Source organism: Anabas testudineus, chromosome 12 (genome assembly GCF_900324465.2).
Source record: "Anabas testudineus chromosome 12, fAnaTes1.2, whole genome shotgun sequence".
In the NCBI taxonomy this organism is placed as follows: Eukaryota; Metazoa; Chordata; class Actinopteri; order Anabantiformes; family Anabantidae; genus Anabas; species Anabas testudineus.
Window position 1 is genome coordinate 10,397,205 of NC_046621.1, and position 71,513 is coordinate 10,468,717.

The 71,513-nt window shown below is 41.8% G+C and overlaps 3 protein-coding genes across 4 annotated transcripts; 2 read left to right on the forward strand and 1 right to left on the reverse strand.

The window, feature by feature from the left end:
- Nucleotides 1-1,155: 1,155 nt before the first annotated feature.
- Nucleotides 1,156-12,934, forward strand: peli2 (pellino E3 ubiquitin protein ligase family member 2). Its single transcript, XM_026355044.1, has 6 exons — nt 1,156-1,475; nt 6,317-6,446; nt 8,432-8,533; nt 9,404-9,601; nt 9,813-10,001; nt 10,098-12,934. The coding sequence occupies exons 1-6, from the start codon at nt 1,399-1,401 to the stop codon at nt 10,674-10,676; spliced, it is 1,275 nt and encodes a 424-aa protein (XP_026210829.1). The 5' UTR covers nt 1,156-1,398; the 3' UTR covers nt 10,677-12,934.
- A 5,918-nt stretch (nt 12,935-18,852) lies between these two features.
- tmem260 (transmembrane protein 260) lies at nt 18,853-42,500 on the forward strand. Of its 2 annotated transcripts, none has more exons than XM_026355918.1 (17): nt 18,853-19,030; nt 19,145-19,261; nt 22,308-22,339; nt 23,860-24,011; nt 32,282-32,459; nt 32,605-32,718; nt 32,993-33,172; nt 33,278-33,318; nt 34,578-34,664; nt 35,743-35,851; nt 36,154-36,326; nt 37,355-37,526; nt 38,067-38,206; nt 38,841-39,017; nt 39,914-39,967; nt 40,227-40,311; nt 40,500-42,500. In XM_026355918.1, the coding sequence occupies exons 2-17, from the start codon at nt 19,153-19,155 to the stop codon at nt 40,752-40,754; spliced, it is 2,058 nt and encodes a 685-aa protein (XP_026211703.1). In that variant the 5' UTR covers nt 18,853-19,030; nt 19,145-19,152; the 3' UTR covers nt 40,755-42,500. The 2 variants fall into 2 exon arrangements, with proteins under 2 accessions (XP_026211703.1, XP_026211704.1); XM_026355919.1 differs by having other exon boundaries at nt 40,509-42,500.
- Nucleotides 42,501-59,988: 17,488 nt separating this feature from the next.
- otx2b (orthodenticle homeobox 2b) lies at nt 59,989-64,759 on the reverse strand. The gene is made up of 4 exons (XM_026355870.1): nt 64,550-64,759; nt 62,453-62,647; nt 61,818-61,969; nt 59,989-61,225 (listed from the first exon to the last, which is right to left on the reverse strand). Exons 2-4 carry the CDS (start codon nt 62,547-62,549, stop codon nt 60,602-60,604), a joined length of 873 nt encoding a protein of 290 aa, XP_026211655.1. The 5' UTR covers nt 62,550-62,647; nt 64,550-64,759; the 3' UTR covers nt 59,989-60,601.
- Between the last annotated feature and the right edge of the window lie 6,754 nt (nt 64,760-71,513).

Genomic DNA, 71,513 nt, shown 5'->3' on the forward strand with positions numbered 1-71,513 from the left:
CAGTGACCTCCACTACCTTTTGTTTTTGTGTCAAGTGTTATTGCAGTTTGAAACTGAACACCAGTTCAAACAAAAGGCCATAACTACAGAGGGAGTAGGAACAGTGAGGGCCTTCCAGTCGTACTCATTCTTGTGAAAACACGACAGAGGTAGTAAAGTGTTTATGAGGCTGCTAGAGAAATGGCACATTCACCTGAAAAGCGTGAGAACAACTGAACGTGGGATATAGAAAGGGGTGACACTGAAAACTGAAAGTTCTTGACATGCTCACGTCAAGTGTTGTGAAAATCTGTGAGCAGTTTCTCAAATGGTACATTTACTGTATCATTAAAAAAAAAAAGAATACTTAGCGATAAAATTATTATTAGACTTATTTGGATCACACAGTATTATGAAACCATGTGATTAATTAGAAGTTACAGATCTAACAAGCAAAGATGAAAACAATAAATCTTGACAAGAGCATGGGATAAGAAACAGGAGCAGGGGTAATGTGGGAATAAAACTCCCAGGCATGCAGATAAATTGTGATGTTGTTAGATAACATAATAGATCACATGTATTATCCAACTGTAATAAAGACATGATCAAATAAAGCCACTGAAAGGATGTGGCTTTCATCAACAAAATCATCTCTGAATATTATCTCTGGAAACGTGTGATAACAATTATTTTGTGCTTCCCACTATCACTTCAGCTGCATATAGAGGATTGCGGTTAATAATATCGTGTGATTGTTCAGACACTTTACTGAAACGGAAGCGAGGACTGAAATGTTTGCACACGGATGATATCACCTAAGTGTGCAAAGCCTTATTCTCGTTAGACACCGGAAACTGGAAAGTTTGTAAACACATCAGAAAAGGCACGGCCCCTTTAAGAATCCCCAGCTTCGAGTCTTTGTTTACATAACAGACGGCGCAACCCATGGTCCGTGCGAGGGTGGACAACAAATCGGTTACACCTTTGGGTCGATAATGTTGTTCACGCAAGATCGAATCCAACTCGATGTAGTTTCAGGTGACACATTATATAACTTTAAATAAGTGCATACGACACAGGTGAGTCAGACGCACATATTGAAGCAGAGAGTTAGCACGGAGCCCCCCCTACACAAAGTCGAGAACAGAGAGTGGTACGTCCCGGCCCTGCTGCTCGCTGTTTTTGTATCTGCACCAGAGCGGATTGAGCCGCCAACTAACTTACACTTTGTTATGTCACGGAAAAGAAGTTTGAAACCCGCGTACTTATAGAAAACTGGATTTGTAGGGGTACTGAGACACGTGTGGCAGGATGTGCGACCTGAAATGAGAGCGTGTGGCGTCTTTTGAAGGGAATTCCTGGTGATTTTTGAGCCGCTGTTTTTAACCGTACAGCCCGGCGGAGCCCAGAAGCCTCATGTTCTCGTCGAGCCAGGAGGAGCACTGCGCCCCGTCCAAAGACCCGGTGAAGTACGGGGAGCTGGTGGTGCTGGGGTGAGTTAGCCACAATCACATGCATTTTGACATAATTTCACTTTGTAGAGGCTCGTTAAGTAAAACGCCAAAGCGAGTCATTTGAGGAGGATCATGAGGAAGTTTCTCAACAGGACATTCACGTAGCTCCATTAGCTACGTGACAAAGTTTGGACATTAAAGCTTGACTCATTCCAGTAATATGTTTTTGCGTAAGGCGCTTTATTTATTTACCTATTTTATTTTATTATTACCCAGCCCAACCTATAAGCTATTCAATAAAACGGCAGCAGAGAAATCCACCCGCTCACGTTACTCCACGAATCGGACATGTGCGCAATCAGAAATGTGAAACGTTAACTGGGGCTCCAGCTTCGCTTTGCAGGGTTACTGTCGATGTCTGTTTCTCTTATAACAGAGGATAATCATATAGAAAAGGGGGGTAGTTGCATTTAAACCCACCGATGTCCGGGAAATAGAAATGATCAGGCCAGTTTTAGTGACTGTGGTGAAATAACCTCACACTCAGCTACTCTGACCAGGACGCTCCTTCCATCCTGAAAGTTGGATTCATGGGGTTAAGGAATTCGGAAGTGGTGATGGTCCCCTCCCCCAGCCGCAGGGTTTCTTCCTTTTTACAATACTGACTGTAGCTCAAACCTCACAACTTTAAATCTGCATAACACACAGCTTCAGTAGTCATGAGCACATGCACCACCAGGCCTCGTATTATTATGCATTATCTCCAGGAGGCCAGATGTGATTTACAGATTTCTGTTGCAGTGGTTTGTTTAGAGGTCACACATCTATCTTAAACCATGAGAAACTTTTTTTTTTTTTTTACTATTTTGTCTGGTTACATGATCAGGTTCAAATGATTTCATGTCAGGTGCTCAGGGGAAAACAGAAACCTGAACCATTAATCCTTTCCTTTCCTAAGGCTGGTACCTTGGAAGTGATGGGGGCCAAAATCCACAGTCCTTGTTCTGTGCAAAAATCTATTACAATGTGTATCTGAAATTAATATGAAGCTTCAGCAGTCTGAGTTAATCAAATCAAGTGGATCGTTCACTTGGCGGCTAGTCTTTTGGTATAAGTTTCCCCTTTTTAAGTGTTTCCATGGGAAGTGCTTGCTTGTCAAGTTGCAAAGAAAGGATGGTAAAAACAATAATTATGTACTAGAAGGCTGCAGCCCTGTACCATATCAACTTAATGGGAACTATTTGTAAGTTTGAAGCCTTAAACTAACTTAAAGTAACTTTTAATACATATTTGCTCAAAGGGAGGACCGTGGATTTCCCTGTTACATAAAAAGCATATTTTGAAGATATCTCTTTAAGGCCACTAAAGATACGAGGGCTGATTACAACAAGTAAAACCTGTTTGAGTGTTCGTATGGGGCACTTTGTTTTAGTACAGACTTCTTGAAAAATAAAATCTTGATTCAACCTTTGTCATTTTTAGAATAGTTTGTTAAAATTGATGCTTTTTAACAATGATTTGATTGGTATTTAGATCACATTTAACATGTGAATACTTTGGTTTTTAGAAAGCTAAAAAGCTTTTTGAAAGGCTTTTTGTTTTTTTTTAGAACATGTTTCGTATTCTCAGTAAAGTTTCAGTAGTTGGCATTCATACTGAAACTATTGTATGGGCTCTTAATCTGTTGACGTAATAAAGTTAACCCAGCTGTAGTGGCATTAGTAAACATAAATCACCCTGTCAATTATGGAAATACTACTTTTTTTTTTAATGTTTGACCAGTTTTAATTTAAACTTTTATTTTTCTGGAATTGTGCAGGACAGACTGTGGCCATTTATCCTTCTAAACAACCATGTTTATGCTGGTAAACTATCAAGGGCAGCAGCTGCACCAGATGTTGAACCTGCTGTGTTATTAGTGATTAGAATTTGGCCAGGATTGGATCTCCTTAAAAAGTTATTGAATCTTAAAATGCACGTGTCTAGGTGACTGTGCTGTGGGAATTACACGTGTATAGTGTTTGTTATAGGAACTTGAAATGCGAAGCTTATAGAGGTTAAACACAAAACGTGGTTCAGTGTGGTTCTGTCCCTTGCCCTCCACCTACACACATCACACTGCTTATTATAAGGGACAAAAAGTGCTGACTGCTTATTACCCCAGGCTGAGCATGTGGCATGTTTGAAGCTAATGCTTTTGTTCTCTCTCCAGACATGAAGACACATATTTGAATCAGATGTGACGGGTATATAATCACTGACATGACATCACATCCCATTGATAAAACTGATGGTAGACAAGATAGCTGACAGCGTGGAACAAAGCTTGTTTGAGCAGCAGTTCCCTCACTGGTTTGTTGTCCTGATCGTGGTGGCTCTTATTACTTGCATGGTTGCCCCCCATCTCTGCCTGGGTGGATTGGCTTGGTTGCGGTCGGTGAAGGGCGGGGCAGCTGTGTGGGTATCCTGGAAATGAAAGGATGGATTGATCAGGACTCAGCCTTTGCCTCTCCTCAGCTTCCTCTGTCCATTGTGGCTCGGAGACTGGGCCTATTGATTGAACTTTGTACATTTCTTCCTGAAGAATCGCTTGGTAAAGGAAGTACATAGATCAGCTTTTAGACATCTTTGGTACGAGCTGGAACTAATTGTTGGCATGTCCTGTCTCTTTTGTTCATCTAGGGAGAAGGGTTTTGTTTTCCTGAACTCTGCATCAGGGTCATGTTGTAGGTGGGGCTGGTGTGGTGTCAGTGTGTTGTGCAAGATCATATCACTCAGATGGATATTTGAGGTCATGGCAACATAAGTCAGAGTCAGCTGACTAATGCTTTCCTCATTAACTATGCCATCTGGCTGCCTCCCATGTAGTGATTATGTATTTTGAAATATTTATACACTTTAGATTGACCTATTTTAAGCACTAACAGCCTGTAGTCTTACTTTTTAGTATCACCTGACCCCTCTACCATCTTCTGTGACCTTTTAAAGCCACCTTGCTTCTCTGTCATGGTAATGAGTGTTATAACAACTCAGCATATCTGCAAACATTAGCTTTTCATGTTAGCATAAGAGGTAGGAGGTGCTGTTGGCTCCTTAGCACAACCCTGGAGGATAGGTGATACGCCAGTCTTCTAATCCCTGCTCCTAAGTCTTGCAAGATAAATCCGCCTGTCTCCGTCTGTCTGGCACAGGTCAAAAGGGAAATGATCACAATTAGTTGGAGCATAGCTTTAAAGAGCCTGTCCTAGCTAATGTGACGGTAGTGGTTCCTGGATGACAGAATATTGTTTTTCAATGTAATGATGAATAATAGAAGGCATGTGTGGCATTTCTCACAGAGCCAGGATTATATTCTGCAGTTAGAATACATCATGGCAAAAATGCTAAGCTGCATATCATCTGATTGTGTGCTGTGTGTGAGAAATCCAGGCACAGGTATCCAGCACACAGGCCTCTTCAATAAAATAGAAATCCTAACAGAATGTAGGCCTGACTGCTCTTTATTTAGATGTTGAGTTTCTAGGACAGTATTAATGGAATTTGCATCGGCACACTTTTAAATTTAAACCTGTGTTTATTAAACAGAGATTATTGATATTTCAGTTAGGATGTTAGGCTAAGACTACATGGGGTCAATGTGTTTATAGTCGGTGGTTAATAAACGTCATTGGAGCAAATTTAATATTATATATTTATATATTTTATTATTTTGAACATGCTAGAAAATATTTAATCTCGGAGGAAAAAAGCTGTAGAGTGTTGGCGATTGTAAGCACTTTAAAACGCAAACAATCCGTATCCACTATTATTTTGTCATAGTTTTGTCCACAGTATCGTTCAGTGCCTAGCCTAGTTCTCTGTGGGTGGCTTGTCCTACAGGCCAGCTTTGTGCACTGTGCTGACTTGGACCATGTGTTTCTATGCCTGGCCAGCCGTGTGGAGACATGGGACAGGTGGACTTGCTTGGGTGGGAGGCACGCTCTTGTTGTTGCTGTTGCGTTTAGGACACAACAAAGAGTAGAAAATGTCAGGTTACGTTGGTTGGCAGAGTTCATTCTCACACAGTATGCCCTGCCATGCAAACATGAGGCTTTAAATGGACATATTTTCGTCATGCAAAGTGTTTGTTCAGCACACTTTGGTTACATATGAGTGTGTGACAGAAGGTCTGTATGTTGGATGGAACTAGAGCATGGGGTGTCCCAGCTGTAGGAACCAGCTGGTAGATGGGGAGAGGACCAGTCGTACCGGAAGGGGCTTCTTCATTCATAAGGAGCAGCCTAGGCTATGTGCCTTGCAGCAGACTGAAGGGCAAAACTCAAATCTGGTGTCGAAAAGAGAAAACAGAGAAGCCTCTTAGATTCTTTTCTGGAAGCACTGAGGCTTTGAAATTGAGGTCTTAGAGCTATTTGTATCAGTGTATAAAATTTGACCATGAGAGAATGTGTTTTTAGTCATGTGAGCCAGTTCTCAACCCAGACTGCGTGTTCCCAAAGTGATAGCAAACCTGACGTGCATCTTAAAATCTGCTACTGCCTGAGTCACAGTGCAAAAGAACAGCTGCAGTTTACACAGAGCTAGCTCACTGAAATCATAAGCACCAGAGTGCATTATGTAATAGCAGACATTATCCAAGGTAACGCTTAGATTGCTAATAGGGTACATTAGATTGCCAGTGATGTAATGCATAGCAAAGCTGCTTTTTGAAACACATGAATGTTTCTAATTTTCTGTTTGTCATGACTGCAACAATTTTGCCTGTAAATCTCTTAAGACACCTCTGTGGAGTTACAAAATCTGTTTGTGTTGTTATTTAAAGAAACAAATAAATAACTGAATCTGCTGTCCTTTCCCTCCACCCCACCCCCCCTATGTGACAGGTACAATGGCTCTCTGCCGAATGGAGATCGGGGTAGACGGAAAAGCAGATTTGCGCTATACAAGAGGACCAAAGCCAATGGTGTTAAGCCAAGCACTGTGCACATCCTTAACACAGCACAGGGCAACAAGGTACAGAACAGATAAGAGGATGAATGGGTTATTTAATGAACAGTTTCTTGAGAATCAACATTTGTCTGCTTGTCTTTTGATATACAAATGAATAACTGATAGAGTGAGTGCTGTGTAATTTTGTCTAAAATATTTAAGTTGTTTGGACTCAACCAAATAAAGGTAGGAGGAGCTAAAAGTTAGGGATTTTAGTAGCACGTGTAGTGTGGAGTAAATCTTTTTACATTATTGTTGGCAGTCTTAAATGTTGACATTTATTATGACATAACTTTTTAGCCTGGTCTCATAGCTTTTCTTTGCACCCGAATGTTAGCCAGAAACTGCCCCATCCAGTATGACATGTCTGCCTCATTCCTGCATTTGGTTCCCAAGCCAAACAGGTAAACAAGCCATAAGACCTGCTTACCTCTGCACCTACTGGAGGCCTGTATTCCAGACATTTGTTGGAAGTTTAGCTCCCTGGTTCAAGTTACTCTAACCTTGTGGAACTTGACTCCTGATATGTATTTAGAGGTTTTTCTGCAACTGAGGCTTTTTCATTGCAGCGATCGTGCGTCATTCCAAACACTTTTCAGCTGGTGTTGTGCTGTGCTGATACAGTGATCTGTAAAATATTGCAAAATGTTCCTTATCCTCCTTTCTCAGAAACCATGTTTCATTAGACTTAGCTGTTTTTAATGCATAGGTCAAGTGAGCAAAATGTGTCACAGGCTGTTTCTCAGATGGGAACTGCTGTCTGTGTCCTTCTTCCCCTTTTATCTCTGTTCCTCTCTGCCACCCTGTTACCAGGCTTGGGATTAGAAGGGTGAACTGAGGAGGAAGTTGTTGCAGCGTAGCCTGACCCTCCACTCCCTGCTGTAGACACATTCAAAAATAGCCATTCCTTAAGAGACAAGTATGGTGGTGAGTTACATTTGAGGAGAGCTTTTTTTTAAATAAAGACAAGAATGGACTCAGCCCCTTTATATATAGTTTTATAAATAGTTTTCTACAGCAGTTCCCCAACCTCCTCTTGCTCCATCACAGTATAACAGTCTCATAGAAATGAACTGAGAATGCTTTGTGTCTGAAGCTCACGTGTATGTGCACACTCTGGTGTCCATGGCTGTGTTTTTATTTTCCCTCTCTCAGGGAGGAAGTGTGTGACAGTTTGTAGGCGTGGCTTTGTGTAGATAAAAATATATCTTACAGTTTGAAGTGTGTATGAACTTTTAGCTGTTGAACAGGTGCAGCACCATTTGTTTGTAGCAGCACAGTTGAGACAAGACTGCATGTGAGGATGACATTTGTCCCCATCTGTCTCTGATGTTACAGCAGTGTGTGGCAGTGCTGATGACCCACTTTTTCCTCTCCCTTTTTCCGTCCTGCACATGACAAAGAGGAGGGGGTGTTTGGGAAAAGGAATTCACACATTAGAGTGGGATGAGAGTGGCATGTGGGAAAGTGTTGATGGGAGGTGGGCATGAGTGACTTTAACTCTCCCTTACCACTACAGCAACTGAGGCAGTTCAGCTGGTTGGCAGGCTTGTGTTAACTAAGCCCAGTGGGCAGTTTATGATCATTGTCATGGGAGTGTGACTTTACACACTCTTCTCTCTTGTAGGAATTCCCACCACAGATCTTTACTTTAGGGTAACATTATATAAAAATAAACCCAGTACACAATTCATGCTTCACTCTCTACCTGAAAGGGATATTTAAATGTAAATAACTGGGTAAACTTGAGAAGAAGAAAATACTGTCTTCTAACCAGCACGTTAGTTCCATGCAGTTTAATAGTTGGGGTTAGACCCCCCCCATCTTTGATTTAAGCAGTGATGCGATGACTACATCATGATGGCAGTCTCACATCTGGTGTTAAAGCCACAAACCAAAACATTAAACGGATTCTCCTCACTTCACAATAACTAAGAACAATCAAGCATTTCTTGTTATTACGGTATTCAAACATGTGGCTTATGGTTTTTCCGTTTGTTCTGTTTCAGGCTGTGAACTGTAAAGGCCAACACAGCATCTCATACACACTGTCCAGGAACCAGACTGTAGTGGTGGAGTACAGCCATGACAAAGACACAGACATGTTTCAGGTAAACCATTAAATGATACTCTTAAATGTTACTGTGCTGTATGAATGATGCTGTTTAACAATAACCTGTTGGATTATTTAATATTACCTGGGGTTGTATGCAGGGATCACATTCATTATCAAACTGTTGCATTTTTTATAGGGTGTGCTTGGATTGTTAGGCTTACTTTTTATAGTCTATTTTATAACATCATCATAACATTTTAGAAATGTTATGAAACCAGCCCATCCCCTACAAGGGACTACATGTGCCTTGTCAAATGTTCTGTCTGTAGCATTTATCTGAATATACAGCAAAGAGATGGTGACCAGAGGGAAGTTGTCACTGTAGACACGTGCTTCAAATTCAGCCTTTCATTGTCTGTGTCTTCTGAATAAATAAAAACAAGGACACCGCAGAGGAGGAGAAAACATTCAACAATGGGACTGTAGGGCAGAGATTAACAAAAATGAGGAAATGAGGGGAAAATGCTTATTTTTAGCTTGTTTGTTCAGCTCGAGAACTGTTTGGACAGTTTCAGTGTGGTCTGCTAGAAAATAAACCTGAAATATTCTTTTAGATAACAATATGAACATGGATTGTCTTCAGAATTACTATACAACATGCTGCTCTAAATGTACCTTATCTCAGCATTTTTTTACCCGATACAGACACTTAGGAACATGATCTTTTGCATTATCATTCAAATGTCAGACTGCCACAAGCTGGCAAAAGGTTGAACTACCAGGAAGCTCAGCTCAGAGTTCAAATGTCTGCAGGGAATTTAAAAGAAACCCCTTCACATGCCAGTGCACTGACAACAACCACAATAGCAAGAAACCATAAAACAATATAACACAATATTGATTCATGTACTGTGTTGTTTTATAGATTGGGCGTTCCACAGAGACTCCAATAGATTTTGTGGTGACTGACACAATAGCAGGAGGCCAGGAGGGAGAGGAGACTCCCATCACACAGAGTACCATCTCCCGTTTTGCCTGCCGAGTTGTCTGTGAACGGAACCCCCCCTACACTGCTCGAATTTATGCTGCTGGGTTTGACTCCTCGAAAAACATCTTCCTGGGGGTAATTACTAGTTGTGTACTGTAGATATACATTGTCAAAGTTTATCCTGCTGTTAGTTCATAAGGTTTTGTGTGAAGTTGGTGAAGCCTTTAAAATATGTCATTTTTAAAAATGTATTTATTTATTATATTAATTTATTTTACTGGTAGTGCGGGGCAAAGAAAGTGGAATTTCTGTTTGCATCATCATCAACGCTCTATTTTGCCTATAGGAAAAAGCAGCGAAATGGAAAAACCCAGATGGTCACATGGATGGCCTAACAACCAATGGTGTGCTCGTAATGCACCCCAAGGGCGGGTTCACAGAAGAGTCCAAGCCAGGCGTATGGAGAGAGATATCCGTTTGTGGAGATGTTTACACACTGAGAGAGACCCGCTCAGCTCAAACCCCGGGCAAACTGGTCAGTAGTTTCATACAGTGTCACAGTGATGCAGCTATCTTTCATTTTCATGTGAAGGTCAAACTAAATATGTGTCTTCTACATCTCCCTCTATAGGTGGAGATTGAGAGTAATATACTGCAGGACGGTTCCCTGGTGGATCTGTGTGGAGCCACTTTGCTGTGGCGTACAGCAGAAGGCCTCTTTCACACTCCCACCCAAAAGCACCTGGAGGCTCTCAGGCAGGAGATCAATGCAGCGCGGCCCCAGTGCCCTGTAGGTCTTAACACCCTCGCCTTCCCTAGCATGCAACGCAGCCGTGCTCTGTCCTCTCTAGAGGACAAGCAGCCTTGGGTCTACTTGGCCTGCGGTCACGTGCACGGTTACCACAACTGGGGCCACCGCTCAGAACAGGAACCTAACACTCAGCGAGAGTGTCCCATGTGCCGGGTGGTGGGGCCCTACGTACCACTGTGGCTGGGCTGTGAACCAGCCTTCTACGTGGACACAGGTGCACCTACACATGCCTTTGTGCCATGTGGACACGTGTGCTCTGAGAAGTCAGTCAAGTACTGGGCGGAGATCCCTCTACCACATGGCACCCATGCATTTCACGCTGCCTGCCCCTTCTGTGCCACCCAGCTCAGCCTCACTCAAGGCTGCTCCAAGCTAATCTTCCAGGGCCCAGTGGACTGAGCTGAAGGGTCCTGCTCTGGCAAAGAAGATTAGACAGGAATGCCAACATGCTGTGAAACTGTTCAGATAATTTTATGCTTTGTTTTGTTCGTGTAAGCCAGCTGTGGAAAGGAGCAAGTCTTCTCAAGTTCTGGTCATGTACTGTGGATTCTGCACAACAGAGAGCCATTACAGATGTTCAGGGCCTCTTGTGGCTGTTTGAATGGCCACTGTGGGATATAGAGACGTGGAGCACACTGGACCACAGATGCCTGGCTCCTTCAGAATGAAATACTGTTTCAGCTGTCCTGCCAGCCAACTGCTCTAAACAAGGCTCCAACATCGGGCTGTTTAAACTACAATGCCTGCTGGTTTTCCATCAGAGGGCCTTAAGAATAAGGTTGCAGAAATAATTATTAATTTTTACTCATGAATCAGTCTCAACCAGATAAGTGAGCAAGTGTAGTTTGTTCAGTTGGAAAAGATAAAGGAAGAAGCATTTATAGGCTACTTCCCGGTGAGTTTGAGACAGTTTTTACAGAGCCAGACAGCTGGACTGTTGGCTGGAAGAAAAGCCAGGATAACTTGGGTTGTTGGGGTGTACTAGTTAGGTGCCCCCTATTGGCCTCTCAGCCATCAACTCCTAATGTCATCTAGATCATGTAGCTGGAGGTAACTTCCATTTACTGAGCAAACTTGGGATGGAGGTTAGAAGATGCTTTTTGTGTACAGACATATAATCTAGTGCCTCAAATCCATTAAACTGTGGGTATATTTTTCATAAATGAGAGAAGATATTTTGATGAAGGTAAAGGGAGAGATAGTCTTACACACAGGTCATAAATAAATGACAACCCACGAGGATTCTTCTTTTTATCTGACAGAAGAGGTATTTTACTACACTGAGGCCCTTGTGCTGTTTTGTAATGCAAATGTTAATATATTTTTCTCCTGCATAAATAATGTGTGTGAGCATGTTTGTGTGTTTGTGTGCACGTGCGCATGCGTGCACAGTTGTGAATGTGTGCATGTGTGGGTTGGACTGTGTGGGTGCCCTTGGGCTTTTGTTTGAATCGCCCTGCATCATTCACCCCATTCCCCTTTGTATGATCTCGTCCACCACGTAAAAACGCTCTCAGAGATACAACTCGCTTTGTCAGTGGCTCTGCTGTTTAAAGGTATAGGTGATGCCTGTTTGCAGTGAAAGAGAGCATTTAAACTGTATGACTATATGCATCAGAGTAACCTTGCTAGCTTGCTATGTCTCTTTCCCACACGTACTGTATTTTGTCTGCACTGCTGTTAGCTTTATTCCATGCTGGGTCTGATCCAATGATTTCTACACTGTCAAACCTGGGCACAGTCTCAGCAGCATCCAGAGATTATACCAAATATAAGGAGGAGCTGTTTTCTCTCGGCCACTCTCTCCAAGCCAAAGTGTTTCTTTAAACAATCCTAAACGCAAACTGCTGCTATGGTGGAATGTTGACAGCTCCGGATTACAGTCAGGGCTGTAGCACGCACCAGTTGTATGGGAATAATGATATTATGACACATAGTGCCAAATTTGGTTAAGTTCTATTGTGTGTGGATGAGTCAAGTTGGCCAAAACAAAGTAGCAGATGAATTGAAACTAAAGAATCTGGGACAAATCTGTGCATTCTTTTGTGATGTTAGCCGAACAGACTATGCCCATAGTAGAAGGTAGTCGAATGCATTATTAAAAATAGGAATTGTTGACAGTTATATTACTATTACGGCATTAAAACTTTCCCCCAGATTGCATTATGACTTTTGCTAAGGGGCAAAAGCCACTTGATTAAAGCCTCCTAGATTTAACAAAAGATATCTGACAGCAGTGAACTGACTTTTTTGGTCCGAAAAAAATAAAAAACAAAAAACATACTTGGCATTTTTAAAATGTATCTGCAGCATTGTACTTCTGGTCATACCACAGCATTTCTGATTCTCATGATTTCTTCCGATTTTACGTAACTTCCCTGCAGGGTCGTGCGCTAAGCGACATACTGTACAGTAGCATTTTTTTCTAACACTTTCAGCTCAAACACTGTGCCCCCTTGCTTAAGACTGTGTTCTGTTAACAGCTGCAGAGTAGCTGCCTCAAACATTCCTCCTTGGTAAACATGGGTGGGGCCATCAGTTCACCCAAGGGCTTGTTCCTCAGATTTTTGTCTCCTGCAGGAATTCTGTACACAAGCCATAGAATGCACTGATGCTCCCAATGCCTCCTTTGCAAAGAATAAAATGTTTTAAAATAACTTGGAGTGGGGTTGTGTCTGAATTTCAGCTTGGCAATTAAGTTAAATTGTTATACTTGCAGGAAGTGTTCGGAGATGCTGAGACAAAAACAATCGACTGGTTTAAAGCAATATGTGCAGTTTATGTGGATTTGTTCCTTTTTAATATCTGCTCTTTTTGAACACCAGCTGTCTCGACTGTATAGTAGTAATGTTGAATCACAGTTACATATGTGTTTCATCATTCCTCTGTATAAGCATTGCTCTTCTATCTTGGTTGCCAAAATTACTCTGAACATTGACAGCTCCATCAAACACAATATTTGTTAAGATAAGAAAAAGTATTTTCCTTAAGTTTATATCATTCACATTCCAGGTTATATCTTAACGGCCTCATCGCAGTATTAAAAATAAAAAAATGGACTGCATGAATAATATTCCCCCTGTGTTCACTGCACGGCTGGAGCCACAGGAGGGCACTATTTCCTCAGCAATGAAGATTCTGGCACTGTGCCCACCAAACCACTGAGCCATCAAATAGCCAAAACCAAGAGCAAAGAGATGTAAGTTTAGTATTTGTCACAACAAACATCAAAGTACAAATAAATCACAAATGCATCTGAAACTTGAGAAATTAAATTAACTACTCTGGCATCCCTATATATGGCTGAAAATCCCCTGTATGTGCAATTAGAACACCATATGAAGTCGATGTAGGATATATATTTAAAGTTTCTTTTTTTATTTTACATTCCATATTTATGGCCGTCTTTTTGCAAATTAATTATACTGTTAATAGACTGATCTCAGATTTAAATCCAAAAGAAATATGCACAGTTATGTGCATTTTATATATATATATTTTTTTCTTTTATGCGCATGCAAAAAATATTGCACGATGATGATGACATTTTCCATCATTCGCATGTGACTTCATCTCCTCTATAATAACTGCACATGAAAGGGATTTAAATACATAACATGTCAGTTAGGCGTTTGGAGAGCATTGGAGCTGTGGGATGCCATGCTTCCTAATTAACATTTCTGCAGTAGATGTGAGATGGGTTCATATGTCTGCATACTTGCCTGTTTTTCTGAATGACAGAAGAGGCACTGAAGGTGACAGCATGCTAATTTTGAGATCATTCGGTGGCTCCCTTGCCTTAAGTAGGGCAGGGGTATGCAAATAAAGTGGAATGATACAATTTTTTTTTCTGATACCAGCCTCCTGGATGAGAAAGTAAGTTTTTATGTGCTATACTGATGCTGTTTTTTATAATAGGTCGACACAAACCACGTTACGCCCATCACCACCCTTTTGATTCAAATTAACTTCTAACACTTTTCACAGTCACAGTTGCATATTTTCCAACTGCAAAAGTTCCTGTTTGTAATGTATTTCACACGAATATTGCCAGACAGAATGAGTGACCAGCACAAGTGCATATCCTGTTTATTTATGCAGGAGTATACAGGAAAAATGTGCGCAGTTATGATATTTCCCTTAACCATTTGCTTATGGAATAGGTGAAATATTGAGAAAGCCCTTTAATTTTTATTTAACTCATCTTCACTTTCATACATACATACACATCTCTTTTACAAGAGAGACATGACTAAACAACAGCATACAATAAAACAGGTTCATAAAAACATATCCTTAATTTACAACAATGACATAACAAGATAACATAACCTGAGAGACACGACTTTTGATGTTGCAGGACTCCCCAGAGACAGATAAAAATGATCAGCAAGCAGTGGAGTTGAAGATGTATAGAATGACTCATACATTTCCTGTAATACAACTCTACTGGCTCCCTCAAAGACAAAGAGTCACAGACTATGTTATACATTGAGTACTCCTTATTTACAAAATTGGTGGCATGCCCCTTTAAGCAATGTATCATTCATAAAATCAAAAGCATAGGAACAGTTACCAACATTAATGGTGCAATAATATTAGGCCTTGCCTAAGTGTAGACTGGTCAATTTCTATCGGGCACATCATCTTTCTTAATACACTTGACTTAGATAAAGATCAGATTACGTTTTATGACAATACAGAAAACTAAATTCTAAAAGGTTCACATACTTTTTCTTGCTACTGTATGTAGGCTGTTATATACAATGCAACATCTGTCTGTCTTCTAGCTTCCTTAGTTTGGGTGTTACTTTGTGTCTTCCACATGTGGCTGCGGACTTTGTGCCACTCTATAAACAGGACACCTTAGCTGGCAAGTTAGAGGCTGTAATATTTTTCTAAATGCAGCTGAGGCAAATTAAGTGCAGATCATCATCTGTAAATAAGACTGTCTAACAGCACATACACCCCTCACAAGCAAGAGCAAGGCACATTTATCTCTCCGGTTTTTAATATAGTAAACTTGGCAGTCGTCATTTTATCTCCGGGCAAATTGGGCTGCCATGGCACGTGACACATATTGGACGCTGCTGTTAATTCCTCACTATTTCTGTCTCATGTTGTTAGTCACTTTTTGTTGAGGAGACTGTTTTTACCCACACTGCACTCATGCTTGGCTTTAAACTTGCCAAGTTGTCCACCTTTCTTTATCCAGGCACAAGGCCAAACACGCTGCACGGGCCTCTCGCTTGAGAGTTGATCACGTCGAACGAAACCATCCAACTTTTTTCTGTTTTTCGGCTTTACCTTTGAGCAAGCTTTGTCGCAGTAACATTACACAATTCAAAGCTGTATGCAGTGCAGTTTGAAGAGGATTATGATTATATCAGGCCTATTTACTATTTCATGTGGCTCTTGATGATACTTTGTACTCAGCCTACCCAGCTTATTACTTTCTCAATGAATAACAAATGAGTTGTCAAATAAAAGGCAAATAAACACAGGCTAAAGTGAAGCAGATTCAAATATTGTATTATAACATATTAGGGGAAAATAGGTTTGGAAACTCAAGCATTAAATTCAAATTTTAAAGTGGGCCAGAGTCTACCTCGGTGAGCCCCTGATGCCCTCTTTTTCTCATCTGCTCTTACATGTGGCGTCTTGCCTACTCATCCAAACAAGGGAACAAATTACTTTAATTATGGAGTAATTGCAGAGTCTTGTGTTAATTAAATCTTTATCAGTTTAAGTAAGTGGATTGCTCCCACATGGAAACCATGCAGAGACGCTCTGTCTTGCCCCCCTCCACCCCACCCCCTCCTGCTCTGTCTAAATTTTCAGTCTGAGACCATCTTTTATTCACAGTCTCTCTCACCCCTGCGTCTCCCACTGAAATGACTGGGATTACCATCATTTTCAGAAGGCGGTTGTTTTACCAATTCTGTCAGTAGCCAGCTGTTTCTTAAAAATACCATAACAAACATGATAGCGCCAGCGTGAGGGAGTGTCCTCCTCTGGAAAATGAGATACAAGATTTATCTGAGGTTCCTGGTGTTTGACAAAATTGAATCCTCTCATTTTAATTGCTCTCGACTAGGTGTGCTGCTCTAGGCAATGGAAACAGAAGCTCTGTATGTTGTCCCTTGTTCTCTTCAGACTATTATGTTCCATTGTGCAAAATGCCGATTATGATTTGCTTTATCCTTGTCATCTATCTTATTTAGGATCATTTAGGTAGCCACATGTTACAAAGGAACAGCAGTCAGCCCTGTTATTATGTGTGTTTGAGTCCCCTGCTTCTTGTAATGAGAACTGGATCACAGACGAGAATTAATCTCTCTGAAGACTTATTCACTGGTTCAAGGCCTCGCGACATGCACATTTTGTAGAAATTGTTTTGTTCACTTCTTCCAGCCTAGCATTTAATCCCATGTTTGGAATATTGATACACTTGTCATGTGTCTTGCAGCTTTCACAATGGTTTTTGCTCTTAACATAGAGCAAGTAACCAATCCATGTACTGACTTGGTTTGTAACAAACAATCTCACACAATAACATTACTTGTCTAATTTTACTTTTTTTTTTTAGCTTTTTTAATCCAGAAACAGTCAACCAACCACTTTTGTTAATGCCTTCTACACAATCGCTTGACACCAATACAAAAAGTAAAACAACTTTTGATCTTTTAACATCTACAGTGTGTGAATTTTGACTTGCAAATGCTCAGTATGGTGACAGTGTTTATGGGGTGATGAATGGGTGTAATGTGGCTGTAAAGCAGATTCAAAAGGGTTTAACTGGATTACACCTAATTTCAAGGTTGCTTAAGGTAAGATTAAAACAGATATGTGGTGAGTGTGGAAAATACAAAATCAAATAGATCCAATTTTGCTCCGTGGTCTCGTACACTACTTTTTCATGCATGGCTGTCCTGTTTTCATTGTGATGCACTGAGTTTTAAAAAAAAAACAGCAGGAATATTCTGAGACCGGATGTAGATTGTTACTGGAAACAGGAATCAGCAAAGAAAACACACAAATATTTCTAACAGCGGTTTTGCTCTGTTGGACCATCACAATTCACCATTAATGCCCTTTCTTATCTCATACAAATCCCCAGAGCTGGAACATTAGAGCACTCTAATCACACACTCTGGCATGCGTGTGTGTGTGTGTGTGTGTTTATGCACTCTAGCACCACTCACACACAAATACACAAAATCACGCACTTCACATACAATCTAAAAAGATAATGAATTTAATACCACTGCTATTACAGTCAACTAATGTTTGCTAATAGCCTGGTGCCATATGGAATGAGGGCTGCAACCATGTGGGTAATTCCTCTCTTTGGACAAGCTGTCAATAAAAAGGCCTTGCATTTTCTGTATGCATGTAGCAGGGGGGTGGGGTGGAGGGATGTTGGAGGATGTTCTTAATCCAGCAGACTCTCTAATGATTCCTGTGTGCCTCGAATAGTGTGAATATGTTTGCAGCTGTGTTTTATCTCTTCTATCAGCTGGGATATGTGTTCATATTAACACTCCATCAAGCATTTGTGCATATTCTGTTCAGTTTGGCTGGGAGTAAGACTTTGGTTTTCTATGTGGTGGGGGATAATGAAAGTGGTGGTTTTAGAGAGAACACTTTATGACGTGCCTGATTACCCCCCCCCCCCCCCCACCCACCTCCCTCCGCCTCCCCAAATTCACTCCATCTCCTCCCCACATCCCTCTGCCAGCACTGCAGCCCAGCGGATAACCAAGCGTGGATTAGCAGTGACATCACACTGAAGAGATGGCTCAGCCCGAGTGTGAGGAAAGGGTGAGTGCTTGGGTGCGCGTGTGTCAGATGGGTGTGAGTGTTATGTGTGTGTGTGTGTGTGTGTGTGTGTGTGTGTTCAAGACTGATTAGACTGTGAGGGTGGTGGTGAGAGGGAAGCGAGGATTAGAGAGTCATCTGAGAGTTGGCTAGGTGCTGACACCACTCCACCTCACCAAGGGCTCAATTTACTGAGGGATCAGACTCATTTACGGTGGGGTGGGATTATTATCAGTTCAATAGGGCAATTTCTTTATTACAGTCACCCTTCAACCTGTAAAATATGGACACCTGTGAAACATTAATGGGCGCATATATCTTGTATCGGTTATAATCTAGTGCTGTTCTTCTGCAATTAATTGTGTATTAGCAGCAGGTATAGCAAGCTGTAGTATGATAATGTTTAAATGAAGTGATATCTATTTGACTACACTAAATGCCTCTATGAATGCAGTTTGTTTTGTTTTTAGGAAATACTGGCTAGTGGCTGCAACAAAACACAGTAAATACACACAATAAATGCAAACACGAAACATGTGCACAGGAGTGATGAGACAAATCTCAGCTCTTTATTCCAAACAGGAAGTCACTGGTTTGAACATGCAACAAGAAAGAAGAAAACAACACTCGTCTTCTAAACAGCATCTCGCGAAGATATTTATTTTTAGCAGCGACATTATAAATATATATATATATATATATATATTATACTACTTAGGTGGCCGTGTGTTTTGTTTTGAAAAGGCGCGTCCGGTAGTATCGCGAGTTTAGGTCGTCGGCGTGAAATGAGCTTCGCTGCTTCCCTGAAACAAACACATGCTATTTTAGCTAATAGTCAAACTGCCACTAATAAAACCAAACATTGTGAGTGTTAACTCTGTGCTACATTAATTTAATTTAACGCAAAACTGTAGCTTGGCGTCAGTTTTCAGGTACGTACCGTTTATTGTCATCAGCGCCCTAAATGTAGGGATGCTAGTATCGTTAGCTTGCTAGCTACTCGACATTAGCTAGCAACTGTTTGAAAACTATCCATGTTTATCCAGGTGTAGAAATGGCTGCGAAGGAGAGGACAAGCTGGATACTGACAGGGGCTCTAACTGCTTGCATTACTGCTCTGTATGTGCCCAGTGTGCAGAGAACCGTCCCCGGTGGAGACTCAGGTTGGTGCTAATCGGCTAGCTAACGCTCCTGTGGTCATGTGGGTTTGTTGTTGTTGCTGGGCAGCCAATCGTGTGACGTCTTGATGATGATGTTGCTGCTGCTGCATTGATGCATTGGTGCTGTCCGTGGTGCTGCAAGTACAGGCACATCAAATGTGGCAAATCCTATAAAACTATAGCATATAGCATACAGAAAAACAGCTACTTGCGACTAAATAGAGAAATAAATGACACCCCTTCCTTTGATAAGACCCTTTGAGAAGGAGGTGGGTGTAGACTATAGTTCATTACACATCAAACACTTCAAATGACATATCCACGAAGACATGGTCCTGTCAATGAACTAACATTAAAACACCCTCATGCTTTGAAATTGAAATTTCATAAGCTGTATTTATATATATGTTTTGTTAATTATTATTTTGCCTGTTATGTTTATTGTTTCTATTGTCTGTGAATGCTGGCTTCAGTGAATTGGCTATTATTTTTATGTTGATAGTGGGAATGCATTGTTAACTATGATTATAGAAGGGATGAGAAAGTGCTCTTAATTATACATGTCAGGGCCAAAACCAATGATTTACGAATTTTAAGAATTAACACGAATTTAATATTTGAAAACAATTGCCTTCTGGGATTAATTGAATTTTTTGGTTTTTTGAATCTTAAATCTTGAAAACCTTAGTCAACGACATGATATATAAATAATCGTTTATGGTAATTATTACAAAAGGAATTATTACAAAATGTCTGTTTATGAACTTATTAGAAAGTTTATGTTATCATTTATATTTTTGCCTTTTTCTGTAGGAGGAGGAAAATAGTGTTAGTTTCAATATGCAATTCCAAATACATTTGCACTCTAACAAGACTTAACAGTGCACCTGAATGTTTTCACTCAGTACCTTCCAGTGCGGTAGGCCAATGCGTTTTCTAACATTTTTTGTAATGCAGTTTATCAAGTAATGCTTGCATAATTACAGTGTGTAGAAGTGATAGCAAGGTTCCAAACTTGTAAATGTGGACTTGAGGGCATGAAGGCTCTACTTGTTAGGTTTGCACCGCTCTGGCATACACCGTGCCGTGGAAAGGAATGCACATTTTGCAGAATGAAAGCATATGAAAAGCTATGTGTGAGCAGAGATGAGGCGAGAGCAGGCAGTTGGAGCACTGAGTAGCCCTGGTGGTTATGCTGGTGTCTAGCAAACGGGGCCTTTGAAAAAAAAAAAAATGGCCAGCCCCTTCTCCACAGTGTTTAGGGACGGTGCAGGATGCCCGCGCTGATAGTGCCAGCTGAACACCCTTCCGAATTCTCCAGGTCTCCGTTTCTCTGTCCTAATCTCTTTAGGTGTGATGTGCCCTGTAGAGGCTTGAGCGCAGCCCTGCGGGTACACTGTTGTCTAGGAATGTGGAGTGTGGAAATGATGGGGATTATGGGAAGACTGGTGTGGGTGCCCATGCTCCACTATCACAAAGACTCTTGGCACCCGTGCTGCTACCCCGTTGAGTCAATATTTTCCCTTTTTAGTATTGGGGCTGCAGAACATCTTTGTGGCACTGGGATGGAAGTTTTGGCTCAATATTAGTTTGAGTTTCTGTGTTGACTAATGCTAAAGTGTGCCACTTCTGGGAGAAAATAAGAGAAATTGAGAAACCGATGAGAAAATGTGATGTAAAATGATTGCAGGTAGCTTGCGGCTCATGCCAGGTGAAATGAAGCTATGAAAACATTTAAGCTTTGCAGGTGGAGGAGTTCTGACTTCATGGTCCATTAGACTGATAAGAGTTAGGGCTCCTCATGTGGCAGAAATTTAGGCATCATAATTCACTGTATCAGCAAGGTTGCAAAATATGTGAAGCAGCCAATGCCATTTGAAATAGAGCTGTTCTATAATGGTTGGTACTACGTCACAGCTCATGTTTTTGCACTGCAGAAGTTTTTCTTTGTTTATTTTAAGCATTGAAAAGCACTTGCATTTGCTTGAATATAAAATATCCAGTTATATTCTATTACTGTATTGGTGTACAAAGTGCTTTTTAATTTGCTGTCATTTGTAATTATATTGATAAATGCAGTGGAGTCTGTTTTTTAAATAACCATCTACCTCTTTTACCTATAATTTGTTTCATAGACTATACTGTAACTAATGGATTCATTTGCTAGGAATCCTACATAACTTATATACTTGTGAAAAAAGTAGACTGATTATCCTGTCAATATTCATGCAGCAAACAAGGCCACAGTGTCTTTGACTGTATTGGAGGGAGGAGATTACTTCCCTGTACCAGTAGAGGGAGCAGTATTGAGTGCAAACATTTATCAATGTCATTTAATCTGAACCAAATTTCAATTTTCATGAGTGGGAGATGCAAACATTGGGTGAGAAATCAGTATAATTTGAAACGCTCTGGGTGTATTCTGGCACAAATGGGTTTGTGCCCAGATACATTAAAGCTTCCTCAAATGGCTTTTAGGGGTTTTCTTTTCACTTTGTGCTGTGCCTCACACAGAGCCTGTCAAAAAATTGTGCAACCGGTTCGTATATTTACAGCTTACCTCATTTTGTGACTGTCACCAGTGTTGCCTTTCTGTTTGTGCCCATCTGACTAAACAAGACATTGAGACATAAGTGTGGAGCGGGAGACCGGCACGTAGCGCATCAGAAGGGAGAGGAAGGGGAAAGGACCCCAGTGCATGAAATGCATGGGGAGGATGGGACTGGAAGCATTATTCTCAGATCAGCGTATGTGTGTCTTTGTGTGACAGAGCATTGGAGAGGGAGACTAATGTGTTGTGTGCGTGTTTATGTCTGTGTGTATGTGCTGGAGAAGGGGAGGGAGGCATCAGGGGAGATGTGAGAGATGAAGAGAATGAGCGTGCCGCTTAGGAAATGTCACACTGGGAAGATTTGCAGGTTTTGATCCTAGCAAATTAATGCAAAACCCCAGTGCAAGTATTTGATTTGGGAAAACTTTGGGAGCAGACTTGTCTCTTAATAATAATTATTGGGTTTACATTAATTTCCTCCGCTATTCTCTTCCACAGGAGAGCTGATCACCACTGCCTGTGAGCTGGGGGTAAGTATTAGCTGTATTGTTTAATCAATTCACTCATTAACTCTTATAAGCATTAAGGAAGTTTAATTAAGCATGGGCAGAAAGCAGATTAATTTACTTTCAGTCCACAGGTTTTTTTCTGTCTTTTCTATACACTTATTTTACTAACTTGCAAGTAGAGAATGCTATAATTTGCAACCCGTTTTTCAAATCCAATTAAAGTCAATGGTAAGGCGATGGCTTTTGTAGGCTTTGCCTTATGTACGGTATAAGGCTTATTATATCCACCCCTCTTTTTTTTGTGTGTGTGTAAGCCGCGAAGAATGAACTAAATCGGGTTAACAGTTATAATAAGTTTTATTATTTAATAAAGTTTATTACGCCGCTGTGATCCTTTTAGGGAGGCTGTGTCGGTGTCACTATGCCAGTAATCCTGCCGTTAGTGCTGCAGTCCGTGTGGCCTGCCTGTCTGCCTTTCAGGCCTCCCCAGGGCCTTGCAGGCCGTCCCTGGGCCCTAGGCTGCTGGCCCCCCCTTCTGATCCCTAGAGCTCCAGAGTTCTGCTTTCCATGGCTCCCTGTGGCCTTTGTCCCTCAGCTGTCCTTTAGCTGCATGTCTGTCCACTCCTGTCTGCCACAGAGGTCTTCCTCAGCTTGCTCATGTTATTATCCTGGAGATACCTACCTGTTTAACAGTACCGTTTTATTCACCAAACTGTCTGCTGTCTTTTTTTTCTCTGGTTTTCTTCTTTAATTCTTCTTTTTTTTGCTTTTTGTCCTCTTCTGACCTCTGTTTCATCCCTAATGCCTTCTTCAGATTTTCTTGAAGCGGTTTCTCAACGTAACTAAAGAGTCTTTGCTGTGTTTGACATGACCTGTGAGCTAGTCACACTCACCTTTCAGTTCTGTTTTCAAAGCTGCCCCTTCCTTCTGCCCGCATGGCTCATGTTATCAGTGCCAGGGAATGAGTCTGTGTTTAATGACTGAGCCCTTATCTGGGTAGAGGAGACTTAGCGACTAATTGCTGTGATTGCCAAGATCCCCCAGGCGAGGATGACTGTGGCTCAGAGGTGGTTTAGGGGCCAGGGATGGCGAGCACCGCGTTCTCTACCATTGGCTCCAGAGAGCTATTCTGTCCTTGGGAAGAGGCCGGAGGAAAAGAAGTTAAAAGGGGGAGGAAGATAGGGAGAAGATGGCTCTGGTATCCTAGCAGAGTCAGTTTGCAGTCAGTATAGACGGGATGTGTCTGACTCTTCTTCAGCTCTGTAGAATATCACTGCTATAATTTACTATGGACAGAAAGTGAGCTATAGCTCTAAAATACCAAGTTTTAATCAGTGGTGACCTCTTAGTATTATTATTATGATTTATTTATTCTCTAGTACTTCACATTTCTCCTGTATTTTCAATCCAAAGCCCTTTCCTCATCTCAGCTTTCTGCCTACTCGGGCACATCTTTAAAGGTGTATGTAATGTTCTCTGGATGTAATATGTGTTATTGCATGTCTGGATTTGAACTTCAGACTTTCTCACTGTGTGTTTAGGTGGCTCACCCTCCGGGATATCCTCTCTTCACCCTGCTAGCTCACCTGGCTATGTATCTTCTGCCCTCACTATCTCCAGCCCACAGTGTTAACTTGATGAGTAGCCTGTTGGGTGCTGCAGCTTGTGGTACCCTCTGCATTACTGTCTGCAGGTAGGCACATGGAAACCTATTCTAAGATCCCTGTGTTGTGTCCACAATGTGTTGTATTTCTATGTTGTTCTGTCATTGATGTGAGAAAGTAAAAACAAAGTGGTTCAGTTCCATCTTTGTCAGCTACTGCCAGATTTTGAATTTTGTGTGTTAAAGTTAGATTTCAGGGAGGTAGAGAGAAGTCTTCCCCCTTCAGTAGGTGAGTCTTATAATGAACACACATTGAAATCTGTGTAGCAGTATAAAAGCCAAATACTCAAGAAAAGTAATGATAAGGAAAAAACATTTTTTGAGTGGAGGAGGTCTTTGAAGATTCCCCTTACTGACTTTTTGCATCTTGATGTTGTCTGTGACAGACAGTGGTATTTTTGGTTCCTGACTGACTGGCAGTGGCATTCCTGATCCTCTTTTCAGTATTCAGGAGCGCAGCCTAGCCACCCTGCCCTGCCTATTTACACATCAGCCACCCGTTGTGAGTGTGCGTGTGTGTGTATGTATATGACAATTATCGTACCCTCCAAACCCCACCCTGACTCCCCTGTTCTCCTGTCTCCCACTGCCCAGCATGCTCCCAATCCTGACATGGCACGATTTCTAATCTCCCCCTTCTTGCCTCCTGGGTCTGAGAGGAACAGGATCACTAACACAGCTCCTCCCTCTCCCCTCTCTTCTACCATATCCTTGCTAGCTCAGTTGTGGGTATAGTTTACAGTTTCTGTATTGCTATCTACCCCCCTGCAGTTTTGCCTGCTGCTGACCCCATCATGTAAGGAGTATTTCACCCATTAGTTCTTTGTGTGTATGTGTTTATCTCGCCTGGTTGGCCGGACAACCTTACATCACCCTTTTGCTGATCTTAGTAATTTTCCACATTGCATTGTTGGTGGCAGCTTAGTGTCAACATTTTTCCTTTTTGTAACTATTTATGCATACTGGGGCATTTCCAAGCATGTCATATACTTCTAATTTACGCTTGCAAAATAGGAATTGTTGAATATGATGTAATTTCTTCCTGCTGTACAGCTTCCTGCTGCAGGCTGTGAGGAGTCAGTGTTAGTGTGTGTGTTCCCAGTTGCTCAATACGGGGCCTTCTTTCTGTATGCTTGGCCAGTATCTGCTGGGTGGCAGGTGCTCTGGACTATATCAGGGTTCAGCCCTGCTGGAATAGAGCAGGGGCTGATGGAAGGGCAACCCAGACCCTAAGCAAACTACATTAGACTTAAGTCTCATACATGGTTTATGTTTGGCCTTAGTTGGACATGGATATGGACTGAGGATGCACTTTTGTTGATACTACAGTGAGAGGGGTATTTATATGTTCATCACATGAGGAAAGCTAAAGAAAACATGGCAACCTCTTAATATGAAGAAGAAGAGCTGCTTTTTTGTTACATTTGGCCTAACAACAAAAAATAACAAGGCGTGTGGAACACATTTACAAGGATAAGACCCAAGATATAAACAGTACATACCGTACAAATGCACAAAACAAATGTTGAACTCACTTGTCTAAACCATCTCCAGTCTGCACACTCTGGATTAAAATGAGTACACATAAATCCTTGCATTCGTTGGACTGTGACAAAATGAATATCACACACACCAGTGTGAACCATAGTGAGCATGGTGGACATGCAAACCATTAACTGACCTGATCCTGGATCTATACCTTTGAAGTTCAACCACTCTTCCCAGGACAGGAAATAAAACAACGAGAAGAGGACAAAAAGTCATCAAAACACTGAGCTTCACTGGAGCTTGTTGGCTTTTGAGTTACCACTGAGTTGGAGGATTGGAATCAGCTCTCAGCCTAGAAAATATCCATGCAGCCTGGGTGATATTTAGCTCCCAGTATGCATGTTAACTGCAGCCATGTTTGTAATCTCTGGGGATTTAGATCTAATTTTGGATTATAGTCAGGTAAAAAGTCAACTCTAACCCCCAACAAGGGTTGATTGGTAGTGAGGACTCCAGCCAGAGAACACAGTCACACCATATAAGCTCTTAAGTATGAACATATAATCTATGCTTTCAATTTGAAAAATAAGCATAAAAGGTTTTAACCATGATTTGTTTGGGGCCTAGTTTGGGATGAGCCTGTGGCTGTGGATCAGCTGGCAGACTCTGTTTGGTGAAGGGTTACCGGAGAGGGCAAAAAAATGAGTAGGGAGAGAGGGGGTAAAAGGTTTCCGGATGGTCAAGACCTCCCTCTCAGTTCTGGCATGGAGGGCATTGGGTGCTTTGACCATACCAAGAAAATTGGCATAGATGTCATACCACAGCCCTGCAGGGACTCTCTGGCCAGGCCTTTCCCTCAGATGAAATGCCAAAACTGACCAGTTGACACCCGTTCATACCTGCTTTGTCCTTGCAGTGACATCAGTTTGCTCTGTCTTTTCTTCCAACATAATTTAGCTGTGAAATGTCTTTTATTATTTTTGTCCCTTTAAGGCCCTCATAAACTTTTTCACTGCTTCTTATTGCATCAGCTGAGAAGTAGATTTTTCTCTCCCCAAACAAACCATTGCTTTGTGTGATTATTTTCAGATGGCAAAATATATTGAAGTTAATATGGGTACTTGAAGGCAGTTTCTCTCAAATAGTAAATTGTAAGACCTTGAAATTCATCTGGAATATACCCAACATAGCAAGCCTTTGATGTATCAATTTAAATTAGTCGGCCAGATTGCCATGTTTAATGTGGGGGAATGTAAGTTGATAGGCTTGGAAGCCACTTCTCTCTCTTGCATAAGTTTAAATGCAGCACTTAGCCTCCCTTTGATTTGTCAATTACAGTTCTCTTGGCTTGATCATATGGTTTGATCGCCAAATTGCATGTCTTGTTCTGTTTTCACACCATGGCCTGACAAGCCTTTGAGGATGCTGGACGTAGTCATAATTAGGATTGATTGCACTTGGAGGTTTATAGAAAGAAACGTTTGGGCCGTGGAATGTGAAAGGCCTCAACCATGAGTCTCTAGAGGAATGCACCCTTCATAGTGGGATAATCCAGACAGCTCTGTATTTTGTGCTCTCTCATTTCTCAGTTTATCTTCTAAAGCTGCTCTGAATCTCTGCTACCTGAGAGGAATCTCTCTCCATCCCAGAGCTTATCCCGAGAAACCAACAGCAGACATGTTAGTGTGCTGACAGCCATCAGAGCAGAAAAACCAACAACATTGTAACTCTCAGTCATCAGCACTTTTTGTTTGATCACATGATTACATAACAGGACTAGTGAAGCACACTGCATGTCTGGCCTCCCCTTTCTGTGGTGGTTTTCTGAAGAAAATGCACACCTGCGAGAGGCTCCCCTGCACGGATCTGGCCCATGTGGCACAGATGATACCTCAGTGGACCGGAGGGTGGGCGTGGTGCCATCCCCTGCCGTGAGCTGTGTCCCCATTTCCTTAAAAGGGCCTTCACCATATGGTCCTGATGGCGTGTTCCCTTCTAGCTCAGGTGGGTTGTTTTTCCACAGGGGTGGAGTTGCGTGTATCTTATGGTGTGATGTCAGGAGCAGTGTGTTTCCACTGTGTGTAATTTAATTTTTTTTCAGTTGTGATTCCTTGGAACCAGCCTAATAGAGTTGTTGGATAATGCTCACCTCTCCCTGTAGGTAGTAAGGTTGCCCCTCCCTCCCACATCTGCTATGGTCAGATAAAATCTTCACCTCAAGTGGCAATAGAGAATCTACCTATTCTCGATTTCTTATGAAAATGCAGAATTCAGTTTTAGGTATGTCTTTTTGAAAAGCTCCAATCTCTGGACCTTTTGTTCAATTTCTGAAGTATCTCATGCTTCATATTGTAGTCCAACAGACCTCCTTTACTTCCACATCGTCAGCATGACCAATGGTTCCCCCAGGACTCATCCTCTAATACAGTTAAACAGATGTCTAATGAAGATGTTATTTCCTCATTACTGGCTACGGGATGGGGATAGAGAGGAGGAGGGAGGAGGGCTAGATAGACAGCAGAATACTGTACCAGTTTAATATTCCTTTCGCCCGTGGGCCCGAGATTGTGTCTGCCTCGGACGTCAATATTACATTCCTCACCCACCACAGGCAGTCTTAATAAGGCACCAGGCACAGAGACGGATCAGACTCGGCAATTACAATTCACCCAGAATTAGTTAATGGAATCTATACAGCAACGTTTATGTATCAGTGGTGTGTGTCTAATGACTCTGTTGGAAAAAACAGCAGTAAAAATTGCAGTCAGTGAATTGCATAAACACAGGATTTTTGTAAATTGTTTTTTCCCCTCTTCCTGTAATTTTTTGTGTTGGTGAAGATTAAAATGGCATTCTGGAAGAAATTGTCATGTCAGTAGCTGCATTGTTTGAGCAGAATTGTGGTGATTAATTTTTCATGCACTTGGAGCACCGGAGTGCTCCTTTGGAGGAGGGCTGTCTGAGCGGCAGAGCTGGGACACTAATTTAACCTCCTTCCTGAGCAGGCAGACAGTCTCCTTACAACACACTGGATCAGGCGGGAAAGAAAGGGATGTGCCTGGTTAAATGTTTGGCTGGAAATTAGGGTGTACAAATATACTTTATATTTTTTTACATCAGAGTAAAGGATTATGACTGGACAATACTAAAAAAAATCAAGTCATGTTCCTCTCTATTATTGACAATGTGTCAGAATATTATTACACCAGGTAATTTTAAAATACTAAAAAGACATAACCAAACAAGTAGACATTCATTGGGTATTTCAACAGCTTCACTTCATTATATGATGTATATAATGAAATCAATAATCCATAAAAAGAATCTGTAATATGGCTAAATCTATATCATTTATTAGATTTATTTTATATTACAAAATGTAAAATTAATAAAAAATATACATATAGAATATTCAGTGCTATTAGTTGTGTTCCACTCTTTGTGCATATAATATCACAATTTTCATAAATCATTTTGTTTTGTTTGCAGCATTTTTTTTGTAGTAGTTTTTACATTTGTACAAACCTGGAAAAACCCAATAAATAATACTGTTATGACTGTACAGAACTTGGTGTGCATTGTCTGTGAACTTGATAAAATGATAAAATGATGAATACTATTAACACATTGGTACAGGACCACAAAAAATACAAATACACAAATGTGCTCAGTAACAGATTTGTACATTTAACAGCTTTAAAACACTTTAATAGCATTTCAATAGGGTATTTGCTTTTTTATTACTGACACATACAGATACGTTATAATTTACAGTATATCAGTTGGTACTGATAAAATTTCAAAACAATACATCAGACACTTAACACTGCATTATAATAGCTACTAAGTACCCTGCCTGGTGTCCTGGCCAGAAGAGAGACCAGGGGTGTGAGGGAAGGCCAGCTGGAATCCTCAGCCTCAGCCTGAGCAGGCTACCTCCTCTCTTGGGTTCTCTACCCTCTTCAGGAATGTGTGATTCTTTTCCAGCAGTGCTTCCCCAAACCACTACACAGTTAGAGAACAGTGCAGCACTGATCTGCAATGGCACAGCTGTGGTATTGTTTGCTCCCCGGGGTGGTGTGACAGTGGTTCCCTTGGCCAGCTCTATTGTGAAGCCTTATTCAGTGCAGAGTGCTGGTGTAGGCTTTTTGTGTTCTGTTATTTAGCACAGACAACTGGTGCTGGCACGTCTCTAGTCCATACTGTAGAACTAAAGGGGTAAATGATGCAGGTCCCATTTTGACACTTCAAAGTGATTATACTGAGCTTTTGTTGTGTCCTTGAAGGGGACATTTCTCACCAGAGCCTGATATCATTGCCATGTATTATTTTTTATTTAATTTTGATCTCTTTGTTTAAACCTTTGCTCAGAATTCACATTTAGTCTAATTTTTATTCTATTTCAGATCAGCATTTTCATTCCATATCTATAATTTATGTAATAAAACATAATATTTAATTGTTGACACATTTATTTTCTAGTCACTTAGATTTTTTCTAAGTTTTTGCGTCATTCCAGCCTTTATGCATAGTTAATTACCTAATTGATGACACAGACATTTTGGCAGGGTGGATCTGTGCAGGGTAGAATAGTCTTGTTGTCACCCGCGTTATTCCACTGCCACGTCTCAACCAGGCCATTGTCACTGATCCACAACATTTCAGCACAGCAGCATCCTGCACCTCATTGAGTCATGATAACAGCGAACACAGCTACACTGGTGTCAGAATGTGTCCTGCTTTATCTGCACGCCCTGGGAGCAGCCAGTCTGGAGAATGAGCTGTGGAGAGGCTTGAGAGGCTGACTGGGACCCAGGTGGTCCTGCGCAGACAGACAGGTCATTTACAGCCCGCACTGTACACACATCACTGGGCTCTTACAGACTGACAAGCTCTAACAGAGAGATTTGTCAGGCACTCTGGGAGAATAAAGAAGTTGAAGAACAGGAATGTGGGTGTGTGCATGTGTGTGTGTTTCTCTGAATATGTGACAAGTGCTGCCTGGCTATCAAACAGGGCTTCAGAAGCAGGAACAGACTCGGTGTAATAACCTCATTTGTGGACCCCCATGACTGTTCGACACCTTGTGCTATCCCAAAACAGACCCCCTGCTAGGTATATGATCTGCGGGTTAATTGTCATGTAGGTAGGTAAAATTATAGGTGCGGGGGGTCTACACCCCCCCTCCCCTTCATCCTTCCTTCTAGTTACAACTAATTCCTGGAGCGGTGCAGTGAGAAAGACGTCGCTATCTCTTATTAAGACCCACTCCTAGGCGCCCCATCAACACAGTTCACCCAACCCACCCCAAACTTTAAGTGCACACACACACACATATGCATACACATTCTAGCCATACAGTGAATGCAGAGGAAAATTAGTGGAGAGTAGGAGAGAAAATCCAAGAAAAAAAGGGGAAGTAGTCAGCAAGCACGAGTTTTTTTTTCTACCCTCCTCTCACTCTCCCTCTCCTTTTTTTCCTGATTTACCGCGCTTTCCTCAGAAAGCTCCATTGTTCCCCTAGCCTAAGTCTCATCAGGCCTTTTGTGGCTGACTATCACAGCGGCAGGCAGAGAGCTGGAAATGTATAAATGGTATCATGCCTTGTGATTAATGGCGGTGCTTATGAGTCAGGTCTGATAACGGGCCTGCTCTCTACTCAATTTCAGATACCGTTAATGGAATCTGTCTTCTGCGATTGTAATGTGAGAGCGCCTAATTTGCTATGGAGCTTGAAGCTGTCACCGGCAAGGGATTGTGGGGTCATAAGGGACCTGGCAGCCGTTTGGCCTGCAGCTTGTATCTGCGGTGCTGAATAGAGCAGCTCTCTGCCTGTCAGTTAGCTGATAGGCTGATGAGGACTCTAAGCCACTCCACACAATGGTGGAAAGGGCCATACTGCCTGACTTCCCTAATTGTCGAGCCTGCTCATATTTCAGAGCCAGCATGCCGGGGACTGGGCTGCTTTTTTTCCTTTTCTCTTTCCCCTTCTCTCTTCTTGAACTTTTTTTTTTCTTTTCTATATTTCATCCTTCATCCCGCACACTGTCTCACCCTTTTAACGCACACTTTTCTGCACTATTTTCCTTTTCTTTTCTCCTCTTCCCATCATTTGTCGCCTCTCTCTCTCCCCCTCTGTCTCTCATTTTAGTAAGTGGTGGGTCTTAGCATATGACAGATAATCCCAAGTTTGCTTCAATTACTGCAAAGGAGATGGAGACAGTACAGGAGAGGAGGAAGTGGAAAACTTTTGTGCACACATTATATTTAAGAAGCTGAGGATAAAGTGCTATCTCTACCACAGTGGTTTCTGTGCCAGTCTGCTTGAGATCAGCCGGCTGCTGGGGAAGAAATTCTCTTGATATGTGAATTGCCCCAATTTACTGTTTTTCAAGGTCTTGTCCGGGAAACAAACTTGGGTCGTAGGGAGATTATAGTGGGTCCCCTGTTTAGTCTGAAGGTAGTGGTGACTGTAGAATTGCAATTTTGTGTGAAACTGCTGACTTTGTTGTTTTATTGCTCCACTTTAAGTTAGGTTAAGTAATAAACTGAACACTTTGAGTTCTGAAGATTTAAAACTGAGAACAAAAAGCAATGGTTCAATTTGTAGATTTGCATATTTTAAGATGTTTTTCAGAGTAATTTTAGGTCAAATGATTTTAAACATCATGAGGTATTTTTGACGCTTTCCTCATTCCTGTAACATTCAGGTACTGTATGAGATATTCAAAATAAACTTGGGATCACCCTGGACTTGTGTGGAAAGTCAGGAATAAATCAAAATGCTGGCCTTTTTACTTCTTCACTTTTAGGTTGGCAGGTCCTGGTCCTGGAGCAGTACTAGCTGGAGGGCTGTTTGCTGTGTCCAGACTGAGCTGGCAGTGGTCCATGGTGGCAGAGGTGTTTACCCTCAACAACCTTTTTGTTGGTCTACTCTTCTTGTTGACCACCAGCTTCCACTGTGCTGAAAATGCTTCACAGAGGAAGAAGGTAACTAAGCGTGACACATCCATACCCTTACAAGACTCTGGGCTCCTGGATCTTCCCTGTCTTCATTCCTTAGATGCCTTATGTCAGGAAAATTTCAAATTGATCTTACGGCACTTCACTGCACTGCTTTGCTTGTCCTTATCAGATAGCACATTGGGGAGCGCTATGCTGCGGCTTGGGCCTGTGTAACCAACACACAATGGTGCTGTACATACTGGTCATTGTTCCTTGGGTCCTTCACCGACTCTACTGTCACAAGGTAAGCCTACAAGGTAATTTACTAAGCTCACATAAGACACTTTTAATATCTTATCACTATTAATCAAATACAATGAGCCAGGAAGCAGTTTTTCTATCAGAGACATAGAGAAGTAGAGGTCAGCATCACTGATATTGGAGAGCCACTTGTCTATTTAATTCTTTAGCATGTCCCCAACAGACTTGCGTATTTTATTCATTGTGCTTGTGACAGTGGAAGAAATTGACCAAGACCTTGACCAAGAAATTCTTTGTATCCCATGTGATCTCAATAGGAGCTGTCTTTTTGTGGCCTCGTGTCTCTGGGAGTGTGTTTCCTTGCTGGCTTTCTACCATACATTTACCTGCCCGTCTCCTCCTACCTCAATGCAGCGCGCTGGAGCTGGGGGGATCAGACAACCCTGTCAGGCCTGCTGACCCACCTACTGAGAACTGAATATGGCACATTCAGTCTAGTGTGTGCTGCTTACCCAGCTATTTTTAAACGTAGTCTATACATATTCTGATTTATGATTATTTATCCTGTATACAAATGTGTTGAGTTGTTTATTTGTTTACAGGCAAAGACAGAGACCCCTGCAAACTTGACTTCAATGCTACAGTAAGTCTGCAACATTTTCTTTTAGCTTTTTACCTTTCATTTTAACCAAATTGATCACACACTTGCAATGTTAAACAACTTAGATTACTGTATTTACTGGTTTCATACTGTACATTCCCAATATTTATTTATAGGTCACATTCTTGAAAATGTCATTAATTTAAAAGTGGACTTATTTGTATTAGTAATTATTGTGTATAATATCTGTAGATTTACTTATACAGTAGATTCTAAGATAAAATGGGTATAAAACAGTAAAACTGGGAAAACTGTGCAGGTTTGATATGAGACACAGATCTAGAGATGAAGGACCCGTCCACTTTTTGCACTTGTTGTAGTCTTTACACAGGTTTAACAACAGACAAATGAATCTGTTCGGAGAGCCAAAATCATTTCTGAAGCCCTACTCCCTCCCTGTCTCTCCTTACTCCAGCAGCTTTTGTTCTTCCCATTCCACTCTCTCCCATCAAAGCAGAACTGAACCTGCTTAGAGGGCCAAATCTCTGTGTTCTGTTTCTCCAGCAGTTTGAAATGATCACTCAGCTCTGGTGTTTAAGCGTGACAAGCTGTGATGACAGACACTGCAATAGAGCTGGAGAAATTGTATTTTTCCACTCCAGCAACGCCACCACCCCCACTCCCCAGTTTTCTCCCCTGCTCCCTGCTACCACCACTGCAGTCATCCCACTCCTGGTATCTTTCTCCAGCTGACGGGATGGGGGTGCATGTGCATCTTAAGACCCCCCACTACTAGCTCCCCCTCTGCCAGGCACCCACCCCTTCCTATCACCCCTGCTGCTTTGATGGACAAGCACACCTTCAAGATGGGAAAGAGAGGCGAACATGACAGGCATGTCGTACTGGAGACGTAAACCCACTGGAGAAGCTGACACACACACACTCACAAACACATGCTTGTGAGCACACTCACACATAGTGTACATTGGGAGATATAGAGACTCAATAAGCTGTCAAATAAAGATGGGTATTAAGGAAGAGGCAGGAAACTATCTCTTTGCTCTGAGCAAGCGCTCTGTGACTGACGGGCGCTGTGAGGAGAGGATGGGGTAGTGGGGGGGAGGGATGACACAGTCATTCGTATCTGTCAGTCCGATTGAAAGGAGGCGCGCACAGTCCAAGGAGTTTGTTTTGATATGGGATGGAGGGCATTTAAAAATTGGTGTCCTTGAGTTCAGTAGCAGTTAGGGTAATTGAGCTTGTCTTTGGTGTCCATCACAGTTGTATGTCTGATTGCACAGGGCCCAGATTGACCACTGGCTTGCAGACCTTTCCCTTCCTGTTCTAGTGCTTGCAGGACTTGGTTTGCTGCTTTCCTCGTTGGACAGGTAGGATGAGCAAGACGTCAGCATGCCGCACACCAAACTCTGTCAGACACATCTCAGCAGCCACTTCAACCAAAAATCTAATCCCCCTGGAGTAAAAGACAGGGAACAAAACCACTGACAAAATGCTGATCTTAGAAAAAAAGAATACAAAAAACACAGAGGCACCTAACTGTCAAGCTGTCACAACGCTCCACATTCAAGTCAAGAAGGGGTTGATGTTTGTTTAGGATTTTTAAAACTTGTTTGTGTATACAAGTAAATCACTGCTTGTATGTATCCATACATGGCAGTGTGGGGATATCATCCTGTAATTCATTACAATAATGCTTTTGCAAGGGTCTGTGAGGTGGAGCTGATCAAGCCTTGTGAAGCAGTAGGGCATCAGCTACCACCCTGCTCTACCCGCTCTGATAAACATGCACTTTTATAAATTTGGCCACACACACAGATGAAAAAGAGCAAGGCCAATTTAAATGTTGCCAAAAAAAAGTACTAATGCATTTTGTTTATTGGAGCTGCTTATAAACAAAGAAGATTCATCTAAAAATCAAGATATTCCTTTTAAGTCCTGTTGAAAAGTTTAAAATAGGGAGCTGAGCGGTTAGTGGCCAGCCAGTGAACACCATCAGTTCAGCTGGAGGAAAACCTAAAGTAATTTTCTGTTGCAGGAGAATGTCTCTTCAGGTTCAGATGATGATTTTTTTAAATGTTCACAAGGATAACATGTTTTCTTTTTGGTGTATAAGTAAATTTTACAGCTGTACTGTAATGAGTTTGTGATTCAGCGGTTGGCATCAGCTCATTATGACTCAGCCTGCATTAGAAAATCAATCATGCACCTCTTAGCTGGCTGGCGTATACATTTGCTCTCTGGTGTGTGATCTCCATCCCTGTGTTAATATTTTTAAGGAATTATTCAAAACAAGTATGTTTTTGCAGTGTCAACAGACGAAATAGTACATTAGACTAGATTTATGGGAATGATACAAGAGCACAGTATAACACTATTCATAAAGAGGTCAATAAAATGAGGACAGTATTTGAACATCAAAAAACCTATTAACCTTCCATGTCCTAGGACATGTCGCTCAGTGTCCTGGCTGTTGACTTTCATGCTGGTGATCTACTCACTGTTTTTTGCTTGGAGAGCAAACCTGGACATCAGCAGGCCCCTTCTGCTTGGAGTGGTGAGCTACCACACTTCATTATCTCCTTATCAAACTGTTTATTATTATTTTCATTTGTCAGTGGTATTAAAGGCTGATTAAAGACACAGAGTGAAAGTTGAAATTGCAGCACAGTTATATATGAAAAAATAGAGTAGTTTGTGTAGAAGGAACAGGTGAGAGATACATCCGGTTACAAGAGTACTTAAACGGTCGTACCTAAGCCTGTTGTGGATTTGGGCTAAGAATCAAAAAAGATAATAATAAAAAGCAAACTACACTCTACAACTGTGTGTGTCTGCACTGTACATCACTTCCTACAGGTTGAGCGTTTCTGGCTACAGAGTGATGCTGCAGTGTGTGTGCTGGCAGGCCTCGGTCTGAGCCGGACGCATGCTGAGCTGGAGAGGAGGCTGGGCAATGGGGGGGTGTGGAAGACCACAGGCTGGGTCCTCACCATAGCTCTGCTAGCACATATGGTGCACACCAATCATAGGTGAGCAATGTAATCAGTCATAGTGGCAAAGTTGATGTGAGATGCAACAGAATTTTTGGGGCAAACAACAACATATTGGATTTTAAACAAAACAGTGACAGTGATAATAAAATCCTTATATTAACTTTTAAGAATATTAAACATATATAACTTACAATCCTACCACCCCTGCAGTGTAGGACTTGTTGTCCTTGTGGCTCTTTGGAGCTGTTTCTACCCATTCACATCATAAATGTTCAATTTCAGATCAGACATAAACATGTTACTGTTACAGACTGTTGTGATTCTAAGCTCTAGTACCATTTTTGTGTCAAGCTGCCCTTGATTTATAATTTTCTTTTGATGGTCCTGATCTCAAAAAGCAGATTGTAAGCATCTAGTAAGTATGTATATGTGGACTGACTAATTTTATTAAGTTTTACTTTACAGTATTTGTCTTACATTAACTATGCTGGACTCAAAGTTCATTTTAAGTACTTATTTTTAAGTTAAAGTGAATTAACTTATTCTAGTTCCTTCTAAAATCCCCATGAATAAGTTTTTTCCTGAGTCAAGCTGATTTGTTTCTCCTCTGTGCTTCATACTGTATGTCTGAACTCCATATGTCAGGTTTTCCTCTGTTCACCCCATGGTAGGGGCTAAAGAGAGGCACGGTTAGCACATAGATTCCACTCTCAGAGCTCAGTGTGAGATGTTAGCTGTCCGAGAAGGCAGATTACAACAGCGTAGTGCTGGGGAGTGCCAGACAGCCATCACTGAGCGGCTTTGATCAAGAGGAGAGCATGGCCTGTGCTGTCAGACCCATCACACCTGTCTCCCCACGATTAGATAGGCAGCCAGAGTGCTCTGCAGAGGGGAAGGGGCGGGGGCACTGACAACTTACCCTCAGAGCACCTTGAAAGCATACCTACAAACACTCACATACACGCAGCCGTACACATCACGCTCACTTTTAAGTAAAATACTTGTAACCACAGCTGCTCTGATTACATTGTACTGCATGATGGTGTTTGTGCTGATGATCTTAGGAAGTGTGATCAGAGCAGTAACAGTGTGGTGGAGAGATTCGGCATGGAGCTTCTGGCCTCTGTTCCAAAAGACTCAATCATCCTGACCAGAGGAGATCTGCCTGGAAACTCGCTGCGTTACTTATACTACTGCCAAGGTGTACGGTCTGATGTGCGCCTGGTAGACCAGGAGGTTTGAGCTTTAATCTCTCCACTGTCTTGTCCATGTTGTGAAATTTTCATGATACACAACAAAAATAAACATTTATTTTTATTAAGAACACCTTTATTTAAGAACATAAAACCAACTCAAATAAAGGTTCCTCCTGAACACAGTTTTGATCAAGTGGTATTATACACATATAAAAATAAAAATGCTTATTGAGCAACGAAAAGCATACAGAAATAAACTGAGGATATTGCAATATATGTATTGTATTTCAATAATCTTTAACATAGCTTATATTTTTATTTGTGGTGAAGTAAGATAAATAAGATTTAAAAAAGTAAAATTTCTTTTTTTCTTTTTCTATTTTAAGAAAAGAAAAGGATGATTTATCTGACAAATGAAAAATTATGTGAGAAAAGGAGTCTCTGTGAACCTCAAATACAGAGTGAAAGCCACTCAAATAGTTACTAAATGTTGCTCTCTAGCTGAATCATTCACTATGTGTTATTTTAACTGCTATTCAAAGTGCAGACAAAGATTTGACACTTTTTCTTTTATTTCTAGATGATGACTTATACTTGGTATGTGGCCAAACTGGGGAAGCACCACCCTGGGGTACACTTTCCGGGCCGATGGTGGGACCCGGTTCACCCTGATGAGAAGGGCACCTTCAGTCTGGAGCAGTTTCTGTCTCATAACACACAGTGAGTTACAAGAGGGAGTGGAGAGAGCAGAGACCAAATAAAGAGATGGTCAGAATAGATAAAAAAGGATGTTAAGTGAAGGCAGAACGAAATGGGAGGGCAACAATGGTCCACACGAACAAGTGGGTGATCTAATGAGGCTGAGATCAGTGGTATGGTCGACGCAGCGGTGGGTGCTAGGAGGAGATAAGCCCACAGAACTGTTCAGGCCATAAAAGGAGTTTGATGAACTCCAGAAGTCGACTAATCTACTTGATTTGGTTAAACAGCCTCTGGCGGACCTACTGCTGCTCCCTGCTCTCATCATTCACTCCTCCTGGAGGAATTGAGACCCAGAAACTGGCAGGAGACCTGTTAATACCAAGCCCACCAGGGGGCAGTGTTTGCCAGGCCAACATGTCTGTATCTCAGTGGGGCTGCACTGACCTGGGGGATTAACCCTCAGGGCTCAAGCCAGTGAGCAGCACTGGGCTCGAATAAAACTAGAAGTTGTGGAGATGTAAGAAAATGTTTGTCTCCATGTTTTCCCGAGTGTCTCGTCATCAGCAGGTACGTAGAGAAAATTGTTAAGGGTGTGTGTGTGCCTCTGTCTGCTTTGTTGTGTCATTCCCTGTTTGTGTCTGTTTTTCTGCAGGAGGGATACGTTTGCCTGCATTGGGCTGCCTGATGGAGATTCAAGCTGGGAACATAGTTTCACCCGCTGGCCTCTGGGTGTGTGTGACTACTTAGTGCCTGTTCAGAGGCAGTTTCACCCTGAAGAGTGGGCTCATCGCACTCGCAACATGTACAATTGGAGTGAGCCACATAACAGGTGCACATACAAATTCAGTAGTTTGACAGTTTCGTATATATATCTATCGTTGTATAGAAAACTAAATCATCCAAAATTCAGCTTGCTGTATTTAATAACTCGTAAACTTTGGGACCTTTAGTGAAATGTAATTAATATTAAGTGATCAACAAATAATCTTAACATGAAGCTACCAAATTTAGTGAGAAAATAAAAGAAACCCCCAACCAAGTCAGCACCACCTGTTTTATCACCAACAGCAGAAAAGATCTATTTGCCCCCTCGTTTCTCTGTGGTCTTCAGTCATCCTTTCACAGACTACACAGAACTTCCCACAGTGAGGTTGTTCTCTGTTCTTTATACTGTGATCCAGCTCTTTGTGATTTCAACCAGAGCAAGACATTAGGCCACTGGCCATTTGAAATGAGACTGAAGATGAAAAATAATGAGTTTCTTATTGCGTTTTGTCAATAACTGTGTCAAAAGTGGAATTAGTCAAAGCTCCATATTCTGTTGCTGTTGCCAGCAGCCCTTCATTCACTCAGATATCCACGGCTGAATACTGTGACATTATTTTCCGCACCCTCACGACAAGCGTGTCCACCAATGCCCACAAGCCATATATTAGCTCGGGAACCTTGCTAAAATATTCTTTTGAAGAAGAGGTCAAGTGTTTGCAGTCAACAAAGTGAAAAAGGGAGATGTAGTTTTATTCCATGTCTAATGTGCCCAGCTGGTATTGTTGCTCAGACATTTAATGTTTATGCAGCAAACACTGATGTTTAGTGTATCAAAACCTGCACAAGTGGAACAATTTTCTCATAAATAATCATTTGTAGTTAGTGGGTCTGTGCACACGCTAATGCCTGAAGGAGTTTAGATAAAGAATTTGGTTTTTTTTTCCCAAATGTGAACAGTTTCCATCCTACATCTTGGGAGCATGTTGCTAATGAAGAGATGTGGCAAGCCAGGTACAGTAAACGTTTGTTTGTTTTCTCCTCAGAGAGGTTGTATACTTTAGTGTGCAAATAAAAAGCTGCATCACGATGCATACTAGCTTGCTAGAACATCTCCATAAACCAGTCTTGTGTGGTAGAGCATCTACATGTACATTCTATTTGGTGGTGGCATCTACATAAATCACTCCATTGGAGTGGTGCGTTTGAGAGTGTGGATCTGCATGGCTCATCCATCCAGCACTTAGCCCTGAGCCTGCGTGCTTTGTTTCAGGATGAAGACGGCTTTCTTTCTGTTTGACCTGGCAGAAATGATGCAGGGAGAGGGGAAAGCTCGCCTCTTTGGGCTTTCTTACACTGTGAGTCTGACCTCCAAATTAATCCAACAATTCAGTCATTTACCATAATGGTTCAGATTATGCAGGGACGTATATGATATATTAATGGGCTTGTATGTTTGCTATTTGTGGTAACATCTGCTCTTGTATGTGTGTGTATATCTGTTTGTGTGTGTGTGTGTGTGTGTGTGTGTGTGTTTGCTGGGCAGCTGTATAAGGAGATTGTGGAGGCCCACTCAGACTACCCTCCAAACTGGGACAAGAACTTGGCACTGGCCTGTGAGAGGCTGCTCCGCTCGGGTCACCGAGGCTACACTCCAGACAGCCTGCTGACCTGCAGTATCCAGCACTTTAAACTCTACTTAGAGAAGGAACCCACGGATTCCCAGGCGCCCGCCATACGCTCGGCCATCACTCACCTACTCAAAGAGAGAGACAGGTTCCGTCATAAGCAAACCTCATGACATGGCCCAGAGAGACATACATGAAGCTTGCACACTTCAGTTGTGCCACAAGGGAGTGAAGTGGAAAGAAGTCTGAGCCAATGTGCCTCTTCTAGTGGTTAAAAGGTGTTTCTTCAATACTGTCTCAATGAACCTGACCGAATTGGACTTGATTGATGATTTGCATTTGGACACAAGGGTAGCGCTGATGCAGATATACTAGACTGTAGTTATCTCTAATTATCTGCATTTAAACCCGCAGTTAAAAGGACTGTCCCAAATTTTGAATGTATGTTTACAGTCGTCCGGGGATGAAGCTTGACCTTAGGAAGCCTTGACTGACCCCCGTCAAGCTGTCCTTCCCTTAAACTAACCTCCCTCAGTTGCTTTATCATAACATCTCATTCTGTTTTTTGTTTTTTCCCTCTTGTGCTCTCACAGCTTTTAATGTACTGATTATTTTGCCTCAGCCGCTGCTCTGCTTCTTTTTCTCACATTAAGATGGCAAGGCAGAGATTGAGGGAAACCCAATTTGGGGGCAGAAATGGAGGATTAGAGCGACTGTATAATCCAGGACAGACTTGTTCTGGGCCATGCCGTTGCTACACACCAACTACCCACCCAACCACCCACCTACCCTCTACCAATCCATCAGTCTATCTTAGATGGTCCTTCAAATGTTTAAAACTAATGGATTCCATGAGTGTTTTTTTTTTCTATTTCCTTACTAAACCGAGTGCTATAATCTCTGATGGATTTAAATGAAATGTCACAATGCCAGGGACCCTTTTAGAGGTGTGTTTGTGTATGTGTATTTGTATGGCTATCATTGTGAGGACCAGCATGAATTTTTAACCCTTGGACTGAGGACATTTTTACAAAATGAGGACTTTTTAGCCCGTCCTCACAATAAGAAGGGTGTTTAATGAGCAATTTGGGGGTTAAGACTAGGTTTTAGGGTTAGGGTTAGAATTAGGTTTTGTTTAGGGTGAGGCTAGGGTTAGGGTAAGACAGTACACGTGATAAATTAAAAATGGAAACAGAGGAAATTAGCATGACTATGGGGGCTTTGGAATGCATTATGCTATACAAAAATGTGTGCATTTATATGTGCTGATTTATCTTCACGTCTATGTCTGTGTGTGAACATGCTTAAATCTCTACCAAGCCCTATCACAGCTAGAACCACATATAAAGATGGTCAATAAACAGACCGGCACACAAAACAGAGAGCTTTGATCATCATAGAAGCACTCTAGGGACACACATAGACACGCAAGACCTTCACCTTCACTATAAATATGTAGATTTAGTCCTATAATTGCTAGAAAGACGGTGTAACATGCAAACACTGCGAATGACTTTGAAAACTTGTCTTTGTCTTTGATATGTTCTCAGGATATGACCTCAGTTACACACTGTAAGGGAATATTGGTTCTGATGTTAAAGAGCCTGGTGCTATGAAATGTGTGATGCAGAGACCTCAAGCTTTCTAAAGCACTGCCGAAGAAGTCTGCTGTTTGGGATACCACTAGAAAATGAAGGTCATCGAGCGCACGTCTAGTTTTCTCAGAATGTCATCTGCCATCGCTGTTCACAGGCCTGGTTAGTGTCTGTCTGGCTCGATGATGAGATTCAACCTGCTGTACCACAGAGGCTTTGGTTCCTCATTAAAAAAAAAAGAGGAAGTGGTCACACCATTTGGTTATTTTAATACATTTTGAGACCCTTTTCTTTTTTTATAGTACAGGATAACAAATATTGATCTTTTTGATCAAATAAAGACCCACAATATTAAATTGTGTGTTTATTTCCTTTACATATTAATGTGTATTTTCATGTTGACATCACTGTCATTCGTCACCTCTTGTTATTTCTACTTTACTTTTTCCTGTACTTCTCTCTGTCATCCCTGTCTTGTCTCCCACCTTCTCTGCCTCTCATCCCCTCTCACCCTGTATTTCCCTAACCCCTCTGTTCCTTTCCTCTCCCCTGTCTCTGAGAGTCAGTTGCCCACCCTAAATCAGCAAGCTGCCGAGGATTGTGGGAACCCATGGAATCGCCGTGACCAGGGATGCAGGCAGGGTGCCACGGCAACGCTGGAATGTGGGGCGGCTGAGGAGATAAGAGCTGTGAGCCCAGCCAGGGAGAGGGGAGGGATGCTGCGAGAGAGGAGCGAGGGGGAAGGAGGACAAGGCAGAGTGAGGAGGGTGAGACGGAAACAGGGAGAACAGCAAGTCTGTGAATGGAGAGACAGAAACACAACACCATAAACAGCCCAGAAAGCGAGACAGAGAAAGAGGGGCGGGGGACTTAGGGGGCACACACTAGAGATGGGAAGCCAGCCTTATTCCTCTTTGCATTTCATTTACATCCCTGGCCGTATCGACCAATCGGATTGGGAGCAAAGCCCAGGGCTTAGGAGGGGAATAAAAAGACAAAATGCCTTTGCTGCTCTCATCCCTCACTGATAATACCCCTTCTGTTTTTCTTTTCTCTTTTTCTCCCGTCTATAAGTAGATACTGTCCGAAATGCCAGTGGAAAAGCGACACCTCCGCTTGCTGTGTATCTCAGATAGACTGAGCGGGAGCAGTGGCTGAAAAGACAGCTTTAGCAACTGGGCCTATCTCCTCTCCTCTCTCTGGCTGGATGGAAGCTTGGAGTGGAGGAAGGCGGAGGGCTGGGGTGTGTTGGTTAGTGTTTGGGAAGAGAATAGAGGGTGTGAGAGGCATGATATACTGAGCTGGCCACAGATTTTGCAGAATCTTACACTCCGAAAAACTTTGCCCGCAGATCCCTTTCTTAAGCATGAGAAACCTATTTCAAGGATGTTTACCAGGTGCCACCCATTTTTGTGAAGGTTGCCAATGCCTTCTCCCAAAGTACATAACATATTTTTAGTTTAGGATTATTGTTATTCCTCCATACAAAGTTGCAAGTTTATCTTAAACAGCAACTCCTGTCAGGTGGTTTAAAGTCCATACTGAGAACAGTGCATCTGTAACTAAAACAATCCGTAGCATATTTAAAACCTATTGTTATTTAGGCTACATTAAATATTGCCTTTTGAACTTATCAGTGTGTATTGGGTAGAATTAGGCCCAGTCTGTGTTGACACACTATGATTGACTTGTCTCAAGTTTTCGTTTGCTGCAACTCTTGTTGTGTGTTTCTCAGCATGTGGTAGCCACTGTTTGTGTGTCTGCAGGTACGCTTTGTTTGCAGGCTAACTGAGTGTATTTGTACAGGTCTTTGTGTTTGGGTTGCTTTGTGTCGAGTGTTTTTTTGCTGTTTGTGAAAGAGTTGTATTTAAAAGGCTGTGTTATTGTCTTGGTGCTCAGACTATTGTACTGCCACTGCACCCAGCCTTGCACCGCTGATATAGAGGTTATTGAAAGTGACTGCTGTTGCTCAGATGAGAGCTGATCTCAACTGGGGTCTGCAGTAAAGCATTCAGACATAGAGGGGGCTCTTTACCTGCTTCCACCAGACGTCTGTTAGAGATAAGGTCACCTTAGGGCCCTGTGTAAACCACCTCCAGCCTCACAGCAACCTCACCCTCCCCATCCCACAGAGCATCACCCCTGTAGTAAAACAAACCAAACAATAGCGGCAGGTATGTGAGGGATTAGAAGTCAGAGGGTTGGGGAATGCGACATCTCCATTTCCAGGATCAGTCCTCAGCTGCTTGGTAATCTCTGCCCCCAGCCCCGCATACCTGCAGTGGTCTGGAAGGTGGTATTGCCAAGCACCCAGAGCTGGCACACCCGCTGGTTTCGGGGTGCTGATGGACAATGGGAGTGTGAGTGTATGTCTTGATAGTGTGGACAGATTGAAGATCAGAGAAATCAGTAATAGTTTCTGTCTCTGTGTCCAAACTTCACCTTAATCCACACTGATGTGTAAATTCTTGTATTATGTGTGTTTGCATGTGTAGTATATTAGTTAATGCACGTGAAAATGCATCCGTGTGTCCGTGTACTTTGTGTACATGTGGTTGTAAAGTTTGTTTTAATCTGTAAATATGAAGCAACTTTGAGTTCTTCAGAGCGAGCTAAATATTATCCCCAAGTTCCCGTTGTTATCTTGTGTACACACATTTGTTTATTTGATACAGCCCCTCTCCACTACAGCACTTCTGTTATATCAAAGACAGCAGTGCAGAGCATAATTGAAAATGGCTACCGTGGAGAAAGGTCTCTCTCTGCTTTGACTGTGAAGAGGCAGAAAAAGCCCCATTCTCCGCTCCCTTCTTAGATCTATTTAAATAATTGAGGAGTAAACTGACAAATTAGGCACCTTTATGGACACCCCTGGGCTTTCTCTGGGGTCCTTCGGTTTCTCCAATATAAGAGAGTGCCACCAGGCACAGGATAATATCTGTGTGCTTTAAGAGAGGAGGGGGGAGAGATGGAAGAAGGGTAGTGGGCCAGGAGGGGTTTCGCCAATCAAGTGGGCCACACTTCTTCCCCCAGGTTCTAATTTTGTGCCACATTAAAGAGCTCGGCCTCCATTTAGGACACAGAGAACCATTTTCATAATTTGCCGGGTCTCTCGACTAGCTCAGGGTGCCTTATTTCCTCTCTCCTCCTTCTCCCACTCCGTGTCTGAATGGAAGGCCTGGGGAGGAAGAGGGGTAATTCATTCGCCTCCTTTAAACCATCCAGCTTCAGTTTTGCATAATGTTGCTGCTAGGTGTGTAAAGCAGCTAATATTTATCTCTTTAATAATTCTCTGTTAGACCAAATAAAAGCTCACACTGCTTATTGTCAGCTATAAGGGAATGCTATCATTCACATTTTGTTGACTCATTAAGACTAATTCACATGCCTTTATTTAGCATCGTGAGAAGAATTGAGGATTATAGTGAATCTAATCTGCGGCCCGTGTTGCCTTACATTGTGCCTGGATTGATAAAAATCTGTGATCTTGTGTATATGCAGTACATAATGTAGGTTAAAGTTGTTGAATTTCTTCTTCCTGACACCATCCATTCATACACTATGGCATGCGTAAGCATCGATTCATATGTGATTGGTCACATAATTCATAGTCTCAGGGGGCATTTCATCGCTGACAGACAGGCTAATCTAAAATCCCCCAATTTACAAATGAAAATCCCACCATCCAATTGAGCTAATAGAGGGACTTGAATGGGATAATAAGATGTGGTGTAATACTGTGTAAAAAGCCTGTAATGTTGTGTTGGTGTAAGAGCCTGTGTGACTGGATGTTTGACTGTTTGCAGTGATTACAGGGGCCTGCGGGCCTGGCGGCGGCTCCGTGGCTGGGACAGGGAACTGCTCCTTGGGCAAGGAGATACGCCTGTCTGCCCCTTCTGCTAGAGCTACAGGGACCAGGATGTCAGGAGGGAGAGTGCCCCTGTGAGCTCTCTCTCTCTCACACACTCACACTTGCTGCCTCGTTCTGTCTATCTCCCTACTCCTCACGTTCCTGGTCTCAGTGTGTCTGTACTATTGCAGTGCTTGCAGATGTGCACAAACAAGGGAGGATTAAAGCAAAACGAATCTAAACAGACAAATGGAATTAGAGTGATGGGTGTCGGTGGGCTGGTTCACAGTGATAAACATAATGATGCTCTGTGAGTGTGTGTCTGTGGCTGTGTGTGTTCCTGTGTCTAGAGGATTATCAGTGGTTAGGTGTGTGGTGTCTATGGCTCTGTGACTGCTTCTGGGTGTCTTTGTGTGTTTGCCTATCTGTCTGTGTTTTTGTAATTATGTGTGTGTTTATTAACTCGCCCTCTACGTGTGTGTGTGTGTGTGTGTGTGTGTGTGTGTGTGTGATAAATGTGTTGTGTTGCCTTATTAAAAACACATCTCTGCCCCTTTGCATTTGTACGAATATATTATTGTGTTCTAGTTGGGCAGGGTCATACTTCCTGCTTGTCTAAGTGTTTATATATCTTTACTGGACACCAAAACTCTTCATGCGATGTTGACATCCACCTGATTAGAGATGAGAAAATGTTGGTGGAATACATAGGACATTTACACTAAATGTGAATAGCGCTATTTGGGCAGTTGTTTTGTGGTCTGCCTCTGTATTTGTGTGCTAAGAAGGTCAGGAGTTTGGAGGAGCCAGCAGGGGGGCAGTGATCATCAATCTGGGTCTCCCCTACTGAGGGGCTCTGGGATTAGGGCTAAACCCTGCCCTGCCAGATGGGCACAACACATCCTCAACACTGCACACCAGCAACGTTCTTATGTGGAAACTGGAACCGAGGTGATACTCACTGGCAGGCCTCTCTACTGACACGATCACAATATGTTCTACCTGAATTCCACCAAGCATAATGTGTATTTCATTTAAATTCTTTATGCTTCCATTTTGCACATTCACTACCCCATTAATTAAACTGGAGATCCTTAGTACTCTATTCATGTTGTGAAGTTGCTAACTAAATGAGACATGTTTGCTTGTAGCAGCCATGTATGTGAATACTCTTCAAAGTGTCAGCTAGTGGACAGTGTGGCCAGTCAGCAGGTTCAAGGGTATCGAAAATGAAACTTACAAGTTGTTTTGATGTGCTGTATTTCAGAGCCACAGGCAACACTGAAATGATGAAGTGAGTTTGTAGGTGTCTGTGTGTGTGAGTGTGTAGATTGGTGGCTTGGGCATCTGCAGTGTGTTGATTGCTTCTTGCTTGACTTCTAATGCACGTAACTAGCAAGTCCTAAGTATGAATCACCAGAGTTGGTTCAATTTTGTTCAGTTGCTGGGATTTTATTGTTGATTCATGTGGTAACGTGCTGTTGTTCCAACTTAGATTTGTTGTGTTAATCTCTCATATAGAGAAAACATTTAAAAGCCCTGTTTGTGGCTCACAGTGGTTGTTCCACTTCTTCTTTATTAAAGAAAAGTCATTTAAACTATCAGAAAGTAACCAATCAACATAACAAACTAGGCCCACCCCTAAACATTCCCAGTTAACATGAATGTGTGCATGTCAAAATCTAAAATCCGGCAGTAGGCAGTGCCAACCTGCTGTAAGTTTTTATGTTACTACCTCACCTGGATCTGTTATCCGTGGATTCCCCAGCACGACTTAGGAAATCATCTCTGTATTACTAGAAAGCAGATTACACGAGACAAGTGTACAAACAAATAAAAGATTACAGACTGTGAACATGTTTCAGTCTAATGCCCTTTCAGCAAGCAGTTCTCAACACAATGCTTTTCTCTCCCCAAGCTAAATTTGGCTTTCTCCTCTGATGTGAGGGCCTGCTGGCCAGCGCTGTCTTCCACCAAGAGCACAACCTCTGTAATGACAGTGTTCCACATGACTGGCCTGTCTCCTCCGCTGCTATTATTTGGGCTTTGGAGTTCAAGTGACTACGGGGTTTAAACACAGATTTCTTAAAAAAAAAAGGGGGGAAGAAACACTCGCTGTTGTTCTTGAAAAGCTGTGTTTATCCAGGATTAGAGACACCAACATGTTAATAATTGTTTCTCACAGAACTGCAAAGAAGCACTTTCCTGTAATCCCCTAATCAGGCATTACACCTCTGAGCGAAGCCACAACGCAGGCGCGTGGTGTCTGTGACGCAGCACGCCCACACTGTGTACTACACCCATGTCTTCCTGAACACCACACCCACTATGTGCAAAAGCACCTGCTCCTCTCATTTCTTTATAAATTGACTTTAATGCCCTCACCACGTTCATTCACTGTCATTTGTCACAATCTTATCTCTTTATTGTTGCTTTTGATGATGTATCTGCTGTGAGTTTTACTACTTAGTTGTATAAAACTGACCTTGTAGCAAATATGTATATTTTTTAACTGTAGATAAAAGTGTTTTACACATGCTTGCATATGTAAAGGTAGATAATGTAGCTGTGTCTGATGACCAAGTGTGGCCAATAGAGATCTTGTTGAGAATTAAAGTTAATTAAATGTTTTTCCTAGACTGGTTAGAAAGTAATTTCTTGACTCTGTGCCTGTGATACGGTGAGGAGGTGGAATGTAACAACTGTGCTGACTCTACTAAGGTCTAAGGTCACATAGTTTGCTTGCTGTCAGTCACAATGTCAGCTGCGCTCTGTAGTACAGTGGCACGGGGTCAGACGTAAGGTCACTGTACACGCTGAGATGATGACGGGTCTGAGGCTGGTGTTGAAGAACACTTGTGTTTTAATGCAGTCCAGGGGGATGTGAGGGCAAATCGTAGGTGGCTAATGCTGGAGCTGTCAGCTAACTCAGTCTGTAATATCTCAAAAAATGCTTTTGTTGGCTGCAGCGATTCCAAAAGCTAAACACTGATTTCACGTCATGGGTAAATAAGTCAAAATGAACTAGCGTCATCATGTACTTTTTTTTTTGTGGGCATGTTTTGATGATTTTAATATGCATTGTTTGTTCATATACTCTACACGCTAAGCCACCCCCATCCCCTGTGCATTGTTTCTGATTTTTCATTTTCATCTTTCCATTTTTTGTGCCTATTGTTAATGTTTGTTTGTTGTTCCCCACAGTCTGTGCTCCCTGTCTCCTTGTGCGGCCTGGTTGGAGAGTGCAATGAGGGGATTGGCAGGGATTAACCTGGGGAATTTAATTAGTGGAGCTGCTGTCCCCGCCCTTAACATTTCAATCTCGCTCGACTGGCTGGTGGTGCTGGAGCCGGACCTGTGATGGCCAGCAGCTGTAGGGAGAAGGAAGCAAGGAGGGTCTAGGGTGCTGAGGCAAGACACGCGTTTAACAGATTAGTCTAGCACCCTGGTGGAGTGTTCGTGGTGGAGAGAGGTGATGGGGAATGCAAAGGGAAAGACTAAGAGTAGGGACAACATTATTATAATATGTATATTGATTAAAAAAACAACAACAACCAAACACAATAAGCAATCAAAGCTTTCAGATTCCTACTTTGACTCAGTGGTTATGATCGCTGAAGTGGAACATCGTTTATTCAAAAACACATTTGTGGAGAAACACAGTTTTTGCACTATATTTGTTAAATAAATTGTTTTTGTTTTTTACCAGTTTAATTAAAATAGGTAATGATAGTTAATAAAATATTTTACATATGTAAAACCAAAAATGTATTTTGGAAAAGACACAGCAGAAAAGATCTTATTGTCTTAATTATTTGGACATGTTACCATGCCCTGCCTTGTCACTAAGCAGTGGTAGGGGGTAGCCAGTGTGAGCTTGGGGTAATCACTACTCAATCTGAAGCCACACTGTTGCATTGTAATCCTGATGCTAAACTCCCCATTAACCCATCTGGGACCGTCCAACAGCCCACCCCCCACCAGCCCCACAAATACACACTGTCAGAAAGACTGGGCCGCGTGTTAGAAATGTCGTCTGTTGCGTTAGTGCCTACAAAGGGGGGGGGGGGTTCATGTCCAGCAAATTCAAAAAACTGCTGTAGGAATGTGGCCAAGTCCCACAGGAGCAACGAACACCCATCCCTCTTCCAGCGCTGACCCCCTGGTCACTGGTGAATCCCCTGTTTGTATTCCACACACACACTCGGCTCTGGGGAGCTGTCCCAGAAGCCTCCTGTGGGACTGCTGATAATTCAAGTCAAACATTATGTCCCCGCTTGTTTGACACCCATTTAAAGCTTTTCAATCACATGTGTTTGCTACAGTCCATTGCCCAGCCTTAGAGTGCTATCTGTGTCACACCCTTTCAGAGACCTAATCAATTTTGTTTGATCAAGTTCCTCATGTGAAAACGATTGAGTTTCCTCCGACACCACATTGGTGGGATGACAATTCTCCTTTTTGGAGGTTTTGAAAAACTGCATGTTTATTAGAGTGAGTTTGTCCACTTGACTATCCCACCACCAGTGTTCCTCCCCTTCTTCTGAGCTGTAGTATTGCTACTGTCTATGGAGCGACGGAGGAGGGGAGGGGGTCCTGATCCAGTCTCAGGATCAGCAGCCTCCTGGCTCACAGTTCATTCGAAGTCCAAAGGGTCATGGAGGACATACTGAGTTGAAAAATAATGTTACAATTATAGAAATTAATATTTTCTCCTGATGGCAACGTGTACCACTGCATGTGGAGTACCTGCAAAGAGAGATACTTTTTATTCTTTATTAGCTTTTAGTTTTTACAGTTTGCTTTAGGAGGCATGGAGATGCCTGTTGTTTTTATAATGTTTCTGTATTTATTAAGTGTTAATAGGTTGGTTTACCCAGCCATACCCCACCCCTTATAGTAAAAAAAAAAACGGTTCCAACTGTCCCCCTCCCTGCCATTTGTTTATTCCATTTTCATGGAAATGCAAATCAAAGCAAATGGCCATGTTTATCTTTATGAAAGTAGGCCAAACAACTGCTGACAAACAAGAGAGGGAGTTGTAGGTCAGGGCGCCACAAGCCATGTGTAACCGTGCCTGTCGAGAGAGCATGACATGCTGTTGTAAGCCACAATAGGCACAATAACATACAAACACGCCTGCCAGAATGATGTAACTTGTCTAGACTAAACAAAGCACACAGAAGCATAAATGAATTTGTTTTGAGGCATGTGGGCGCAGACAAAATAAAACAAACCACATTTTATTACAACTTAAATGTTATAACACTTAGAAATAATGTTTTGAAGTTCCACTAAACCTTATTTTGAACATTAATGATTTATTTTATGCATCATCTTTTTATGCAGAGACATTTTACAGTATAATAGTAGCAAAAGGCTAAAATGAGTTTTTCTTCAGGCAATATCTGTATTCCATGCCAACACAACCAGACATGATTTAATATAAGGCAAGTTATTCTAAAAGAAAACCATTAACCTATAACCTCTAAGAGCTGAGTTTGTGTGGTAGCATTATAGACGGGGTTAAAGCTGCTACTGCTGCTATTGATCCTGCTTTTATGTGTATTTGATATTCATACTGTTTGTGTGTGCGTGTATGTGTGTCTGCATGAATTTGCCACTTTAGTAATCATGACTGGTGTCATTTTCAGTGAAGACAAAGCTGTCTGTTCAGATTTTATTTCGGCCTTTAAACATCTTACACAGTTTAAGCGGAACATAGCAGGATTGTTGTTGGACCACCAGCCACCACCTTTGTCCCTCGTCACAGTTTGAATCGTGTGTTATCCTCCTTCATTTTCCCTGCTGACCTGGAGGTCAAGATCCTCACAGCCTGGATGGGCTCGACTTGACCTGACCTTGGTAACCTAGATGACCTGACCCCGATACCCCCGCTGTGTTAATGTTATGCTCTCCACTAGAGTTCATAAACCACACAGCAGCAGAGTCACTGTGGAACTGCAAATCTGATAGGAGCAGCTTATCATGGTTCAACTGATCAGTTGTATTGATCTCTGTAGCACTATGCATGAGAAAAGAATGTAGAAAGCACATATTAGATATATAGTAGAGCTTATGGTACAGTGACTTCAATATAATATGAAATGGACACAGATAGTTATTCTATTTTTTCTATGCAGGGATATTATATGGTCTTTAATGACCAGTGAATAATAGAGCATTGTGTTCAGTGTTTTGAATATTGATTTTCATTAGGTAGTGTTTTCTCTAACAAACATTATGAAAGTATGTGTTTAAATAGTCCAGTATGAATTTCATTACCGGCAGAAGTTGACCTGTTATTAGTCAGACCCATTCAAGTGTAGCCCCCTTTTAATTATTATAGATGCAATTGTTGGTAAGTACCCCCCCTCTGCTTTAGTCACACAACTACACATGCACACACATCGCCTCTTTGTTTCCTGCCCCTTCGTCTGGTATAATACCTCAGGTTAGGCACACGTACACACACACACACACAACAGATGCCCTGTGACGCTTTTTCACAAAAAGCGGGCACGTGATCGACGGCCCAGAGTCCACAGGCCTGCCAGCCTCATGGCATTGTGTTCCCCTTGGCCGGGCAACTGGCCTTCCTAAATACCCTTTTGTCTTGGGTGGGATAACAAAGCAGTGGCCAAGCCGCTGGTGTGGCACGCGCATAGCCACTCATCCCCCTGGTCTGTGACCCAAACAGGTGGATAGGAGGGAAGTGCTGGTTGTGGCGGGTGGACTAAGAGGGGCGAGGAGGGGGGGAAGAGGGGGAAGGGAGAGAAGAGGGTGCATCTGTCCCCACATTCAACGACTCCCTGGGTCAGCCACTGCTCCATATGCTCTCAGGAGAGAGAGAGAGAGAGAGAGAGAGAGAGAGAGAGAGGGAGGGAGGCACGCATGCAAACCCAGACTAACAGGTTGAGGGGGGGGGGATTAAGAGGTAAAATTGATCAGATGATAGAAGGATTTTGAAACTGTGAAATTAGCTGTGTAAGAAGGAAGAGGGAGATTTGAGGATCCCTGGAAGATTTTATTTGGAGGAGATTCTTAACCCTTAACCCACAGTGAATGTTTAACCATCATTACGAGAAACACTTCTGTCTCTAACAGCCATCGACTCACAGGTCCTTGGTCGTCATGTTTTGAAAGAGGCAACCGTTGCTCCGTTTGTGTGTCCTTTGTTTAGTTTACTTTTGTTTTATATATTCTCCTGCATGTTGCGCCTCTTTTGAAATTTGAGCAAATAGATAAAAATCACCTCTCAGTTGCTCTCTCAGGTTTTTCGTTGGATATATTTAGCTCAAAAGTTTTGTTTTCATGGATTCGAAGCACGTTGGATGAAGGCTTACATTCGTGGGCCATGAATTCAAAAGGCTTAGCTTCTATGTGGTGACACCCTGAAACAGTTCATTGATGTATAACACTCAATGAAATATTGAAATAAGCAAAGAGGAGAATCTGCCCGTGGGCCGATTGGCTGTTCTGCTGTCCATCTGAAGGGTGGGGGCGGGTGGAGAGGTCCCAAAAGCAGTAAGCTGTTAGATGCAGCTAATTAATTTCTGGGTTCCTCCTATAGGCCTACTGTCTCACATGAGAATAGTGTTTGCAGGAGATTAAAAGATAAGAGTGTTTGTTGGAAAGGTGTAAATTATCAGTGAGGCCTCATCACATGCACCTGTGTTAATACCTGTGCTAATTGTTATAATGAGTCTCATGGGCTCAGCAGCCTGGTGAGGAGGAGAGAACTGGGTCTTTCATGTGTAACTACGGATTACAACAACAGTCAGCGGGCCGCTTGGTCAAGATCACCGAAATGTTAAGGAAATGTAATGACATGTTTTACTTTAACCAGCTCCACATGAGCAGGGTAAAAAGTCTGAAGCACTTGATTTTCTGTCCTTCTCGCTGTCTGATCATCACTGACACCAGGTCATTTCATTAAAATGGTCCCAGCAGCCTCTGCTTTAGTTAGCATGGCTCTTTCTGTACTTCCTCATAGCCACTGCTGCAACTTTCCAACACGCAAACATCACCACGTTTATCCATGATGCATCAGCATTAACCCAGAACAGAGCTTCGATCATTGTGGAGTCAGAGGTTGTTTTATAGCCTCGTTCATGCTTTAGTTGGAAGTCACAGGCGTGCTCGGGTTTGTTGCAGCGAGACTGGACTTCCTATCTAACCTTTTTGGTTATAAATAAACATAATGGCGAATCCTTTTAAATTCTAAATGGTTTTATTTTGAGTCCTTTAACATTTTAGTGATATTGTACAAGGTGCTGTTTTCTAATACTGTGGAAGAAAAAGCAGAAGTGGTTGTATTGTGTTACAGGTGTTGGTGAATTAATCTCAGACAACATTTGTCTTTTATGAATTAATTAATTGACATTGCTGGATTCATGGGGCCAGGGATTAATGTGGAGTTGTTAAAGGATATTGTTGCACTACTTTTTTTCTTTTGAGATCCAGTGTAACAGGTTTTTGATATACCGTGTAGCCTGTGGTGAGAATACTGGGAGAATGGGGAGAAATTGGCTCCGTTCACCATGAAGTCATTAAATTTGTAAGCTATTTGTGATCAAAAGGTGTGTTTGAGGCCATTAACCATGGAGTTTGATCACAGCTAACATGTAATGTCAAATGTCAGTTGTTCCTGCTATTTCCCCCAATTTCAGTTGAAAGCAAGTATTATGCCAGAAGAGACTATCAAACGCTTACTATTTAAATGCTGTTAAATACCACTACTGGAATTTATTATATTCCGCATTGTTTCTCATTCACGTTTGATGTCCAAAACCCTCGGTGTGCTGTGACTCAGTGGGACACGGTGGGGGAGTGTGTGTTACAGTGCACCGGTTCTCTGACGCAGACCACACGCTGCATTTAACCCTGTGATTCAGGGTTAAATGTCAAAATGTTTTCATGTCAGCTGTTTATTCTTGACCTTGGAAGATCTTTCATCCACATCTTATGGCCTTCATTCAGCTCCACCTCACAGGGTAGAGTTGATGTGAGGTCACGATATATGGTTGGAAATGGGAAATACTAGAGTTGAGAACTAGTTTTTCATCCTGCCGACATACAGTAAATCAGCTGTAAAATGCTTTTTAGCATCAGGAATAGTTAATTTCTCAGCATTTATCTACTGCAAAAACATTAATTTAAAAGATTTAGGGAAATTCTGGACCTTCACTAAAGATTGTTGCTGTAACCACTATGACAATAACAACAACTAAACATATTTAACCTTAAATTAAATGTTTGTACTCAGCACTAGTAATTATATTAGTCCCAATTTAAGGGCTTGTAAAAATAATATACTTGTGACATCATCACAAATTTGATACCTAATCCCATAAGAAATATTTCATTTAGATTTTTGTTAATGACTGGGGAACCTTTAATCCAGCTCATTTGATAATCTGCACAAAGTGCATTTGTATGTTTTAATATGTTGTTACTATATTGTCACCAAACATTTTATATTTCCAATCTGTAGCTGTTATTTGTGATTCAACATTTGCAAAACACAAAAAAAAAACAAAACAGTTTATTTATACTGAATGTGTTCTTTTTAGCTGCCACAAATCATAAACAAATAATAAATAAAAGATCCTCAAATGGACAAACGGTCTCTAACTAGGTGAGCATTAACTAACTAGGTATTAACTTGACCCATAAGCATAGTAATAATGTGTTTTTTAACATATGCTGAGATCTAGTAATCTTCTTATGGGTTTGAGGGTTTTTCCCTGCCCCTCTGAATAGCTTAACAAAATATGCCTCAGTAATGGATGGTTGTATCCTCATCCATCGCCCTCCTCCCACCTATTATAACTTGAAATAGGCCATCAAGTGGCTAATGAACTGATAAGCCCCCAGTGTCCTGTGGGGCTTATGAACATCATAAGCCAAATGTTTAGGCATATTTGGTGAGACAGATTTTTTTTTTTTTTTTGTTTAAAGAGCACTTATGTGGGAATAAAACACATAAAGACCCCACAGTTGTCCCAGTGTGAGAATGTGCTTTTCTGTGCCTGCATGAAAAAGTCATCCAGTGGTGGGACGGAGGTAATAAATCCCTGCAAGTTGTAAAGGAAACTGTAAAAATACATGTGTTTGGAGCATTTTTCAGGTCATCCTACAGGTTCTCTCTGATGCTTCCTGTTGTAGAAAGAATGTGTGGCCCTCTGGTTTATCAGACCTCCAGTTAGTCAAGCTGCTAGTATCATTATCAGTGTTGGATCTCTGTAAATCCACGGATTTGTGTGAGCAGTCTGAGAAATTAAAATACCATGCTTTTTACTGCGCTTACTTCAAATCTCTTTAGACTTCATTTTTAAAACATCTAAATCGGTTATTATGTAGGCTATACAAAACCCTTTTAATTTAATCTTTGACAAGATTATCAAATTCATTGATGATGTCACAAACTTAAATAATTTCAGGAAACGTCGACTAATCTTGGATAAGCACTTTCAAGGGGATACTGCTGGATTATCTTAAAAAATAGATAGATATATTTATGCTTTTATTAGTTGTTCATTTTTTCCTCACAGCATTATTGCTTTTATTTTTATTATGATCACAATTCTTATTCATAAATACAAATGTGTGTAGTTTATATATCAAACAGGTTGTACGACCTGAATGTAGGGTGATTTTTAATTCAGTTATAATTTACTTTGTTTTTAATGTGAACAAACTAGTAGTTTCTACTTGAGTAGTTTTCTTGATTTCTCTCCGTGTTTTTATATCACTTAATATATAAACAGTGATTTTATGATTAATGAAAGTTCCCAAACTCAACAAAAGTAGATCATATTTTCTCTCTGATTATCTACTTGGTCATTTTGACTATAAACGCTGATTTTCGTGCTGTTTTGAAACCTAAATAAAATCGCTTGCTCTCTAACTGCGCTCCTAAAAACCCCGATGATCAGACTCCAAACTCGGGGACTGATCCTTCCTTCTTCCTCCTTTCCGGCCTTGGAGCCGCCACAGGCCGATGCTCGCACAGGATCCCTCGTGTTTGTGGCCGGTCTGACAGCGACCAGACCGGGGGACCAGGGACGCCGTGAAACCCACTGTTAGACCAAAACCAAGCGGGATTAATGCGGCGTCTGTTGGACCCATATGCTTCTTAGTGCTGCTTTGGTCTTTGGTCTTGATTAAAACTCATTGTGGGCTCTGTATGAAGTATTGTGCAGGCCGGATGTCTAATCCTCCTCCTGACTTGTGCACTTGGAAGACGTGGGCCTCCAAGGTTACAATAACAAGCGCAATGTGCCCATTGTGTTTCTCTTGATACTGTGTGTATCACTGAGCGTTGGCTGTGGTCATGTACGCGCATTGTTTAATGACACTGGTGGTAAATTACTATTTAAATCATTCCACTCTGAGGGAGACATATCAATCAATGTAGTCCACATGTGTATTTGGCTGCTGTCGGCTTCATATAATATGTGGAACATTATTTTTCTAGGTTTTAAAATCATACAGAAGAATTTCAAGAAGGTCTTTTTTTGTTCAACCAGTCACATTTATTCAGATAAACATGCTAAAAGACTTTGGTGGAGTCCAAATGCTCTTTGTCTCCCTCGTCTTCAAACTTTCCCCTGTGTCAGATGCATCTCTCTCTCTCTCTCTCTCTCTGTCTTACTCAGGACTTGTTTCTACAGCTGGCATTTCAAAGTGACCCTGCAGTCTGAAACAACTGTTTCTTTCTTTTGCCTCGACAGTCTGGATGGAGGAGTTGTTGACACTGAGGGGAGACGCAGCTCATGAATATTCAGGCTTCTGCTCAGCCTCAGCTATTGTTCCCAAGTTCAATTGTTTTATTGTCTCTCCCATTAACGACGTAGATGCATGTTGCGTTGCAGTGTGTGACGTTATAACCGATAAACGCATCTTATAAGTCTAATATTTACGCACCAAACGCGTAAAAAGCTGGAGATAAACATATATTTTACTTCACCTTTTAAACAGGTTATGGAGAGGCTCTACGGGTTATTGTGTAATTAAGCCTTTCAAAAACTACAATCCAACCCCACTAAACACATACACAACACACACACACACACACACACCTATTTTTCTGTCCACGCAGGAGTGGAATCAAAGTCGCTCTTCTCTTTTAACGCTTCGATTATTTCAAGCAACGCTTTTAATTAGTGTGCTCCTTTAGCGGAGACTCCAATGAAAGAGAGATTATTGGCAATGTCAAGGATGCTAATTGAATGTTGGACTTCTAACAATTACCCCACAGCAGAGCCATGTCTTCTCATTACGGATCCCACAGCCGCTCTGACTTTATTGTCTCGCGTCGTCAACTTGTTGGTAACGGTGGACTCGAGAGTTGGAGCAACAGACGCAAATACAAGCAGAGCCCCCCCCCCCCCCCGTTTAAAAGCAGCTTGAACCTTCTGACTCCTTAGATGCGTTTTGAAAAGTGCTTCAGTGGAGTTAAAAGTTCAACTTAATCACCGTTGCGACAAATAAATAATTTTAGAAGGATGCTATAAGCAAAAAAAAAAAAAAAGTTGTGCAGCAAGAAGTTTAATCCGGCAGCAGACGCATGATTTCAGATATTTATAGGTCATAGAGAGCCCACATAATTTGACATGAATGTTATGGTTAAAGTTTTTTGGGTTCACCTTCCAAAATGCAGCTTTCAGATGTGGCTTCAAGCAGCGATGGATGCTCTGAATTAGTTTGATCCAAACTGTTCGCACCTCTCTAACATCCCGAAGGATTTAAAGCACCCGATGCTTCATAGACCTGGACACAGCATGCAATTAAAAAACCTGTGTAGTTTGTGAACAGGTTCATAAAATATTGCGCGTGTTTGCGTTTTGTTTTTCCGTATTTAAAAAAAAAAAAGGAGGCTGGGACATTGAAGCGCACATTCGGGTGTGAGGCATGTAAAACTCATGCGGTGGACTCTGAATGAGACCATTGATGCTCCTGCGCCCCAGAGAAGCCCCGCCGGTAAAATATTGGGATTAACATCTCTTTGAGGCCGGGATTAAACACAGCTTTCCCAAACCGCTCACTCTGTGTTCCGATTATCCGAACTACCGGAAACTGAGAAAGAAAACAAATGAACACCTCATCACAGTCAGTGGAAAAAAAAAATAAATGGATAGAGCTGGATTTTTAAATACCGCCCTCTAATTAGAAATATGACTAACAAACTGTGATTATTCTTAAACTATAGCTGCACTTTAATACGCGTCGATGATACATTTGATTGGTCATCGAGTATAATTATTACTCATTTAGACTGTAATTATTATTTTAATTAACTCCAATGCAAAACGCTGGGGAAAAAAAAATCTGTTCTCGCCACGTGTGAGGATGCTTGATTACGATTATGTATTTATTCCTATATCTAAAATAATCCTCAACACACTGAGCCATCTGATTTGCTGAACTCCCTACTTTATTGAAGAAAGTGAAAATGTGACCTGAATGTTTCGAATAATTGATTTTTTTGCCTTAATTAAATCCGACGTTTAAGAATTTGCCTTCACATCACAGCCCATCAACAAAACAGCCGGTTTGTTTTGCGCATGTTGCCAGATTGATGATGCTCTCTTTCACACACACACACACACACACACACACACAGATCGTTTCTTGGTGAAAGAATAGGCTCACAGGACCTTTTTATTCATGTCTTTTCAGCAGTGAGGTCACAGCATCTTTGGAGCCACTAAAGGATCCACAATCACCGCGTGTTGAGATCAGTGGAGGGGAGCAGGAGTGGAGCTCTCAGCAGCCGAGAGTCTTTTCCAGTATGGCTAACCCTTGATTTTTCTCTACCACCATGTGCTTGGAAAGTCTCGTCTCTCTCTTTCTCTCTCTCTCTTTGTGATGCCAGTGTTTTAACCATTAGCATCGTTGTTCAAAAAAGTTAGAAATCTATTAAAATCACAGCAGAGTCTGATGCGAGGGGGGCTCACAAATTGCATACAATACAACAGATCACAGTTTCGAAGGCTAGCACAGATAAAAAAAACACATATGTACCATTTATATAAGACACACACTGATTGTCTCTTAGAAACTACATATTGATTCCTTATAAACACTTTTTTTTTCTTAAATTAAGTAGTGCATCCATGTCCACACACCATCCTCATGTCTCTCTGCCAGCAGGTCGGTGAAGTTGTGTAAGAAGCTTAAAGTTGGTCTGTCCATCCCCAGCAGAATGAGTTTTGTTCTCGGATAAACACTGGTTCCGTGGCTGTGTTGTGTTTTGCTTTCAGTCCACTCTGTCTTGTCCTCAACAGGTGTTTTTACGCTCAGAGGCACACACTGACAGACGGATGAGGGGCTAACCTGTGAATGTGAACAGAAAAACAAACTCTTTTCCAGTGCTTAAATAAATTAAACCTCTCCTCTAGGGGACCAAAGACCATCATGCCAAAAAACTCGAGGCGCCTGAGAGCCCTGCCTGGCCGAGCCCGGCTCACATATTAACCAGTCGTCTGTGTTTTACTGAAGGATGGCAGCGCCGTGTCTAATGTGGTCGTCACTGTTTGTGCACTTCTCTCACAGCTGAGTGCTCTGTTCACAGGACCTGGAATTTCCACGAGGAAGTTTGATCCTTATAATCCAAGCAATCGGCATTGAAGTTCAGCTTCCACGACGCCGCCTGGTCCTTATAATCCAAGCAGTCTGCTGTGGAGTTGAAGCTCAGGCCGGACGTCCCGTAGCCCTGGGTGGAGAGGGACGCCGGTGACTGGTTCAGATGGCTTGTGACAGCGTTTGTGCTCATCGGGCTGAGTGTCGAACCCGGGCCTGACAGCTGATGGTGCATGGGAGTGAGGTAAGAGCCACAGTCCATGCCGCCGAAGTAGGACGTCGAGCCGGCGTAGCCCTGGCTGTAGCCCGAGGCCTGGGTGTAGGTCATGGGATAGGACCTCTGCATGCAGGAGGAGGAGGTAGAGAGGGGGTCTGAGAGCGGAGATATGGACGCCGGGCTCCAGATGGACACCGGGGCGGTGCTGGTTGAGATGGCGGGGACGGTGGTGGTGCTGGTGGGGGGCGTGAACTGGCCGCTGGCTCCGCTCTCTGAGCTCACTTCTCTGGTTGGGGAGCTTTTCTTTTTGGCAGGTCGCACCTTGTTCTGGCCTCCGTTCTGCTGCTGCTGCTGCTGCTGGCGACACTTTGCCCGCCGGTTCTTAAACCAGACCTGGAAACGACAGAGATATTGTACATTGAAAACATCCCATAAATAAAGCTGAAATACAGGACACATCTCGAGCACCGAGTGCAAACAGTCCAGTAGTAATTCCCCCTTTTAAAATGACTTTGAGTTGTTAAATTCCAACCAGGCAAAAATGTGTGATTTGTTAAATTAGTTTTTAATCTAAATCAAGATGTTTCTAGATGTTTCTTCTTCTCAAATGAAGTTCCAGTATTCTGGTACCAGTGGACTTATCCGTCTCATTTCATTGCCCAGATTCTGGAAACAGTCATCTTTAGCTCAGTTGAATTCTCTCTCTCTCCACTGACTGAAGTTTTTCCACTGGATTTTTTTAGGAAGACAAAATGCTAAACTGCGCACATAGTGTCAGTCAACAGAGAGAGTTTCTCAAACGCAGATATGATTTTTTATTTTTAGATTTTCGAACAGTTTCATTCCAGATTTGCTTTCATTTGATGTTTATCACCCAACATGTTTTACAGTTGTTACTGTGATGTTACTGTCTTATTATATTTTGTCGACCCCCAAATATACATTTTTTCCCTCACTTTTTAATTATGGTAAATGTTTCACTCACCTGTACTCGGGATTCAGGTAGATTAATTTTCAGCGCCACCTCTTCGCGCATGAATATGTCCGGATACCGAGTTTTGGCGAATAACGCCTCCAAAACGTCCAGCTGTGCGCGCGTAAAAGTAGTCCTTTCTCGCCTCTGCTTCCGTGGCGTTGCTGCGGGTAAAAATAAATTAAAATATAAATATTAAATAAATGTTTGGTAACTCTAAAAAATGTTTAAAAGGCAAGTAAAAGATCATAAGTTGGCGAAGGGAGATGTAAAACTCAGTGAGTACAGTTTTTGTGGTTTGCGTAATTACGCACTTCTTTGAGTTTTCGCCAGTGCCAAATTATAGCGTTTTGTCTATTTTTTTTCAGTCTACTGGGAATAAAAATGTGTAATTTAAATGTAATTTATATAAATTCCACACATGTTCATTTGCGTGTGTTCCGCAGTATATTTAATGGAAGTAGCCGCGCAAGATAATGTGTTTGATTAATTGACCGTTAATTGACTTGTCTTTAGTGCATTTCTCAAAGTCACTATTCGATTTAAAAGGGTTGAAATAGGTGGTGGCTATACATATGAAACATACCCACTCCGTTAAACGTTTAGCCTAAAACCACTGTCATTGCTCAACATTTATTCAAACTTACCTGGATAGCCCACTGATGGATGCAAAAGGTCCATTCCGGATGTGGTTAAGCTGAGGCCATTGACTGTGTAAGGTGGTTGCTTTAGATATGACATCATGCTAATGTTTGTTTGAGGGCTGAAGTTGGAGAAAATTTTGAAAATTTGAGATGGGGCTCCCGAGGTGTACTGAGTGTCCTCCGTGTTAAATCGGGCACCTGAAAAATGAGGAAGAAGACATTGGTCAAAATGCACCCTGCTAAAGAGAGTCTGTTTACAAGCTGTTGTGGCGAAATAAGCCCTTTCCAAACGCGCGGCGCTCTCAAACAGCACAAAACACATCTCCAGCCGTCCTCCTCTCCAGCACCCACACTCCTTCCCACAAAGGTAAAGCAATACCCCACTGCAACAAGTCATTTGAAAGGTCAATAAATTCACTAGTTCCTGGTCACAGTAAAATGAAATCTATGAACTTTAGCCGCCATGTGTCGAAACTGAGGTTCTTTTAAACAGAATTAAAATAAATAATGTCCAGAGGACATTTCGTTTTTTTACATATTGTGTTAATTTGGCTCTTGATTCCTAATTTAAAGTTTGATCTATAAACAGTGAAAATCAGTGCAGTGGGAAACATTAATGTTTCATCTAAAACCTACAGTCGACTTTTCAGATGATCGACCAAATATAGCTTCTAGTGTCTTTTTGACAAAGAGATTTTCAGGTCGAGTTTCCAGTAAAAACGATTAGGAACATTTGGTTTTATAACACCAGTGTATTTTATGGGGAAGAACATTGTGATTGTTCTTAAAGCAGAAATAATATCCGCTGTGATGTTGATTGGTAAATGTGTGATTGCTGTCACTTCAACTTCAGTGACCCTCACCCGTTATCCCCACTGTGCGTCTTGATTAGTTGCATTTTTTTTCAATATCCAACGGTTTTGACCCCCTCTCCCCAATCTGTCACACTTAAAACAGACCCTTCTACTAGTTGCACATGCCCGCTCGATAATAATTACTCTGTCCAAGAATTAATTATGATGAATGTTTTTCTCTTGATGAATTAACTAGATAATCCGAGTGGCATCTAAGTGGAGCTGTAGTTTGGTATCACCACAGTCCAGAGTGCTTCAGGCTCCTGCTGCAATTCAAACGCAGTTTCCTCTTTAATCATTCCTACTGCACTTTTCAACGTAGCTTTATTGTGTTATTAATTTAATGTGAATAATCGTCAGCCCCTTTCAGAAAACAGGTTTGAAACTACAGGAGAAATCAAATTATTCTAAACGTTTGAGCTAAACTCCCAATTTGGACACTTTAAGACACTGAAACCTCTAAAACGTGCGTGAAAATCTTAAATATGAGGTGTTATTAATTATTAATCTGTAGAAGCAGAGGAGAGTCAGCAGTGGGAAAAGGCCCCCACCGATATCAGGCCTAAATGTACCTTCTTCTTTTCAGTGCTGCCTTCAGGGTCACGCCTCCACAATTATCCCTCTCGTGTGTGAATTGACGTCGAGGAGAAGTAGTGGTATAAAAAATCTAGACTTTATTATAGATTATTATAAATCTCATTGACTCAGTGTCTCTGTTGCGTTTTTTACTTCAGCCAGAGAGAGTGTGTAATTGGTAAAATATTAAATGATGGAGTCATAAAACAGTAATTCGAATATCTGAGAAGCTTTAATGTATCTTTGAGTCCTTGCAGTGATGCCGTGTTATCAGTATGCTGATATAATTATCGGATGCTCTACAGTGACTATTTACATTTACCTCATTTACGTCCTCGATATTTCTTTCTTTATGATGAGATGCTTTCTATCTCTACATTGTCCTCAAAGGAAATAGGACGCGTTTAACAGCCTTCCCCTGCAGTTTGATGCCACTAAAAAGCCTCTTTACTGGCATTTTTAGTTTTAATAACGCAGTTGAACAGATTTCTTGCTTATACTAAACGTTATGTTGCAGCTTTTTTAAAATTGCGGGTTTTCACTGGTGTGACTTTCATTTTATACTTGTTGGACTCTAGAGCGATTCACGGTATTATTATTGTAAGTAATAATAATAATAATAATAATAATAATAATAATAATAATAATAATAATTGGAAGTAAAACTTACCCTGGTATCGACGAGTGTAAAGTTCTTTGTCTTCTGGGTTTCCTCCAGGAGAAATAATAAAACTCAGTACAGATCAACGTCCTGGCGGATAAAAACTCACAAAACCAAGCTGAAGCTGAGGCAGAAGCTGAGGCAGAAGCAGCCGTCTTCAGAGACAGAACAGCAGCGCGGATAAAAGTTAAATGTTGAGCGGCTGCATGAGGTGGTGAAGCGGTGCGACAGAGGCGGAGTGATGGAGGAGGCTGCATGAACGCCTTTAGGATTTGTTAGTATGTTGTGAGTGAAGTGGTTTGACTTGGATTTTGTACAAACTGCCAGCCAATGGGAGGCGCAGGACTGAGCTGAGGTCTGTCTCTGTCCCCGTCTCTCACACTGGTGGGGAGGATTTCTTTTCTTTTTTTTTTTCTGGGAAACAAATGTCTCCAGCTATACTTTTTTTGACGCACAGTTCTTCAGCCAATGGCAGCGAGAGGGCGACTGACAACATCCCCACCCCATCGGAGAGAGGACGGTGGTAATAAACGATAGACCGGTGGATGACGAGGAGCAGAGTTTAAACCCAGGAAAAGTCATTTTAGAAATCTTTAGTTGTGTTTTTATTACACGATGGAATCAAACACAGGGGAGTTTTCTACAGGTGGGAGGGAGAGGAGCGCAAATAAAGACTCTCTGAAAATAGGCTACAGTTAATGTACAGTAACTAACAGGTATTTGTGGCTCATAGTTCCTAAAAATTCATCACTGCATGATATTTCTCTGAGAGCCTCTAAAACACCTCAGATGAATTTTATAATTCAGTTTTAAAAAAAAAATCACGGGATGTGTGAAAAACTTCCAAACGATCGATGAACATCCAAACACTGTGTAGATATACTCACTTTAACAAGAACAACAACAAGAAGCTTCCAGAAGGGTTAAAATAAAAATGTGTAAAAAAAATAAATAAATAAAACACACACAGGGGAGAAGTCGCCTAGAATAAAACAGGTCTGCATGTGGAGGCTGCACCGTCCTCTCACATTCCTGCGCGTCGCAAAAAAAAAAGGGGATTTAGAGCGACTTATTTCCTTCAAACTGTCCCCGCGTCCACAGAGCCAGCTCAGTCTGCCCCGATCAGCCCCACACAGGCCTGCACCAAAAAAAACAAAAAAACAAAAAACAATCACCCAGAATATTTACAGGGGAATTCCCATCGCGAGACGCCGAGCAGCCGAGGGTGTGCAGGCACCGGACCTGCAGGGTGCGAGGAGGAGAGAGGAGAGAGGAGAGAGGAGAGAGGAGAGACGCGGGGAAAGAGAGAGAAACAGGCCGATTCTGCAGCTGGGGACTGAGACTTTTTCTAATCTGACGCTTCTGCAAGAGGAAGATGTGAAAGAAGATAAAAGCTGTCTCTGTGTGAAGGTAGGGCTGCTCATTTATTTAGAAATGAAAAAAGGAAAATGCACATGATCAAAGCACATAATAAAAACAATAATACAATTTTTAGATGTGTTTTCAATCTAGTCGTTTGAGGATCATTTTGATATTTCGGCTGCTGGAGGACCGACACGCTGCAAGGGACAAATAAGGCTCCTCTACGTCACTTGAATTTTGAACCTGCGTGCCCATCTCAAAATAATATGCCGAGGGTTTTTGTCACGGCTTGGTAAATGTATCATCTTAAGAGGCTTTGTGGAACACCTACACACACACTCACTCACACACAAACACACACACACACACACACACACTGCGTGTTTGCACGGACACACCCGCTCACTTCAAACAGATTTGAATATTGATTTAGATTTATAAACACAGGCAGACCGTGGGTTTTAAGAATCGTCGTTTGCCTCTCTCTGTGGCTGGTGTGGAAGGCCAGAGTCAAAGGTGCAGTGACAGCTGCTGGGAGAGCTGGTTCTCACTGAGGGCTCACTGCAGCTTGCTGATGCTCCCACAAACTGACACACAACACACTGCATCGACTTGACAAACTCAGTGACATCTCTCTTCACAGATTTTGATCACAGGGAGCTGCTGCGCAGGATCATAACTCTGGATTTAAAAAACAAACCCGAGCTGAGAGGAAAAGTTTTGGTGTGACTCTCTCTGTTTGGAGGAAACGAGCTGCAAAACATCCAGGTATTTCTATTAGTTTTTTTTTTTTTTTTAAATGTCAATGTGTTTAAAAATATGTTTCATTCTTATTTACTTGTTTTTTTTTAGCCTGGTCACAAACCATAAATTATCTGATCTAAAATAGTGGGAAAACTGGAGGAAATCCACTTAAATATGAACTTGAATTGAAGTAATGCATCAGATATTGTTCGTCTTCAAATGTGACATGAGAATCGCGTCTTGTTCAACGAATTTTTGTGAATAAGCTTCTTTTTGTTTTAATGGTTTAATCTTCTCACATTTTACTGCAAAAGTCGCCAAGAGACCTTTAACCTCTTTAAAAAGGTTTTTATTATTTATATTTATACTATGGCACGGACTTTTAATGTATCTGAAAGTAACAAAAAAAAACAAACAAACAAAAAAAAAAACAGCCTGCTGCCAAAAACAACAACAACAACAACAAAAACCAAACAAACTCATGTTTTTAAAATGTTAGACTTCATATTCAGCATCTGTCCGGTTAATGCGCCCTGACGCGAGACTTCCAAAACGCTGCATGGGAAATCACGACGTGTGATGCTGATATCGTCGGATCTCACCGTTTAAATTGCTAAATAATTTATTAAATTGTAAAGCCAGGCCCTCCGCAGGGACTTTGTATCTTAAAAGGACGTTTAAAAGGAGAAGGAGTTAAACGCCTCTGGCGAGCAGCGCTCCCACTGACTCCCGGCTAATTGACGACGACGGCTTTTATCTCCGCCTCTGCTCCACTCAACCTGAGGGTGAGGATTTCACCAGGCCTGCTCCAACCTGTGATTTCTTCCACTTAATGCGTTGCGTATACATCTTTTCGAATATAATGCACAGGCCTGGATGTTTGACCTTTGTTTTATAGCCCTGAGAAGAGAAAGAAATCGTATTTGAAGAGTGGATAATTAATGGGCAGCCTGCCCCCGTCTCTCCCTGCTCTGCGTCTTATCCAGCTATAAAAAGAAATAATCAACAAACCGTAAAATGAATAAATATCTGCTTTTTCAAATGAAACAGGGGAAATTAAATCACAGCTACTGAGAATTTCAACGTCGTGTCTGTAAAAACAAAACACACATGCTGTTACAGAGTGATCAGAATCTATAGCTGCAGATTTACCATGCGCACATATACATCCTCCAACTAACCAGGCAGCTTTCCTCTCCTCTCATCTGCCTCTTCCCTTCCTTGTTTGATGTTCGCTTGGCTGAATATGGGGAATGTGTTGGTGGAATTCATTCTGAGCTCAAAAAGAGCCAGGAAAAAAAAAAAAGAAGAAGAAGGATAAAATCCAATGAAGCCAAATCATATAGAAATGCTGATAATCTGTAATGTAAAGAAATGATTTTCCCTCAGCCAGTGGGATTTTACATTTACAGTCTCTTCTTCTTGCCTTTTTTTTTGCAATAAACAACTTGAAGCGAGTTCTTCCTATTCAGTTTTACTTTTGTTAACTTTATTTATTAATTTGTCTTCTGTCCTTCTGTTAAACACATGTTAAGTTATTATCAGTATTATTAATTATTATCTGAAAATCCTTCCATTCACTTTTAACAAATTTACAGTGATGGTTAAAATGTAATTTCAACTTCCTCATTATCCTTTAATTTTGGGTCATGTGTAAAGGTTTGGTTTGGTTTTGAGTGAGAGAGCAGCTGACGTAGGATAATCATAAGGTGTGTTTTAATTAGCCTGGCAGGTTTGATGGATATGTTGCTGCTACTTCGCAGAAAAAAAAGGTGCAGGATGTAGTGAACAAGATGTCTAAACAGTGTTCTCTTATCACAAAGGAGCTAAACCTTTGTTAAATGTAACATGTAACTGACCCTGGAGGTCATCAGAACACATTCAGTCTCCTCCTTAGAGATTAAAGTGCGACCCATTCACTAACAGGCTGGGAAGAACGTACTGATACAGAGGTACACCTGCATTTTATTTCTACAATTATCCATAATGTTACATTTACTTTTATTTTAAAGATCTGTTTAAAAATTATTATAAAAATAAATGTATTGTATGCTACCTTTTAGGTTGGAGTTTGCTTTCTGTTTCATTGCATGTGCCTATATTTCCCCATAAATCCAACCGCAGTGCCTTCAATGTGCTGCGGCTGTGTGGGTTTGCCAAGTTCGCTGTTTCCATTAATATGACATGCCTTTTAATTTGCACTGTAATTGATTGTGTTGTGTTTGCACAGGAGTTTGCCAACAGACAAACGGATGCAATTAAATCCACTCGCCTTCAGATCATCAATGAGGAGGCAAAGTCAAGACGGGTGGAGAACTGACAAGGACAAATATCAGGCTGGGAAAGGACTGCTGCCTCAAGGTTAACACTGACTGAATGTACTGTGTGAAAACTTTACCCAAGCTGGATAGTTCCTGCTTCTTCTTCCAAGGAGACATCACTAACTGTATTACACACTGCATGTGCTCGAGTCCGTACTCAGCTCTTAATTAATGTTACATTATGGTGAAAAGGATGAAACAAAGTTGATTCATTATCAAATTTCTGCTTTTGTTTTGCCTTGAATTTAATTAAAGTGAATTTGCAAATAAAGACATTTTATGTTGATGTCATTGTTAAACCGGCGTCCTGCTCTCTGTCTCCCTTCACCTATCCATCAGTAGCCTTCTCCTGTGTGCTGAGGTGTCTGCACGGCGTGGTAAAACCTGCCCTGCAGACCGGACCTCTCAAGTCTTCAAAGGAGGAAGAACTCAGTGTGGGGGATTTGTTCAGGCTTATTTGGTAACCTAGGATTTGAATTGAATTCTGGGAGGCATTCATAACACATTTGAAAATGTTACATTGTGTGATTTTGTGTGTAATCCCCATAATAAATTTTAGAAATGGTCACAGCACTCGCACAACTGTGACTATTCATGATTTATCAAATGGTTTTCTTGTCTTGCCTCTCAGGGGTGAGGTGTGTATTGCCTGCGGGGAACGGGATGATCTGAGCTGTTGGTTAGGAGAGCTGGTGAAGAGACGATTCATCCATTTTAACCTTTTCTCTCAAAGCTGTTTTGTTTATTTGACCTGAATATGTGATAGGGTCAGTCACCGTGCTTCCACAGGGATTCTCTCAGACCCCCCAACTGCACTGGTGCGTTACCACCTCTAGTGGATTATACCTCCCTGGGAGGAGGGTTGGCTCAAACACACACACACGCTGTAGGTACAGTTGATTCAACTTAGTGCACGTTTTATCAAAGCCTCAGTCGTAGATTAATAAGCTGTTTTCATGTCTCTGTCATGCCTTGGATAGTGCTCCAGTTAAAACCCTGTGTGGTTATATCCTTTTCTACTTGCTGAGTATTTATAATACTTTGAACAGACCCCTCCCGACCTGTAATGACATTAAAATACTCAGTGTCCGATATGGGTTTTTTTCACAAAAAGGTTCAATTACTTCATTAGAAAATTCGTACATCTTTTCCTTTTCCCTCATTGAAAGTTAAAATGTGAATATTGTTCATTATTATTCATCATCAGAAATTTTAACTCCAGATAAACTATGTCTCCCACTTTAGTAAACAATTTCTTCTCAGTGTTTGTGTGTCAGGTTTCTAATTTTCACATCACACCTGTGTAACCTACATGTTTGGCATTTTAGATAAGCACAGAGTTCGTTTAGTCTTCAGTCAAACTCTGCACAGTGAGACAGTAAAACATCCAAATGAAAGTACCACAAACAAAACATATTGCTGAGTGAAGGTGGACTTTAAATCGTATGATTTCCTGCTATCAAAATAGAAATGACTCCTGTTTTTGACAGATGTTTTATTGAAACATAAAGCTGTTTGTTGCTGGACTCACTTTTTCAATTGTGGTCCCTCACATGGTTTGGTGGCTCCACTATTTGGATTTCTTGTCTGATACACGGGACTCTCCCGCCTTAGCTTGATAAGAGCAACAGCAATGGTGTGTGTGTGTGTGTGTGTGTGTGTAAATCAGTGTTTGTGCCCTGTCCAAACTCCACTTTGCTTTGAATGACACTTTGGCGATGCCCCCAGCTTCCCACTTCGACTTCTCAAGCGTACCCCCTGTTAGTGCCAACTCTGCCAATTCCTCTCATGTCTTTAATATCTCTCTTTGGGCCCTTGGGTTTTGCCAGTGAAGGCTCCCCCGTGACAGTTGGACATTGCCGTCACATTTGACAGTGGCGGGTGTTTGTAGCGTTCCCAGCCCCAGGCCTGTGGGGAATCTGTGATGGCTCGCCTGTCAGCCGGCCCCTCCCCTGTAATTAGGAGAGTAAACACAGCGCCTGGCTCGGCTTGGGGGAGAAGCAGGAGGGAGCGGAGGAGGGAGGGGACCGTCCGGATCCTGTCCTACTGCTACTTGAGCTGTCCTGGAGCAGCTATGGACCGACAGACTGTGATTAGCAGCAAATCACATCACATCACATCACAAGCAGTGGAGGGTATGGGCTGTTAACATGCTGAGCAACATCAGATATCCATGTGCACCTTGTTGACTACTAGTGAGCTACTGATGAGGCCTCAGACCGTTATAGAGAAAATACAGAGAAACTGATCTGAGAGTAGTTTACAAAAAAGTTTTCAGGACATGTGTGATGAAGAGCATGTTGGTGAGTAATAGTCTCCTTCGAGTTATTTCTTATAACTATTTAACAGTATTCCCTGATGTAGAACTCCAGCAGATACAATATAACACACCACCACTAAGCCTGCATCCCTCCTCTCTCTCTTCACCTCTCTCCTGGTTGCTGGGGGGACTGGTCAGCGGCTGGAGGAATGTGCTGTGGGCTGGAGTTGTAGCCATAGCTTGGGACCAAGCTCGGGGGGAGCGCCATCCCACCCAGCCCCAGTCA

Excerpts from the sequence above, each read along its gene's own strand:
- peli2 (XM_026355044.1), top strand. The coding sequence starts at position 1,399 with ATGTTCTCGTCGAGCCAGGAGGAGCACTGCGCCCCGTCCAAAGACCCG. Across the intron at positions 1,476-6,316 it reads GGGGAGCTGGTGGTGCTGGG|GTACAATGGCTCTCTGCCGA; the intron begins GTGAGTTAGCCA and ends CCTATGTGACAG. Across the intron at positions 8,534-9,403 it reads AAGACACAGACATGTTTCAG|ATTGGGCGTTCCACAGAGAC; the intron begins GTAAACCATTAA and ends GTTGTTTTATAG.
- tmem260 (XM_026355918.1), top strand. The coding sequence starts at position 19,153 with ATGGCTGCGAAGGAGAGGACAAGCTGGATACTGACAGGGGCTCTAACT. Across the intron at positions 22,340-23,859 it reads CCACTGCCTGTGAGCTGGGG|GTGGCTCACCCTCCGGGATA; the intron begins GTAAGTATTAGC and ends CTGTGTGTTTAG. Across the intron at positions 39,018-39,913 it reads TGGAGTGAGCCACATAACAG|TTTCCATCCTACATCTTGGG; the intron begins GTGCACATACAA and ends AAATGTGAACAG.
- otx2b (XM_026355870.1), bottom strand. The coding sequence starts at position 62,549 with ATGATGTCATATCTAAAGCAACCACCTTACACAGTCAATGGCCTCAGC. Across the intron at positions 61,970-62,452 it reads TCCATCAGTGGGCTATCCAG|CAACGCCACGGAAGCAGAGG; the intron begins GTAAGTTTGAAT and ends TTTTACCCGCAG. Across the intron at positions 61,226-61,817 it reads TACCTGAATCCCGAGTACAG|GTCTGGTTTAAGAACCGGCG; the intron begins GTGAGTGAAACA and ends TGTCGTTTCCAG.